This window comes from Rhinatrema bivittatum, chromosome 1 (genome assembly GCF_901001135.1).
Source record: "Rhinatrema bivittatum chromosome 1, aRhiBiv1.1, whole genome shotgun sequence".
Classification (NCBI taxonomy): Eukaryota; Metazoa; Chordata; class Amphibia; order Gymnophiona; family Rhinatrematidae; genus Rhinatrema; species Rhinatrema bivittatum.
The window spans coordinates 90,010,996-90,083,084 of record NC_042615.1 but is presented as its reverse complement, the minus strand read 5'-3'; positions in this window follow the sequence as shown (position 1 = coordinate 90,083,084).

The following is a 72,089-nucleotide window of genomic DNA, read 5'->3' as shown; positions in this document are numbered from 1 at the left end:
GGCTAATATAATTAATTGGGGTACTCTGCTAGCTTCTTTTTACTCAGTAGCAGATATAAATTCCATAATGAAAAAATATTTCAGCAGATAAAGCGGTTAAAAATGTTTCCAGATCTTGCTATTGCCACACAACAAAGAAGAAAGGCCTTCCTGGCTCTTCGCCAGGAAGTCCTTTCATTGAGATTTACTTTTGTGTTAAGATTCCCCTGTAAATGTATGCTCAAGAGACAAAATGATATGTTTTTATTTTTTTACTCTGGATCAATTAAAGAATTTTCTTGAACAATCCAGGGTACCAACATCATCCCCTGTGTCCATTTAGGAAAGATGGAAATTTGGTGTAGGAATCAGCTAGAAATTATCCATGTTTAGTTATATTATTTCTTTTAAATACTCCCAACTGAGGTTAAACTACTACCCTTCATTTGTTTGATATGTAATGGGAAAGAAATGTGAAAAGTTATGAATATTTAGATATATATCTTGTATAATTTCTTTTTCCTTTATCTTACCATGTGTTTTCTGTTAAATGTTTTTTATGTATTATTTGAAAATCTAATAAATAAAGTAGAAAAAAGTGAAAAAATAAAAAAAAAAGAGGGAGGAGGAATAGCCTAGTGGTTAGAACAGTGGGCTAGGAATCAGGAGACCAAGCTTCAAGTCCCACTGCCACTCCTTGTGACCTTGGGCAAGTCACTTTACCCACCATTGCCTCAGGTACAAACTTAGATTGTAAGCCCTCTGGGGATAGGGAAATACCTACAGTACCTGAATGTAAACCAATGTGATATCTTAGATCAAATGTCAGTATATAAAAAAAAAAAAAAAGAGCTGTGTGTGGGCAGCAATGTGAGTGCATTTGCCAGCACAATGACATGCCAGTTTTATAACATACATGCATGCACAATTTTATATCAAAGCGCACATGTGCGCACAAATCCCATTTTGAGTGTGTAAGGGGGGAACTGTAGTCGGTACATGTGGCAACGCAATAGGCCTATTTCCCAGTTTCCTTCCAGTTCGCCCCAGTAAATGAGTTGGCTTCCTAACCCCTTACCTAACTTGCCTCCCTTTTACTCTACTAGTCCCAACCCTAAAACCCTGCTGACTACCCTTTTTTTTTTAATTTCACTACTTACATGCTGTCCATAGCTGAAGCAAGTTACACAGTTAAGGGATCCTGGTGTGCGCTACAGTATGTAAGTAACTTCATGGGTGCAGTTGCAGCCTGTCCATGCCCCACCCAGACCACACCCAGGCCCCACCCCTTTTTGTCAAATATTTTTTATCCACGTACTAGGAGATACGTGCATGGTTGTGGGCCTTTTAAAATCTGTGCAGCCCATGTGTCGCTGAGTCACACATGTATCTCCCGGTTTTGCTGCGTGAAGGGCTTTTAAAGTTCACCCATATTTGTGCACCCCAAAGGGAGTCAAAAAGCTCAAAGATCAAGGGACGAGGATAGCAATGCTTATTGGTAATAGAGTTAAGTCCACAATAATCAATGCAAGGATGTAATGATTCTTCTTTCTTCTCTAAGAAAAAAAATTCACCCACTGATCTGTGACAAAGAGGGGAAAACGAAACCTCTGTAAAAGTTATCTTTAATATATTTAGTCATAGCCTCTTTTTCAGGGCAGAAACCTGGCATACTGAGGCTCTTGTAACAAGAACAGGCAAGGAGTCTCCATAAACAGAGGATATCAAGAGTAGGATACCCAAGGGAACCATTGGCTTGTAGTAGTTTTGGACCAAATAAAGCTTGCACCCAGTGCTGGTATCCATAAAAGCAAGAGCATCAACAAGAATGCCTCCAAGTGATAGGCATACTGGGAATAGCAGTTGTAGAGAGGTGTAAGGGTGCATAGGTGACCTAGGGTGGCCTCTCCTGCCAGGCCTAGGTCCTTGAGTTTCACAGATTATTTGGGCAGTGACATGCAAAATGCCGAGATGCAGAACAGTATAAACACAGGTTCAGGTTACAGTGACTATGCTTCTCTTCTGCTGACAGCTTGGAGCGATGCACCTGCATGGCTTCCACTTATGCAGGTCCCAGCTCTGGAGGAGAGCGGGAGGTTAAAGGATGCTGAAAATTCAAGATGAAGTGAATAGGGCAGAGAGCAGAGCTTCTCTCTTTGACCCAACCCTGGAACCACAGGCCTAGCCATATGGCTAGTCTAATAAGTCCTTCCAAGGTGTCCAGTAGGTCCGGGTCATCTTTAATGTTCTTCAAGAGTCCTTGTCGGAAAATCACAATCAGGTTGTCACTGATGCATTGAAGTTTAGAGGCCAGACTGCAGAAGTACAATGCGTATTCTCCAACAGATAAGAAGCGTTGCATCCAATATAGGTTGATAAAGCCTCTATATTTTAATGAATCTCCATCATTACTCAGAGGTGAAGACAGGTGGAGTGTGGGAGTACCAGGCCTCATGATGGTTGCTGGAGTCAAAGCCAGAGCATGCTGAGCCGCAATTTCCTGAAGATACCTAGCAATGGTATTAAGCTGATACTGCTGCTGTTGGAGCTAGTGTGCTAAGCCAGCGATAGTGGAGGCTGGAAGTGAATCTGCTGAGATCATGGCCTCAGCAAACTGAAAATGATATCGAGTGTGCAAGCCCTTTGTGCTGCGGCATAGTTGACCTCTTGCATTTGCCTCAAGGGTGAATGCAAGAGATCTATGCTGGCAGCTGGTGAAAGCGTACTGTAGCAGGACAATCTGGAGCTTAAGCTTTACCAGCTACCTTCTCCTCAGGTTGAGCCCATGTGTTCTGGATACTAGCAGGACTTAGGTGGGTCCCTAGGATGGTAAAGGTAAATAAAGTCCAAAAGGACATCAGGATCAAGGCAGACAGTAGACTAAAGGAGTCAGAGGCAGGCCAAGTTCGGGGCAGGCAGCTAGCAAGTGTGGTCAAGATCCAGAGAGTCAGGCCAAAGGTGGATGAAGACACACTTAAGACACTAGAAACCAGATAAGATAAAGTGAGGCTAGAAAAGGTGGACTGGATGAGGAAGACTGGAGAAGACAGGGCAGGAAGGCTAGTCTGGATGAGGCAAAGCTGGAAGGAAAGGCAGGAAGGCAAGGCTGGACTAAGCAAGGCTGGAAGACAAGGTTGGATGAGGCAAAGAAGGAAGACAATGTTGGATGAGGCAATAAGAACACAGGAATCAGGAATACTAAGCAACACATAACTGAAAGGTAGGAGGTCAGTCTAACATAATCAGATGGTGCCACTCAGCATTTCCCACCATTGTCCCCATATAATGTGCACATTAGTGCACAAGCACTTAAGGAGGTTCCAGGACAGGAGCAGCATGGTGGCATTTGGGCTCTGCCAGGCAGCGCTGAGGAAATGCCAGCATCCCAGCCACAAGAGTGTGCTGACGGCATCCTGGACCACTCTCAGTATTGTGGAGGTGAGTTCAACAGATTGCAAAGCAATCTCGTGAGCCATGTTCATAACAATAAAGTTATCAAAGAAATCTTAATACTGCGCAACCCCTCTAAAAAAAAAAATACATAGCCACATATAACACAATATTCAATAAATGCAATCGAAATTCATCCCACAACTAATTTAGATAACATTATCAAACAAAGAATTATACTATCCAAAAAAAATATGAAATAACAATAAAAACCTCTTTGATAACTTAGTTGATATATAGTTCTGATGGAACAAAGTTTTAATAATTCTTATTTAATATCTCATTGATATAAAGTTCTAATCGAATAAGGTTTCAATAAATTTGCATCAGCCCACAAAAAATGTATATAAACTTGATCAGCTTGGTGACTGCCACCAATAATGAAACAAAGTACTAATAAATTTTAATCAGTCCACACAGAAGATGTTTACCCACTTAAATCAACTTTCGGACTGCACAAATCCAAGAAAAAAATATTTATCAACCAGATGAATTTTTCAACAGCTCAAAAAGGAGGAATAGCCTAGTGGTTAGAGCAGTGGACTATGAACCAGGAGACCAGCGTTTGAGCCCTGCTGTCGGTCCTTGTGACCTTGGGCAAATCACTTTACCTGCCATTGCCTCAGGTACAAAAAACTTAGATTATAAGCCCTCTGGGGATAGAGAAATACCTACAGTACCTGAATGTAAACCAGTGTGATATCTCAATTGAGATCAAATGTCGGTATATAAAAATAAATAAATTATCAATAAAAGTTTACTCAAGGACATAATTTAATATTACAAATTTCCAATGATTTCCTTACAGATGCAGAACACCAGCAGTCAAACTTTCTGGTCAATAGCAGTTTTAACAGGGACATTAATGTTGCATATTTCTGACAGAGACATCACTCTAATACATCTTACCAGTTACACATGCCACAATTTCAGCCAGGTCAAACAATCATACTCCATTTATACTAAAAACAACCTATCCAAAATCACCAGTCACAAACACTCATATTTTCAACGAACACATTCACTCTTCAAAGAAAGACTCCTATTCAATTTTATCTTTTAAACCAGCAGGACATGATAACACCCTAATGAATGCTATAACTACCGCTTCACAAATCAAAAATGTAACATATCATACCTTATCGCCTGCACTAGCACTGGAAATAGCTTTCATTGGCACTATGGGAGCGATAGTGTGCAGCGCAACCATAACCGCGTTGGGTGAAAATGCACTGTTGCGATGGAGCTGGCTGCTCACTATCACCCCCACCCCTTTTTTTTCATTGTTCATCATTCCGCTATATTTATAGCGGAATGATGAATTCAGGGATTAATTTGAGACAAGCTTGCGCACATAAAAATTGTGCGTGTTGGGGGCGTATTAGGGTGGACACAAGACTTACGCATGCATGTCTGTTTTATAAGGGCCACGCGCTTATGAGATGGCGCATTCAGCCAAACTCACACACGTATATTTGCTACTGCCTGTATACACGAGCTAGTGCTTAGTTTCAGGTTTCTTTGGGTGTTTTCTGTTTGTTTGGCGCCTCACTCTGGGTCACTGGATGCAGGAGCAAGGCAGAAGTGGGAGTGAGTGCTTGTGGAACATACTGGTGGTAATTGGGAAAGTGTTAGCTACTAGCACATGACTAGCAGGCTTACAAGGTGGGTTTCAAAGGACTAAGGCCTGGGAAAAAATATTCAGGTTTTCACTGTTGATTTTTATATAATATAGGGAAGAGACTGGTACTGGAGGTGAGAAATACATGGTGTAGCAACAGCTATTGTTTGGGATATTCATATTTTCTGTTCAACATGATTATAATAGCTTCATGGGTACTCAAATCTATACAACTCAGAAGAGAAAGAAAGTCAAGAAGAAGAATGCAGAGTTTACAGGACTCGGACACATTTTCTGGATCTGTCTAATGTGCAGGTTCAGGTTTAATAAGGAAACCATATTGTACCTCTGCCAACTTACAACCCAAAGGGGCCATGCCTTGCCAGTACACATCAAGGTGATGTGGCCTTTTTTGCTACCGGCAACTTCCAAACCCCTTTAGGAATTATAACTGGAATCACTCAGTCTGCCACTTCAAGTTGTCTAGACCAGGTCCTGGCTCAGGAAAACACAACACTTTATCTCCTTCCCCTTCAGAATATAGGAACATCAACAAATAATGACTGATTTCTATCAAATTTCACGTTTCCCCACAGTCTTGGGAGCTATAGATTGCACTCACGTGCCCACAAGGGCACCAGGAGGAGACAAGGCCACATATCACAACACCAAGGGCCTCATCATTAATATGGTGCCCCGCTTTCCAGGATCCACTCACGATGCCTACATTCTCTCAAAATCAAGAATTCATGACCACTTCCAGCAAGGACAGATCACTGGGGGTTGGCTTCTAGGTAGCAAGACACCCACCACTTCTAACATACCCATTTCTAGGAATGTGAATCGTGCTTTGGACGATTGAAAATATCGTCGATATTTTCAAAATCATCAGAAATAGGGGGCTCCCCAAAATGATAGGAAAACCCCACGATATTGATCATGGGGGTTCCCTTATCGTTTTGGGGGAGGGCGGGAAAAACGGCACACAAAAATAACCCCTAAACCCACCCCGACCCTTTAAAAGTAACCCCTTAGCTTCCCCCACCCTCCTGACCCCCCAAAAAACTTTTTGCAGGTACCTGGTGGTCCAGTGGGGGTCCCGGGAGTGATCTCCCGCGATCTCCCGCTCCGGGCCGTCCTCCCGCTCCCGGGCCGTCGGCTGCCACTAATCAAAATGGCGCCAATGGTCCTTTGCCCTTATCATGTGACAGGGTATCCGTGCCATTGGCCGGATCCTGTCATATGGTAGGAGCACTGGATGGCTGGCACCATCTTGTGCTCCTACCATGTGACAGGGACTGACCAATGGCATCGGTAGCCCCTGTGACATAGTAAGGGCAAAGGGCCATCGGCGCCATTTTGATTACTGGCAGCCAACGGCCTGGGAGCAGGAGGACGGCCTGGAGCGGGAGATCGCGGGAGATCGCTCCCGAGACCCCCACTGGACCACCAGGTACCTGTAAAAAGTTTTTTTTGGGGGGAGGGGGGAAGTTAAGGGGGTACTTTTAAAGGGTCGGGGTGGGTTTTTTGTTTATCGGCTGGGGCGCAGCCGATAAACAAAACCGCGATCGGGCCCGATTGAAAAAACCCACATGTGAATCAGAACCGGAATCCGAACCGATTCCGGTTCCGATTCACATCTCTACCCATTTCCCTGCTTTATTTTGTCACCTTTATATTTAGGGTGCTACTGCAGGGCTCCTCTAAACTAGCCCTGTGAGCTGTGCCTTTATGAAACCCAGAAGGTATATGTAACTCATATTTTCTATATCTTCTCCTACAGGTGACAGAGGCTATCCACTGAAAACCTGGCTCATGATCCCCATTGCCATCCCAGCAACTGCAACTGAGTGTAGCTACAACAGGGCACACCGTAAGACCAGGGCTGCCATAGAGAGAATCTTTGGCTTACTTAAATCACACTTCTTCTGCCTAGAAAGATCTGGAGGATGCCTTCTTTACAGCCCCCCCCCCCCCCGCCCCCCAAAGTGTGTGAGATCTTTCTAGCCTGCTGTATGCTCCATAACCTTGCACTTAACAGATACATGCCTTCTCTGGAGGAGGCCCATCAAGAGAATGAGGAGGAGGAAGAGCATCTGACTCAGAATGAATTGCAAGAAATCCATTGCTTGTGTCAAAGGCAGGCTATACAACAAAGGAGCACTCTCAAAGAAAGATATTTCAGAAGGTGATAGTGCTTTTATTTACAAAAAAGTGCATCAAAATAAAGGATGCCAAACTAAATTAACACTTCCTTGGCCGGCCACTTTTTCTGGCTTCAGGAAGCTTAGGTTGCCCCAACCTGGAGCTCCTATACAGTGGACTCCTGCCACTGCTCACAATACCCACAGAGGGAAAAGGAGGTTTGCCAATTCATGTTCATGGCTGCAAGAAGGAACAGCCAGAGGCAGCAGTGGCTGTGGAGGTGGTGGTGGTGGAAGAATGAAAGGTGGTATTGGCAGGGCAGGTGGTGCCATCCATAGATAGCCTGATGTAGGCTGAGGTGCAGGTGGCTGGGGCACAGTGGGATCTTCAGCACAGGCAGGTGCGATCCAATCGGTATGGTGGCCCATAAGGTGGAGAGTAATGCATCCAGGGCACTATGAAAGGCCATGGAGCTACTGGTGGCTGCAGCTACAAGGGGGGCATCTGCTGCAACATCTCCCTCCACACTTCAGTTTGCTCATCTGTGTCCTGGCAAAGGTCCTGTATTGCCTGCTGAATCGCCTATCCTTCCTCCCTGATGGGTGTCACAGAGGGCCTCTGCTTCCTGCCTCACCACATCAGGCAGGCCTGAGATAGCATCCAAGAGGATGGGGCTCTGCTGTATTAACAGCTACTCAGCCTGACTGGCAACCATTTCATGTTCGGGCTAGTCAGACACACTGATGTCCTGCGGGCGATCCTGTAGCAAATCAGCCATTGTGTCCTCTTTCCTCTTCCTGCCGCTGCTGCTCCTCTTCCTCCTCAAGCTGCTACAGCTGTTCAAGGGCTCCCTCTCCCTCCTCATCCGAGCTGTCAGGGATTACCCAAAGATCCCAGTACCGTCTTTGGGGCTGTCTAGGTGCAGGTTCTGGATGCTCATCATCTGGCTCCTCTACCAAAAGAAATATGAAAATGTCAAACACTGCCATTCAATGTGTTCTATACTTTGGTTCATATGAGCTGCATGATCCACTAGATAGACCTAATCCTTTGGTACAGAGCTATTAATGGCCATAGGATTCAATATTAGAGATGAGCTTTGTTTTTTTCTACCAGTTCGTTTTTGGAGTCGGACGCTTCGGGGTAAAGTTTGTTTTTCCTAGGTTAGTTTTTTGGAAAAACGAACAAAAAACAAAATGGGGAAAACGAAATGGCCCACGATTCGAGTGCAGGAGGTCATTCCCGGACCCCCGCTGGACTTTTGGCAAGTCTTGTGGGGGTCAGGAGGTCCCCCCAAGCTGGCCAAAAGTCCCTGGGGGTCCAGCGGGGGTCCAGGAGCGATCTCCTATGCTCGTGATGTCGGGGGACAGGAACCAAAATGGCGCCGGCGCTACCTTTGCCCTGTCATATGAAAGGGCAAAGGTAGCGCCGGCGCCATTTCTATCAACGCACCCGTGGCCCGAGAGTGGAAGATCACACCGGGACCCCCCCACTGGACCCCAGGTAATTTAAGACATTTTGGGGGGGTTCGGGAGGGTGGGGGATTTATTTTAAAGGGTCGGGGTGGGTTTTAGGGTTGTTAGTGTGCCGGTTTTCCCGCCTTCCCCCTTCCCCTGATTTATGATTTTTGACGATAAATCGGGGGAATTCCTATTATATATCGCCTCTAATGATTTTTGACGATTTAAAATATATCGGACGATATTTTAAATCGTCAAAAAACGATTCACATCCCTAATAACTACTTATCTGGATAAATTTTATCCAGAGAGCTCATTATCCAGATAAAATTTATCCTAAGTGGGAGGCATCTCATAGGTGTTTTCAGGCAGAGTGGATTTAGCTGAATAACTTATCCAGCTAACTCTATGTGAAATTAGCTAAATTCATTATTCATCTAACTGTAAATGTGGCCAAGTGAAGGATTAATGTTATGCATGAACATGTTCTGGATAACTTTAACATTATGCAAGAAGAACTAATGCGTGGCAAACATAAAGAACTGATCAATATATCTCAAAAGGACACACTTTTATTGAAAATGCAGTCACATTGGTGTACATTGGTTACACATTGGTGTACATTGGTTAACAAATTACAGTTCACAGTTTTGAAACAAGGACCCCTTTAACCTTAACCAGCTATATTTAAAGAATATAGCTGGTTAAGTAACAATGCAAAGTTTAAAAAAATGAATGTAACTACTGGCCTAATCACACACTTCCCCTACCCCAGCAAAACAAATCTTGGGCCTCCCAGTTCATCCCTTTCCTCCCAAGGCTCCCAAAATATGTAAAAAATGTAAAAGGTCCAAAAAGCCTCCAATCCCCAAAACTGTAAAAGAGAATTTAAAGGTAGTCCACTACAGAATCTCACCCTTTCCTTCTCGTTCTCCTCCTAACCCTAACCCAACCCTTCTGCCCCAAACAGAACCCCCAATGTTGTGCTCTGCTGGCTGGAAGCGCTAGGGGTGAGATGTGTGCCCCTTGTGGTAAGATGGACCTCGTCTAGGGCTGGAGGTGACCAGGGCCCTGCTGACCTGCATGCCTGAATGAGTCCAACCATGCAAGGTTGGTCTCTGAGTGGTCCTCCGACTACTCCCAGCCCTTTTGGACCTGCTGCAGGGAGCAGCACAAGCAGCAGGCCAGACAAGAGATGAGGGCGGACAAGGGCTGAAGCTTGAAGGCTGAGACGAAGGCTTCAGGACTCAGGAGAAGAACACAAGGCATCAACAACAGGAACGAAAGTCTTCTGGAAGGACAAGCGAGTGTAAGCTCTCCCATGGAAGGCATCTGGAACTAGAGTAGATGGAGGCTCAGTGCATCAGGAACATCAGAGGCAAGGATAACTCTTACGGACCTTGGGAAATCCAGACAAGACAAAAAGGACTTGGAAGACTTAGATGAAGACAAGTGGGCACTGTTCCTCAGGGTGCCCTACACAGCCCACTACTCAGGGCGGACTCAATGGGCTGGTCATGGATCACCCTGTCCTCTACATGCCCTACACAGCCTAAGGAGGCTGGTCACGGACCACGCAGTAGCAGGGCACGCTCAGGAAAGGAATCCAATTGACAGAGGCTCCAATGACCGGAAACAGGAACCGGACGGAACGGATTTACCCTCGGGGTGGCCATCTGGAGGACTCAGGGAGCTGGAACATTGCAGGAACAGACATCAGGAAGATCAGGTACATAAGAACCTCTAGCCATTGAGGATGTCAGGCCTTCTGGAACATCAGGAGGGCAGAGACAGAGGATGTCAGGAACATCAGGACGGCAGAGACGGAGGACGTCAGGCTCAGGAAAGGAATCCAACTGGCAGAGGCTCCAGTGACCAGAAACAGGAACCGACAAAATGGATTTACCCTCAGGGTGGCCATCTGGAGGACTCGGGGAGCTGGAACATTGCAGGAATATACATCAGGAAGATCAGGTACATAAGGACCTCTAGACATCGAGGACATCAAGCCTTCTGGAACATCAGGAGGGCAGAGACGGAGGAAGTCAGGAACATCAGGAGGGCAGAGACAGAGGACATCAGGAACATCAGAGACCGGGATCAGGAACAGCAGAGATGAAATGAAGAGGGATCCCTTGGAATATTGGAACACCAAGCAAGAGCAGGAACATGGAGTCCGAAAGGAAGGAGAAGCTCCTCAGACAACTGCTCATTGCGAAGGAAAAGTTGACTGGAAGTTGAAGACCTTTTATAGATCTGGGAGGAGTTTGGATGGGCCACACCTAGCTGGCCCTATAACTGAGGAGAAGTGCTGCGGGCCGGCCCCTAGGGAGAAGGGCATGGCCCAAACCAGAAAGTCCATGCAGATCAGAGCAGGCCTCAGGCATCGAAGGCCTCCCAGGCCCTGGAGCAAATCCTGGATAGTTTGTAGGTGAGACCCCAGCTTAGGAGCAGCCTCCAGGAAAGAGGTGAGAGGCCTCCTGTAGTAGGGATGTGAATCGTTTTAGGACGATTAAAATTATCGTCCGATAATTTTAATATCGTCTTAAACCGTTATGGAACACAATACAATACAGATTCTAACGATTTATCGTTAGAATCGTGAGCCGGCACACTAAAACCCCCTAAAACCCACCCCCGACCCTTTAAATTAAATCCCCCACCCTCCCGAACCCCCCCCCCAAATAACTTAAATAACCTGCGGGTCCAGCGGCGGTCCGGAACGGCAGCGGTCCGGAACGGGCTCCTGCTCTGAATCTTGTCGTCTTCAGCCGGCGCCATTTTCCAAAATGGCGCCGAAAATGGCGGCGGCCATAGACGAAAAAGATTGGACGGCAGGAGGTCCTTCCGGACCCCCGCTGGACTTTTGGCAAGTCTCGTGGGGGTCAGGAGGCCCCCCACAAGCTGGCCAAAAGTTCCTGGAGGTCCAGCGGGGGTCAGGGAGCGATTTCCCGCCGCGAATCGTTTTCGTACGGAAAATGGCGCCGGCAGGAGATCGACTGCAGGAGGTCGTTCAGCGAGGGTTCCGGCGCCTCGCTGAACGACCTCCTGCAGTCGATCTCCTGCCGGCGCCATTTTCCGTACGAAAACGATTCGCGGCGGGAAATCGCTCCCTGACCCCCGCTGGACCTCCAGGAACTTTTGGCCAGCTTGTGGGGGGCCTCCTGACCCCCACGAGACTTGCCAAAAGTCCAGCGGGGGTCCGGAAGGACCTCCTGCCGTCCAATCTTTTTCGTCTATGGCCGCCGCCATTTTTCGGCGCCATTTTGGAAAATGGCGCCGGCTGAAGACGACAAGATTCAGAGCAGGAGCCCGTTCCGGACCGCTTCCGTTCCGGACCGCCGCTGGACCCGCAGGTTATTTAAGTTATTTGGTGGGGGATTTAATTTAAAGGGTCGGGGGTGGGTTTAGGGGGTTTTAATGTGCCGATTTTTCGATTTTTCGATTTTTAACGATTTTTAACGATTTTTTCACGATATTTTACCCCCCCAAACGGCAACAATACGATTCCCTCCCCCTCCCAGCCGAAATCGATCGTTAAGACGATCGAGGACACGATTCACATCCCTATCCTGTAGCACAGCTACAGGAGGATTCATAACACCCAAACATCTTACTATGGCCAGCTCCTGGAATGTCCAATGTTGCTTTCACAGCAATGGGGATTGGGATGATTTTCAGGCCCACAGACCAGCTACATTTTTTTTTAAATATTTGGATGTCTTGGGGTGGAAGGGGATTAGCTGGCAGGCACAAGATTTGTTTCATTGGGAAAGGGGATAGGGCAGTTAAGCCCATTATTTTTCTTTTTAAACATCTTAACTGCCTATAATCTTTGAATACAGCTGGATAAGGTAAAGTTATCTGGGTATATGTACCTGTATAATTATGAAAGCTAGTCTGCAATATTCAAAAATAACCAATTATTTTTCAAATGTATCCAAGTAGGTATGTCCAGATAAATTTGTTGAAGGATATTCAGTGGGACTTTTATCCTACCAAATATCCTTGCTGTCTCAACCAGCTAACATAAGCTGGATAAGTTATCTTTTTTATTTTCTTTTTTTAAATAGACCTCCCAATATATTGCATTTCTAAATGTTAGAATGGTTTTCTCTTTCTAAAAAAAAACAAGTTGTTTCCAGAGCACTGTCTGCCCTCCTTGTGATTGCAAGGAAATAGTAACTTACTTTCTGTTCATTCCCAGTACTATGTTTGATTGTTAAAATTAATGGATGAATCATACTGCAAAGAAAATATTTATTTTGCAGATAAATGCTAATTTGTTATTTCTGTTCTCTTTTGTATTTTAGTAGAAGCTTTTATCTAAAGTAACAGCATCAAATGCCTGCTATAGGTTTCCCAAGTCTCTGCATAGTTTATTTATTAAATAAACCAGCTAGTTATTGTGATTGCCTTTCTGTCCTCTGGAATTTTATTCTTTCAGCCTTTTTCAGCCTTTTCAGCTCTCTGTGCAGCAGTGGAGGTAGAGGAAGATAATTACATTGTTTTATTTGAAAGGATTTTTTCCTCTGTATTCTGGATCAAATACTGTGTAATGTGTATTTACTCTAAGGATAATAGTTTACATTGACAAAATAATAGTGATTAAGTACAATGCACGGTACAACAATGCTACTTATGTCACACTTTTGCTTTTAAACTCCCATATGAAAGGTATGATAAAATGTATTCTAGTCTTGCTTCAGTAAATGCAATAATTTCAATGCATACCCCTCTGGCTAATTTATTGATGTATAAGATGCTTACTTTCCTTTTTCTACTTCTCAGCAGGATTTCAAGGTAATGAGCACTTTTGCAATTTCATATGCTACATTTGCCCTGATTTAATGGAGTCCTTCTAATGCAAAATCTCTTCTCTTTAGGGGTTAGGACAATGACATCTACTTGCATTTTTATTTTTTATATCACTGCCTTGAGGTTTGAGGGAAAGTAATATAAAAGAATATCTTGAAAAGGGACAATACTGCTGTAGATAGCCTAAAGGATCTCTACTAAATGGAATGTTCCAACTTTATGGGTGGAATAGATACAGTAGTGTTAGTGTGGGTTTTAGCTCTCATATTTAAGAGCCTTGGGGAGGTCCTTATCTATTTAACCCCATGCCACCATCTTAAGTTTTGGATTTTTGAACTGGCCCTCCTAGGGGTAGCAGGTCCTTTTGCTGATTCCTTTATGGTTTGTTTTCTAGGGAAGGATGCTGGGTCTCTAGTGTTGAGACCTGGGTTATGGAAAAAAAAGTCAGGATGCTGTTCCATAATTATTACCATGTATTTTAGAAACCTTTCATTTGGACAGGAGGCAGTTTTCTCCACCCCTCCTGCCTCTTGTTTTGGTTTCCATTTTTCTTAAGAAGCTGTTTGCTTTACATAAGGGCCCAGCCTTTTCCTCACATCTTGAGGAAGGTTGTCAATAACAGGGAGAGAACGACAGGACCATCAGCATTCCCAGGAAGAAAGAGTAAGGGAAGTGTGGAGAAGATCTGTGGCACCAACCAGTGTGTACATTACTATATCAGTGAGATCAATGGAAAAAGATGCAGAAAAGTACCATCTAGGTATGAATAGAAGGACAATGGAGAATGTGGTGTAACTGGACTCAAGGTTTGAATAATTAGGACTTTGCCTTAACACATATCATAGGAGAAATTATCTTATCCATTGGTGGATAAGATAATTTCTCCTATGATATGTGTTAAGGCAAAGTCCTAATTATTCAAACCTTGAGTCCAGTTACACCACATTCTCCATTGTCCTTCTATTCATACCTAGATGGTACTTTTCTGCATCTTTTTCCATTGATCTCACTGATATAGTAATGTACACACTGGTTGGTGCCACAGATCTTCTCCACACTTCCCTTACTCTTTCTTCCTGGGAATGCTGATGGTCCTGTCGTTCTCTCCCTGTTATTGACAACCTTCCTCAAGATGTGAGGAAAAGGCTGGGCCCTTATGTAAAGCAAACAGCTTCTTAAGAAAAATGGAAACCAAAACAAGAGGCAGGAGGGGTGGAGAAAACTGCCTCCTGTCCAAATTGGGAGGCTTAAAAACGACCTCAATACTTGGCATGGAGAAGGAACACAATTATCAATTTAAATTGACTTTAATATCAGAGTAACTTTACTGAAAGCCTAAGGTCACATATATATTGAAGATCCTACTTGTAAATTGGACATGTAAATACCCGGAGCTGTAAAGAACCATTTTGCCAATTTCCACTATTCATCAGTTAAAGTTAAGTTGGAAACCATATCATCTCCTAGCATAATTATTAGTACTATTTATTTATTTATTTATTTGTGATTTTTCTATACCGGCATTCACGGAGTTCGTATCATGTCGGTTTACATAAAACAAGGGGTGAGCAATACAAAACTATAACTTGAATGTATACATTACAATTTATAACAAATTATAACAAGTGCTCAGAAGAAGAAGTTACAATAAAACAGGGATGATTCTAACTGGGAGTAAAAGAAGAGGAAGATAGAAGTTTAACAAGAGGTAGAACTTTGCGGTGATTGTTAATGACTATATTAGTTTAACGGAAGATTTAATTCTTGATTGAGAACTAAGCAATGCACAGGGCCTAGAAGAGTAATCTTCCCCCATCTGAGAATTCTGGACATCCAGAGTAAATTAATATCAGGAGAGGACTTTGCTATTAAAGACTGTATTTAAGATGTGTTTTCTGCGGTCCTGAAAGGAGACATTTCCCAGGGGTTACTGCATTAACTCCTGACATGTGCCAATCATCATAAGTTACCAAATTAATTATGATTTTACTATTGAGAAGGACAAACTTGAAAACATACTGGGGGCTGGTGCTGTGGTTCAGTGACTACTCACTGTCATGCAGAGAAGCTGGGTTCAAATCCCCAGTTAGTTGCTCTCTTTCCCTGGCCAAATGGGCTTGGCCATCTGCAGAGATAGCATTTAAAGCCTCTGGAGGGAGTGAGAGGTTATCTTGGTCATTACACAACAGCAACACATAAGGTCCACATTAGCTGGATTCTGTAATGTGCAATTTGGGGTTCATAGCTGTGGACTGTCACTGAAATGACTTTGCTTACTTGGAAAGATATAAAATGAGGGAAAAGCCCTCAGGTAGTTGTGAATGAGGGCTGATGGTGCCATAGTTGTTTTTGGCCCAGCAGTTTTCTCGTGGAAGCCCATAATAGTAGTAGAAAATTGCTGGGCCAAAAAAAGAAACTGCATATGATCAGCTAAAAACATGTCAATGTATATACTAAAAAATATTTTTAGCATGTATGCTAATAGCAGTACAATCATCTTAGTCACTAACCGGATCATTCAACTAAATGTGTTAGGGCCCTAACACGTGCAATAAGGCTCTAACACAGGAGATAAATATCACTGTTGTGTTTGAGGCATTGTGGACTCTTGGTCACTGCAGTGATGACTCCATCCACGGGGAGGAGCCCCGTGGGGAACTGCAGTGATAGGCTGGAGTTAAGGAGCACACACTGTATGGATGGAGGCTTTATTGTACTGCTGTAGTAATGATGTAGACAGGTAGGCACTGAGGTACGCGAAGTGCCACTACATTCAACAGGGATCTGATGTAGATCTCACACAGATGGTATGATAGGCAATAGCCCGCAGTCTGGAAATGCCGTTGCTGGTAGGTGAAGTGAGAGTACCAGATCATAGCGGTGTCTTCCTGAAGAAGGTAGAGAGGGACTGAAGGTCCGAGGTGCAGGATACTAGCAGATAGGCCCTCGAGGAGCGAGTGCCAAAGTCCAATATCCTGTAAGGTAAAAGAGACAAGATCCCCGAGGAGCAGTTGTCTTAGTTAGTGAACTCCGAAGGGAAGATGGAAGCGAGAGACCCCAGAGGAGCGGGTGTCTAGAGCTTCTGAGGAGCGAGGCCCTTGGAGCAAAGCAGCGTCTAAGCGGACAGCTTACAGCGGTCAGAGCAGCTAAACCACAGTCTTTGCTAACTCATTTTGGTATCGGAAGTGGAAGCCAGATATACCCAGAGGTACTGACGTCATGCGGTGGGGACGCCCCCGAGGTTCCCACCATGACATGTATTTGAGCGCAGTAGTTGTGTGTGCATGCCCTAGGAGGCCACAGATGTGAGCATGGCAGACTGGGACACTCATACTCGTTGGAGACACTGAGGCCCTCAGCACTTGGCACCGGAGGCAGCCATCTTGCCCAAGGAGGAGGAGAGAGGAATAAAAGAGGTTAGACAGAGCGGTCGCAGCCGTCTGCGACCGATGGGAACAACAGTACCCCCCTTCAAAGTGCCCCCTCCAAGACCTCTTTCAGGTGGTCTGGGCTTACGTGGATGTGCCAGATGGAACTGACATAGCATTTATTTATCGGTACTGTTAGCCAGTGATTCCCAGGAGTTCTCTTCTGGACCATAGTTCTCCCATGAGATGAGATACTCCCATGTCTTGCCCTTTTTACGTACATCGAGGATGTCATCCACGGCATATTCTATGTCATCTTCCATATCCAGGCTGGTAGGTTCTGGGTCTCTCTTGGAGAATTCAGAGAGTTTCACTGGCTTTATTAAGGATACATGAAATGCATTGTGTATATTCATAGATGGTGGCAATCGAAGACTGTAAGTAAGGTTATCCAATCTTCGAAGAACAGCGAAATGTCCCACATACCGAGGAGCGAATCTTGCTGAGGGAAGCTTAAGTCGAAGATACTTGGTACTTAACCAGACCTTGTCTCCAGGCTTGAACTGAGGTGCCTTTTGATGATGAATGTCATAAGTTCTCTTTGCCTTTTGCCCAGCCTTGAGAAGAAGCTCTTTCGTCTGTTTCCAGATGTGAGCTAACTCTGCTGCAGTAGCTTGAGCAGCAGGAGAGGCTACTGATAGTGGAATAGGCAAAGGAGGTAACGGTTGTCTTCCGTCGATGAGCTGGAAAGGGGATGACCCCGTTGAAGTAGCAGGATGTGAATTGATGGCAAACGCGGCCCAAGGCAATAATTCAGCCCAGTCGTTCTCTCTGGAATTCACATAAGATTGCAGAAATTGTTTCAGTGTTCTATTCATCCTCTCAGTCTGACCGTTAGACTGGGGATGGTATGCAGAGGTTAAGTCCATAGAGATGTCAAACTTTTGACACAAAGCTCTCCAAAATCTGGCAGTAAATTGCACTCCTCTGTCGGATAGGATATGTTTAGGCATCCCATGGAGGCAAAAGTTGTGTTTGATAAAAAGGTTTTGCTAATTCATTAGCAGAGGGTAATCCTGGTAGCACCACAAAGTGTGCCATCTTCGAGAACCAGTCAACTGTCAGATGATGGTACATCCACTACGAAGTCAGTGGCTATGTGTGTCCACAGTTCTTCCAGCAGAGGAGAGGCTGTAAAAGGCCCCATGGATGCCCGAGTGCTGGTTTTTGCTTGGCGCACACAGCGCAGGAATCCACGTATGCTTGTACATCTTTCTTCATGGTTGGCCACCAATAATATATTTGCAACATGGGCAAGGGTACGACTCTGTCCCGGATGACCTGCTAGACGGGAATCATGTGTCCACTTCAATAGTTTTCTTCTTAAGTTTCTGGCCACCACCGTCCTCCCGGCAGGTACTGTATGAGTGGTTGCGAGGACCACTCTCTCAGGAATGATGATATGACTGGGTTCATCTGGCACATCCTGTGGGGAGAAGGATCATGATAGAGTGTCCGCCCGGGTGTTTTTCTCTCCAGGACGGTACTTTAGCAGAAAATCAAATCTGTTGAAAAACAGAGACCATCTTGCTTGACGGTGGTTGAGTCGAAGGTACTCCAGATTCTTATGATTGGTGAATACAACTATTTGATGCTGTGCACCTTCTAGCCAAGGATGCCACTCTTCGAAGGCCAGCTTGATTGCGAGAAGCTCCTTATCTCCTATCCCATAATTTCTTTCAGCAGGCGAGAAGCGCCTTGAAAAGAAGGTGCAGGGATGAAGTACATTGGACTTCCTGTACTGACTTAGTACTGCACCTATGCCCACATCAGAGGTGTTGACCTCTACAATGAAGGGACGGTGAGGATCAGGATGGCAGAGACACAACTTTCTCTGAATAGCCTCTTTGAGTGTGAGAAAGGCGGAAATAGCTTCTGGAGACCAATTGGCAGGATTGGCTCCTTTCTTAGTATTAGCAGTTAAAGGAACCATCAGTGAAGAATAGTTCTTAATGAAGGATCGGTAGTAATTGGTAAAGCCCAAAAGGCGACGCAGTGCCTTCAGGCCTGTGGGTTGCGGCCAGTTCTGGATGCTTTCAAGTTTCTTGGGGTCCATGTGAAAACCACTCTTTGAAACAATGTATCCCAGAAAGGGTACGGCCTCCTTGTGGAATTCGCACTTTTCTAACTTGGCATAAAGGTGGTACTCACATAGGCATCTTAGGACTTTTTTTACATCGTCCTGATGACTCTGTAGATCTTGGGAAAAGGTAAGTATATCATTGAGATATACTACCACACACTGATAGAGTAGGTCCCTTAAGATGTTGTTCATCATCTTTGGTGGTCAGTGTGACTTCTCCAGGAAGTGGTTTCCCATGAATGGAAGATAATAGCAAGGGCTTAGCTATTGGTGTGGTAGGGATCCGAAGGTGTTCAACTAAACGCTTCAGAATAAAATTACCCCCAGCTCCGGAGTCAATAAGTGCAAGTGTCTGAAACTCAAGGTCTCCACAAAGCAGAGACACTGGTAGTGACAATGGAGGAGTAGGAGAGGTGAGGCCCAGGAGAAGTCCTCCTGCAGATCCCAGACTCATCAGTTTCCCGGACAAATGGGACATGTTTGGACTGCATGGCCTGATTGGCCACAATACATGCACAATCCCAGGCCTTGCAAAAACGTCTTTCCTTTGAGGTCAAGTGGCTTTGGCCTAATTGCATGGGCTCTTCCTCCTCTAAGGATGTAGATGGTAAGCTGGAAGCAATAGGCACAGGTTTAGGATGGCCACCATAGACTTTCGTGGACTCTTGCCCTCCTGAGTTTGGTCACGGATATGGTGATCAATTCGTCTAGCCAGTTTCATCAGAGACTCAAGGGTATCAGGCAATTTGCAAGCCACTAGCTCGTCTTTCAGGCGAGAGTTGAGACCATCCATGAATATGGCACGCAAACATCCAGTGACCCAATGCATTTCAGATGCTAGAGTTTTAAATTCAATAATAAAGTCTGTAAGTGACTTGTTACCTTGTTGAAGGTTGAGTAAGGCAGATTCAGTGATGGTCTGGCAAGCCGGGTCATCAAACACAGACTTTTTAAAGTTTTAGAAATCCTAGTATGTCATTCAGGATAGGGTCCTCACGTTCCCATAACGGTGAAGCCCAGCTCAGGGCTCTTCCTTCTAGGAACGACAGGATGTAGGTGGTCTTTGAAGCTTCAGTGGGAAAGAGGGTAGGCTGTAGTACAAAATTCATGCTGCATTGATTAATGAACCCTCTGCACATCTTGGCTTTACCCATGAAGCGGGTAGGAGTGGATAAAGGCACAGTGGTCTTAAGGGTTACCACCGGAGTCAACAGCTCCTTCACAGGAGGCGTAGAAAAGTTCAGTTGAGCATGTAACTGATTGAAGGCAGTAGCTAGGCTCTCCAAAGGCTTTTGTTGTTCCGTGATCCGCTGGGCTAGGCCAGGAATGGCCTGCAAGGCTGCAAGCTGAGCCAAGTCCATGGAGTTAGCAATCTGTTGTGTTTGAGGCATCATGGACTCTTGGTCACTGCAGTGATGACTCCGGCCACAGGGAGGAGCCCCGCAGGGAACTGCAGTGTTAGGCTGGAGTTAAGGAACACACACAGTATGGATGCAGGCTTTATTGTACTGCTATAGTAATGATGTAGATAGGTAGGCACTGAGGTCTGTGAAGTGCCAGTACATTCAAAAGGGCTCTGATGTAGGCTCTCATCCAGATGGTATGATAGGCAATATCCCAAGTCCGGCAATGCCGTTGCTGATAGGTGAAGTGGAAGTACCAGATCGTAGAGTACTCACAGGAATAGGTGTCTTTCTGAAGAAGGAAGAGAGGGCCCGAAGGTCCGAGGTGCAGGATACTAGCAGGTAGGCCCTCGAGGAGTGAGTGCTAAAGTCCGATATCCTGTAAGGTAAAAGAGACAAGATCCCCGAGAAGCGGTTGCCTTAGTTAGTGAACCTCGAAGGGAAGATGGAAGCAAGAGACCCTGGAGGAGCGGGTGTTTAGAGCTTTTGAGGAGCGAGGCCCTTGGAGCGAAGCAGCATCTACGTGGACAGCTTAGAGCAGTCAGAGCAGCTAAACTGAAGTCTTTGCTAACTTGTTTTGGTATCGGAAGTGGAAGCCAGATATACCCGGAGGTACTGACGTCATGCGGTGGGGATGCCCCCGAGGTTCCCGCCATGACGTGTATTTGAGCGCAGTAGTTGTGCGTGCTCGTGCCCTAGGAGGCCACGGATGTGAGCATGGCAGACTGGTATGCCCATACTCATTGGAGACACTGAGGCCCTCGGCACTCAGCACCGGAGGCAATCATCTTGCCAGTGGAGGAGGAGAGAGGAATAAAAGAGGTAAGACAGAGCTGTTGCAGCCGTCTGCGACCGATGGGCACAACAATCACAATGCATGGTAGGATGCAAATTTTACATTTAATATGCAAATGGGAGGACTTTATGGAAACGAGGTTCTGCTAGTCTGCATTACCATGGAAAATGGAGGGAGGGACAGGGAAAGAAGAGAGAGTGAGAGAGAGAGAGAAACTCTGTATAGTGTCAATGTGACATGCTATACTAATTAAGAGGATACACTTTCAGCTCAGTTTGAGAGAGTAGGGTTTTTGGGGAGCTTTTACATACACAGTCAGAGGAAGTAACTGCAAATTAGATTAGATTGATGAATTTCTATCATTTAAATCAATAAAAGGTACTAACAAGAGGAGTTGATTACTACAAAGCAGTCTCTACTGAATATCTCTACATAAATTTATTCTGCTTCCTTTAGCTAGATAACTTTAAACCTAGCTGGCTATTTTTGAATATTGCTGGTTAGATTTTAAGTTATCCAGCCTCGTGTGGCTGGATAACTTTAGCCTTAACCGGCAATATTAAAAAAAATATTGATTAAGTGGCAAAGCAGAGAAAAAAAGTGTAGCATGGGTTTGGTGATCTAAAGCATAATCTCCTACCATTTCAGTAAACTCTGAGCTTTGCTGGGCTGAACCTGTAACCCTTCAAACCCTTCTGATCATTTTTTAAAATATAAAGAGCTAGGAGTCCAGGGCTGGCCTCCTCCTTACCCCCATTCTCACTCCAGCTCCCTGGTTCTTCAGAAATTTCAAGAAATCAGCCCTCATGTGGCTCCTGCCTTGATCCCCCATGCCCCAAACCTAACCCCCAACACACACACACATGGTCAAAATCATGATAGGCTGCTACCATGATACCTTTGTTGTGTTTGAGGACCCTTAGGCTGAGGTAAGGTTGGAGCAACCTGCAGGAAGGAGCCCTGCAGGTTTCCACCATCAGCAGGCAGACCCCGATGAAGCAGAGACCCAGCTGGAGCTTCGCATATACCAATCCTCATTCCCCTTGTATTGAGCCTTTGGGTGCTGGGGCCAGCAGATATTAAATAAGTTCTCTGCTGTAATCAAAAGCAGAGGTTCTTGGATAGCAGGGTCTTAGGCAGGTGTCGATCAGGCATGTCGGGAAGCAGGCAGAGGTTGGTGGAAGGCAGCGGTCAATGTAATCTGAGGTCATTCCAAGGTAAATCCAGATAACTGTCCAAAGGGAAGAAGGGATGTAGAGGCAAGGAGGTCCAGCAAGGAGAAGCACAGAAGATAAGGAACACCAAAGACATGGCTGAACCGAAGACAATGCAGAAACTGGAGACAAGATGCTGAAGACAAGATTGGGCTGAATAAAAGGCTCTGAAGACAAGATGCTGAAGATAAGGCTGGGCTGAAGACAAGAAGCTCACATTCTAATTGAGTAGCAACACACTCTACTCAAGTAGTGGGATCTGTTGCTGAGGCATGTTGTAGCTGGGAAGCTGCCCTTTTATAGGCCAGCACCAGTGATGTCATCTCCAGGGACTGTGAGGGATTTCCTTCCGCGGCCCTTTAAATGTTTCAGCATGATGTGCGTGTGCTCCTAAGGAGACACACAGCACACTGAAGTCAGTGGCATCCTGCTGTGTGAAGGCCCAGGGTGGCACCCCACTGCAACAGAGGACAGTATAGCTGTCCCAAGGCTGAAAGTGAGGGTGGCAGTTCATGCAGACTGCCGAATGTAATAGTACCCCCTCTTAAGCCCCCTCCCTGAGGCTTTGGGTTTCCTGGGGTACCATTGGTGAAAATTGGAAGCTGGCTCTCAGGAATTTTCTTCCAGTCCATAGTTCTTCCATGAAAGGAATTATTCAATCTTCTTGCACCTGTGGCAGAAGTCCAACAATTCCTCAAATTCTTATACTGTATCCCCATCAGTGGGCACATCCTATGGTTTGGGTGGTACCCTACAGGGCCATGAAAGAACCACTGGTTTGAAGAGTGATACATGGATATTGTGGATCTTTAATGTCGGTGGTAATTTTAGTTGATAAGTGAAAGGTCTCAGTTGCCGGAGTAGAGGGAAAGGTCAGATGTAGTGCGGGCCAGATGTTTGGAAGGGAGCTGGAAGTGTAAATGCTGAGTGCTTAGCCAAACGTTTTCTCCAATTCTGAACTGAGCAACTGGTTTCCAATGGACATCTGTCATCTTCTTTGCTCAGTCTCTCTCAATCAGGCGATTGGTCTGTACCATAGTTCATGTAATTCCTAAGTGGAGACTTGAGCCTCTGGCCTTGATCCTTGCCATACATTCAGAGACTTTATTCTGGCCTTCTCTGGCACCCTGGACTTCTAGCCTGAACATCGACTGCACACCCTTGATCTTGGTGGGTACACCTCTGAACTTTCTCTCAATGAGATCCTGCAAGGCCCACCTAAGACCAAGCGGCCTGGGTAACCAAGGGCTCAACCTGAGGTAACCCCGGGTTGCTATTGGTGAAGCTCCAGCTAGCCTCTGTCTCCTCTTGTGCTCCACCTCCTGGTGGCAGGCGCTTTCTGGGTCCGACCAGGGAGCCTACCAGTCCTGCACTATGCCAAGGGTCCACCTCCCATCGCAACAGGAATCTTGTGGCGATGCTATTTTATTTATGTATTTGTTTGTTTGTTTATTTATTTATTTGTTTGTTTAACTCTTTTCTATACTGACATTCAAGAAACATATCATATCATATCGGTATACATGGAACAGGGGTATTATAACATTAACATTAAGGAAGAAGATAAGTTACAATAAACAAGGGGTTGTGGAAACTTGGGTAACTGAAAGTGCAGATGACAGAGGTTTAACAAAATAAACTTAAGGTAAATACTGGTTGAGCCATGGATCACATATAGAACACTTTATAAATATAGAAATTATATACAAAGGAGTAAGTGTGGCTACAATGCAATGCAGTGGCAATACTGGAAGGGGATTAACAAATGGATAGGGTTGTGACTTTCTAGGATCAAGGAATTAGGAGGGGGGGGGGGGAGAAGTTAATGGAGGGATTATGAGAGTTAGGATCAGGTTATGGGAAGGCTTGTTGGAAGTTGGAACAGCCAGGTCTATCTTATTAACACATTTGTATCTACTTTTCTCAGGGCATGCTTACAGTCATAGAATTTCAAAACATAATAAATAATCTAATTTTCATCAAATAACATTACTCAAAATACAATAAATAAAATAAAATGAAATACAGCTTTGCCATTAATACAATCCCTATCCCAATCTCACATCCCTTATCTCAAAGAAAGTCAGGAAGAATATAATACTCCAATAACCCCCAAAAATATAAAACATGTTTGAATAATAATTTAAATCAATTACATTCTCAAACCTTCCAAATTGCTCCCAAGGGAGCTCCCAAAGGGAAATCTCAGGTAATATTCACCTTCATACTGCAGCTTCCATCCTGTCATTAACTACATTTTTGCCAGCAGCCATCTTCAGAACAAATAATATATCCATATCTGACTGAAAATTCAGACATGATCTTTACCACAGCAGATATCACCCAATTAGGATTTTTAGTTACAGCATCAGCAGGTATACACCACCTTATGTTTTCATCTACTGGGGTGCTGCTGGTGGCCTCTCCCACCCCTCTAGAAAGAATGTACAGGCCAGCTCTTTAATTTCCTTTGTGTTGGTCTATTGACCTCTTATACATGAGGATGAGAGGAGAGACTATTATACATGTGGAGAGTTATTGTCAGTTTGTTCAAGCATCATTGCTACTGATTGAACACTTCATAGACCAGCTATGTCATGTTTTTCATGATTCTGTAACTGATTCTCCTTGTGCACTGACTTGAGCTCTTTGCAGATGATGTTGTTCCAAGAATACTGGGAGGTCATAAAACAGGGAGGGTTTGATAGTTTTTTCATCAATGCTAATTGCTTGCAGATTCAGTTCTGGTGTCAAAGGACTAGCATAGATAGGGATGCTTTTGTCTGCTTCTGATAGTTTGCAAGTCTGTTGATGGCTGCCTCTCAGGATCTCTGGTTCTTCCAGTTATGTGTCATTCATGGCACAGCTCCAAGACTAGGAATTCAGTCTCTTCCTTTGATTCCTTAGAACTGCTGGTTTCGGCCTCCTCCACATGGAAACACCCTTTCCCCACAGGGAAAGGGTGTTTGGGATCCATGGGAAGGTTACTCAGGCCCTAGGACAAAAGAGATTTTCTTGGGATCCAAGGAAGCTCTTGAGAGTGAAAGGAGTAAGAGGCAATCCAAAGGAAGAAGGGAGTTTGTCTCATATGAAACAGAATCTGCAGGAGAACACTTAAGAGTTCAAAAGAGTAGATTTCTGGTTAGAGTCAGCTTAAGGAATGCCAGATTGGGAGTCTACTTGCAGAATAACTATTGAAGGAAGTTCTCAATAGATACTTATCTGAAGTGTATCAAGTGAAATTCCCAGTTCCTACTTAGAAGAAATCTGTATCCAACTTGACCGTAGCTTACAGAGAAGTACCCATGGAGGATTCCTTTTCAAGAATACCTACAACCAAGGAGTGTTTATTAATCAGTGATTTATCTATGATTTATTGGAACTTAATTTCTATATTGAAGTGCACTATTCAAAAGTTTACCTTTTGTGAATTTTCATGGGCAATCAAGTAAACCAGTAAAAGGCTTTCTTTTTGAAAAACTTAAATTCCGTTTTGTATTTTTAAGTTAAGAACATAAGAACATAAGAAAATGCCATACTGGGTCAGATCAAGGGTCCATCAAGCCCAGCATCCTGTTTCCAACAGTGGCCAATCCAGGCCATAAGAACCTGGCAAGTACCCAAAAACTAAGTCTATTCCATGTTACCATTGCTAATGGCAGTGGCTATTCTCTAATAGCAGGAAATGGACTTCTCCTCCAAGAACTTATCCAATCCTTTTTTAAACACAGCTATACTAACTGCACTAACCACATCCTCTGGCAACAAATTCCAGAGTTTAATTGTGCGTTGAGTAAAAAAGAACTTTCTCCGATTAGTTTTAAATGTGCCCCATGCTAACTTCATGGAGTGCCCCCTAGTTTTTCTACTATCCGAAAGAGTAAATAACCGATTCACATCTACCCGTTCTAGACCTCTCATGATTTTAAACACCTCTATCATATCCCACCTCAGCCATCTCTTCTCCAAGCTGAAAAGTCCTAACCTCTTTAGTCTTTCCTCATAGGGGAGCTGTTCCATTCCCCTTATCATTTTGGTAGCCCTTCTCTGTACTTTCTCATTTTGTCTCATTTTATTGTCGAATTGTTCTAGCTTGTGGTGCAACAGTAAACAATCCTTAACATTAGAAAATAAGGAAGCTTGTATATTCCTGACTAAACTGCCAGTAGGTACTAGAGATGTGAATTGGAACTGGAATCGGTTCGGATTCCGGTTCTGATTCACATCGTGGGGGGTTTTTTTGTCCGGCCTGATCGCGGTTTTGTTTATCGGCTGCGCCCGAGCCGATAAACAAAAAACCCACCCCAACCCTTTAAAACTAATCCCTTAGCTTCCCCCACCCTCCCGACCCCCCCAAAAACATTTTACAGGTACCTGGTGGTCCGGGGTCCCGGGAGCGATCTCCCGCTCTCGGGCTGTCGGCTGCCACTAATAAAAATGGCGCCGATGGCCTTTGCCCTTACCATGTGACAGGGTTCCCATGCCATTGGCCGGCCCCTGTCACATGGAGGGAGCACTGGATGGCCGGTGCCATCTTTAAAAATGGCACTCATAAAGATGGTGCCGATGGCCCTTTGCCCTTACCACATGACAGGGTATCCGTGCCATTGGCCGGCCCCTGTCACATGGTAGGAGCACTGGCTGGCCGGCGCCATCTTTAAAGATGGCCACCACCATCATAAAGATGGCCGGCGCCATCTTTAAAGATGGCCGCTGGCCATCCAGTGCTCCTACCATGTGACAAGAGCCGGCCAATGGCACGGATACCCTGTCACATGATAAGGGCAAAGGGCCATTGGTGCCATCTTTATGAGTGGCAGCCGACGGCCCGAGAATGGGAGATTGCTCCCGGGACCACCACTAGACCACCAGGTAATTTTAAAATGTTTTGGGGGGGCTCGGGAGGGTGGGGGAAGCTAAGGGGTCGTTTTTAAAGGGTCGGGTGGGTTGTTTTTTTATCGGGCCATCTGCGCCATTTTTGAGTGGCAGCCAAAATGGCGCCGATGGCCCGAGAGCGGGAGATCAGTCCCCGTGCCCCCACTGGACCACCAGGTAATCATAAAAAGTTTTGGGGGGAGTTTGGGAGGGTGGGGGAAGGTAAGGGGTCAATTTTAAAGGGTCGGGCCTCACTAAAAAAAAAAATAACGATGTGAATCGGAACCGATTCCGATTCACATCACCACCGATCAGATTTTATTCCCCCTCTAGCCAAACCTGATCGTTAAGACGATCGGGCACACGATTCACATCCCTATTGATTGTTGCCTAAATACAGATCAACCTTTCTTCATTCTCCCCTGTCGTTGAAGCAGAGAGCCATGCTGGCTATGTATTGAAAGTGAAGTATCAGTCTTGCTCCCCTGCCATTGAAGCAGAAGACTATGCTGGATATGCGTGGTGTCAAACGTCCTCCCTGCCATTGAAGCAGAGAGCTATGCTGGCTTTGTATTGAAGTGAAATATCAGACTTGCTCCCCTGCCATTGAAGCAGAGGGCTATGCTGGATATGTGTGAATTGTCAAAATTTCCTCCCCTGCCGTTGAAGCAGAGGGCTATGCTGAATATGCGTGAATTGTCAAACTTCCTCCCCTGCCGTTGAAGCAGAGAGTTATGCTGGATTTGCATTGAAAGTGAAGTATCAGGTATTTTTTGGTTTGGGGTAGTAATCACCGTAACAAGCCAGCTACTCCCCTGCTTTTATGTGGTTGCAAATTCTTTTTTTTTTTCCACATTTCCTCTTGCCGTTGAAGCATAGATCAATGTTGGAGTCACATTAATGAATAAGGATATTCATCTCCAGGTAGTAGCCATCATTCCCTCAAGCCACCCCCATGCCTCTTCTCTTCATTCACATCCTCTAGACTTTATGGATCCACAGTATCTATCCCACGCCCCTTTGAAATCCTTCACAGTTTTGGTCTTCACCACTTTCTCTGGAAGGGCATTCCAGGCATCCACCACCCACTCCATGAAGAAATACTTCCTGACATTGGTTCTGAGTCTTCCTCCCTGGAGTTTTAAATCGTGACCCCTGGTTCTTCTGATTTTTTTGCAATGGAAAAGGTTTGACATTGTCTTTGGATCATTAAAACCTTTCAAGTATCTGAAAGTCTGTATCATATCACCCCTACTCCTCCTTTCCTTCAGGGTGTACATATTTAGATTCTTCAATCTCTCCTCATAAGTCATTCGATGAAGACCCTCCACCTTTTTGGTCGCCCTTCTCTGGACCGCCTCCATCCTGTCTCTGTCCCTTCGGAGATATGGTCTCCAGAACTGAACACAGTACTCCAGGTGAGGCCTCACCAAGGACCTGTACAATGGGATAATCACTTCCCTTTTCTTACTCGATATTCCTCTCTCTATGCAGCCCAGCATTCTTCTGGCTTTAGCTATCGCCTTATCACATTTGTTTGCCGACTTTAGATCATTAGACACTATCACCCCAAGGTCTCTCTCCTGCCCTGTGCACATCAGCCCTTCTCCCCCATCGAATACAGTTCTTCCGGATTTCCACATCCCATATGCATGACTCTGCACTTCTTGGCATTGAATCTCAGCTGCCATATTTTCGACCACTCTTCCAGTTTCCTTAAATCCCGTCTCATTCTCTCCACTCCTTCCGGCGTGTCCACTCATTGCAGATCTTAGTGTCATCTGCAAAAAGACAAACCTTACCTTCTATCCCGTCTGCAATGTCGCTCACAAAGATATTGAACAGGATAGAATCAGAATGCGGCTTTGGCACGCCGAAAGTGGCACACCGCAGGCCAGCTGCTTATGTCTCGGTGGCGCCTCATGATCTCAGGTGTCCGCCTCTATACCTGATGTTATTTGGGCAGTAAGGGACCAGGGAGATGACCTTTGAGGTGTAAACAGTCCTTGCTCTCAATCTGCAGGCTAGCCACTTATGTCCCAGTAGCACCTCAGGACCCCGAGTGCCCATTTGTGCCTGATGTTCTTCAGGCAATAAGAGACCAGACAGAAAACCTTCAAGGTGGAAACAGTCCCCCAGCCCAAATTTTTTTGAGTTGAATATCCATATATAGTCAAGCAGTTAACCTTATACACACATAGCCAGTTGACTAGCTACCTCTATGTCACTATTTTGCATAGACATTAAAACTCCTTAGCATTAGTGTTGTTATTACACTTTACTGATAACCCCATACTGTGCTAACTGCAATATTTATTTAAAAATTCATTTTGCGTAATAATAAAACTTCTCCAAGAAGAAGTCTTGTGTGTGGTGAGGGGCAGGAGGAGAATGACTTGTGTTTCATGCCTTTATGAAGAAAGCAACCTCAAAATGATTCTCTCCATTGTGTCATAATATGCTTATAGTTAGAACTTTTATAACCTTTCTATTTAAACTGCTTGCCAGATCTGTCAGACGACCCTAAGAAGTCTTGATTCTTTGAGTGACAAATTAATTGATGCTGTCATATGCTGGAAATGAAAGCTAAAAAATGTTACTGTCCTTCGAATTTCTGTAGGTAAAGATTGCCATTCCTATAAACGTCTTAGTATTTGACTGAGTGAATTTAATAGATGTGTCATTTTTCTAATGTCTTCCATTTACAAAACCCACAGAAGCTATGGCTTAAGATTCAGTCATATTTTGTAGCTCAGCACATAGACATGTCTGCGTTCACAGAAGAGAAATGGCGAAGAGCAGATGGTTTGAGTTTGAAAAACAAAGAGTCCAATGTCAGAGGGTGCACTGTAAAAATGTGCACATTTTTTTTAATCCAGATTGTAAAAAAAAGTATTCCTGATGTAATAAGCAAATACATTGGGAGTTAATAAGCATGCAAACGCCAATCGAAATATATGCTCACCCCCTTTCATAGACTGAGTTCACATAGAAGGGATGGAGGAAGGAATTTATGTGCACATAGCCACAACTTGTTTTGTGCAGGCCTTTTATGTGCATAAAATGTTGAGGTGGGAGGAAAGAGCTAAGCCTAGAGGCTCCTGCTGTCAGTTCTCTAGGTTATGAGCTGCCCTGCAAGAGTTTTGTTGGGGCCACAGATGTTCCCGACACCAGCAGCAGAGGAGGGAGGGTGAAGTGGGCAGTTAGGATGAAGCAGCAGAAAATCATGCAGAAGTGCAGGCAGGGAGAGATCGCTCCAGGACCCCCGCTGGACCACCAGGGACTTTTGGCAAGTCTTGGGGGGTCAGGAGTCTCCCCCAAGACTTGCCAAAGTCCCTGGTGGTCCAGCGGAGGTCCTGGAGCAATCTCTTGCACTCGGGACGTCGGCTGCCAGTATTCAAAATGGCACTGATAGCCTTTGCCCTTACTATGTCACAGGGGCTACTGGTGCCATTGGTTGGCCCCTGTCACATGGTAGGAGCACACTATGTCACAGTGGCTACCGGTGCCATTGGTCGGCCCCTGTCACAATGTAGGAGCACAAGATGGCACAGGCCATCCATTGCTCCTACCATGTGACAGGGGCCGACCAATGGCACCAGTAGCCCCTGTGACATAGTAAGGGCAAAGGCTATTGGCGCCAATTTGAATACCAGCAGCCGACTGCCTGAGTGCAGGAGATCGCTCCAGGACCGCCACTGGACCACCAGGGACATTTGGCAAGTCTTGGGGGGTCAGGAGGGTGGGGAGTTTATTCGTTAATGATACACTGCATTCGTGGGGGTTCACCATACATTTCGGAACCCCACAAATGCAACAAATAGGGACCTATACGTTGAGGATTGTGCATTCATTCAAAATGAATGCAGATTCCATAATATGTAATCCCCACTTCGGGGTTAGGGCCAAATTGGTGCAGGGGATACACTCAGTCCTGGGGCTAAGTTCCTGTTCTCAGGCACCAGTCCGTTCAACCCTGTGGTGTGGTTTCTCTTGATGAGGGAGAGGCTCAATCTCCTGGGCAAGGCATGTAAGGGGGCAGGTGACCCACTTTCAGTCCAGTTACGCTTTCAGAGTTAGTACTCACAGCCTGCTGGCTCACAGGGATGGTACCTTCCTTCAGAGTACAAACAGGCAGGACAGAGGATGTGGTATTCAAATAAAAATTACTGCAACAAAAATAAATGCACAGCCCAGTCAAAATATAAATTGCAGAAATCTTTACATAAACAGAAAACTTTATAGAGCCTATTCTCACTTTGTTGGTCTCTGAGCCAGTAATCCCTACAGGGTAGAGATAAATTTAACACCCACAGTCCTGGGTGTCTGAAAGTGAGCTTCTGGAAAAAAGACCAGGTCTCAGTCTCTTTAATGGTAATCAAAACTCCTCAGACCTTGAACGGCAAAGTCCAAAAACTTCCAAAATTGCAACATACTGATTTTCTCAAAAAACGTATTTTCACCACTGCCTGCAGTCCTTTTTGAAGTTGAAAGTTCATGCCTTCACAGATTTTGACAGGCAGATGCAGAAAAAGAGGAGGCAGTTACTATTAAGGCCTAAGGTTTTGGACTTGGGAGCTTTTTTTATTTTAAAGTTCCCTTGCAAGTATATCATTAAGAATCAAAATGTTTCCTATACATATTTTTCTACCATCAGATCTTTCTGCCTTCTTGAGTAATAAATTTTCCTGTCCCTTGTTCTTCTCCTAATGCTTTGGTAGTCCGTAATTGTCTAGTAATGATGCTCGTTCATAAATTTTTTGTGCCTCTCTGTTTTTGCTAGTCTTTTCCTCTTTATGATTATTTCCTCAGGTTGTGGTCTTGGAATTCCCCCTATTGAGGACTTAGATTATGTGAGACAATATTTTTATTTCTTTTTATTATTAATTTTTCCTTTTCTTATTTCTATGTCTTTTGGATTGCAATTCAAGTATTTTCTTGAAATATATTTGAAAATATGCATACATAAAAATTAAAAAAAAACTTCTTTTCTCCAGGCAGGTGCAGAAGCCACCCAACTTCAATGGGGCTTAGGGGAAGCAACACACCTGGATTCTCTTTCCCTCAGGCAGAGGGGTTCCCCCCTGAAACTGAGGTCCAATTCAACAACAGTATCAAGAGAAAACTCTTTTCCAAAAAATTAATCTCCACAAAACTTCCTTTTGCTTTTCTTCTTCTGGCCAGAAAAGACCTAGCAAGGGACCACAGCCAAAACACTTCTAGCCCCTGCTCATTTTCAACACACTCTGCTTTCTGCACATGCTCAGCTCCAATACATAGGGCCATGCTGACTAATCCCAGCCTTGAAAGAAGGAAACTTTTAGGGATGGTCTAAAACCTGGAAGACCCTAGTGCTGGTACAAAAAAAGGAGAAAACCTACTAGTAAGGGATTGGTGTAGCCTTTAAATAAAAATGACCAGGCAGGGGTGGCTTAAGGCAATCTGGTACCTCAGGTGAGGAAAAATAAAATGCCTCCTCCAGCTCACAAGGCACAGCACAGGTCAAATCACAGAGAAAGTCGGGAGAGGGTGTCATGCCCCTTGAAGACTAGCCCTTTTGGTGATTTTAAATGCTGGAAAGAGGGCATGTGAAAGTCAGAGTGCCCAGAGGTGTGACAGATAGAGTGCTTAGTGATATTCCTGAAAAAATCCAGCAAAAAAGCAAGATACTTAGAACCCATATATTATTTGGGCTATTGTAAAGTGCATTAGGTGTGAGCTTGGACCTCAGAAAGCCATAAGTAAACTGAATTATAAATTACATCAGTAAATCTCCCAAACCAAAACGGCACTAACTGCCAGCACTCAAATAGTATCAACCCTACCCATTAAAAGCAACACTGCAAATATTACCAGCCCTAAAACACCAATACATCTCCTACTAGGAAAACAGGAACAAGCCAGGAACATAAGAACACAAGAAGTTGCCATACTAAGTCAGACTGAGGGCCCATTAAGTCCAGCATCCTGTTTCAGACAGTGGCAAGTACCCAAACATTAAATAAATCTGATTCTATTAATGCTGGTAATAAGCAGTGGTTATTCCCTAAATTAACTTGACTAATAGCAGTTTATAGATTTTTCCTCCGAGAATTTGTCCAAACCATTTTTAAACCCAGCAAAAATAACTGCCTTAACCACTTCCTCTGGCAATGAATTCCAGAGCTTAATTGTGTATTGAGTGAAAAAGAATTTTCTCTGATTCGTTTTAAATTCGCTACTTGCTAACTTCATGGGATGTCTCCTAATTCTTGTTTTATTTCAAAGAGTAAACAACTGATTCACATTTACTCTTTCTAGTCCTCTTGTAATTTTGTAGTCCTCCATCATATCCTACCTCAGCCATCTCTTCTCAAACCTGAACTTCCCTAACCTCTTTAGCCTTTCCTCATAGGGGAGCTGTTCCATCCCTTTTAACATTTTGGCTACCCTTCTCTGTACCTTCTCCAGTGAAAGTATATCTTTTTTGAGATGCAGTGACCAGAATTGAAAACATTACTCAATGTGTGGACTCTCCATGGAGAGATAGAGGCATTGTGATATTCTCTGTTTTATTCACCATCCCTTTCCTAAAAATTCCTAACATTCTGTTTGCTTTTCTAACCACCAAAGCAGTCTGAACCAAATTTTCAATATATTGTCCACTATGATGCCTAGATCTTTTTCCTTAGTGGTAACACCTAACAAGAAACCTAACATTGTTTAACTACAGCATGGGTTATTTTTCCCTATATGCATCACCTTGCCCTTGTCCACATTAAATTTCATTTGCCATTTGGATGTCCAATCTTCTAGTCTCGCAAGGTCCTCCTGCAACTTATCACTATCTGCTTTTGATTTAACTACTCTGAATAATTTTGTGTCATCTGCAAATTTGAACACTTCACTCAGGGCCTGATTTTTAAACCTACGTGTGCGGGGTACATTTGTGCATGCTACCCGGCATGCACAAATGTATGCCCAATTTTATAACATGCGCGTGCAGCCGTGCGCATGTTATAATTATAAAATCCGGGGTCAGTGTGCGCAAGGGGGTGCACACTAGTGCCAAAATCGGAGCGGCCTTGGAAGGAACTTTCCTTCGCCCCCCCCCCCTCCTCATTCCCCTCCTTTCCCCTATCTAACCCACCACCCAGCCCTACGTAAATCCCCCCCTACCTTTATTTTGTAAGTTACGCCTGCCTCTGGTGTACATGTACGTGTGCCTCTGGTGTACATGTACGTGTGCCTCTGGTGTACGTGTACGCCTGCCTCTGTTGTACGTGTGCCGGCATGCAATCCCCAGGCCCAGCGCTCGAAGAGAAGCCTCTGGCCATGCTCCCGCCCCCGCCCCCGGACTGCCCATTTTTTCAAGCCCCGGGACTTACGCGCGTCCTGGGGCTTTATGCACACTGCCGGGCCTTTTGAAAATAGGGCCCGGCACACGTAACACCCCCCCCCCCCCCCACCTGCGTAAATCCACCTGGATTTACGCATGCAGGCTTTTAAAATCTGCCCCTCAATGTTCATTTTCTAGATCATTTATAAATATATAGATCCCTACACAGAAACCACACATAGCAGAATACTTCACGTCTGTAACACATGCAGCACACAATCAAAACCTCACCAAATACAGAATAGGTGGTCATAAAGTATAAATAGAAATGCATAGACAAAACTAAAATGGAAACCGCAACAAGCCAGATAAGCAGTACAAAAATGGAAAAACAGAAACATCACTATTTGTTATAAAATATCAAATAAAAACAAAATATAAATTATAATACTAAAACCATACTAATAAAAAGAATATTTCAAAATAGCTGATGAATAGAGCATCCAATAATCAAAAATCCAAAAATTTTAAAAAATTTCCATAATGCCTATAAAATATTTTAAAACAGCAGACACATGAAATACCATACAATATTTAAAAACAATAAAGGGTTGATTTTAAGACCCCTGCACATGCAACTATGTGCACGTGGTTTCCACTCCAGCGTGAGCACATGGACAACGATCATCAAGGCCTAAACACCCTTAACATAACTCTTCAAAACTCCTCAAGAAATCTATGATCCAATAACTCAAACTACCTATTAATCCCCACCATCAAAGATGCTCATCTAACTTCAAGAGAGAGAGCCTTCTCCATCGCATCCCCCAATCTTTGGAACACCCTTCCTGAAGACCTGAGAACTCAACACAACATAAAAACCTTCAAAAAAGACCTAAAAACTTTACTGTTTTGCAAATTTTTCACAGACCCTCAATAATCTGCTCATACCAACTCTCAAATGAACTAAGAACCATAATTTACTATCTAACTCATTTCCCACCTCCTCCAACCTTACATTACTTCCTTGAATTGTTATTCTATGTTTTTACTGTAATGTTCACTTTGTTATAATATTTCAAAATTTCCTTGGATATATTTGTTCACTATGTAAACCGTTATGATGGCTATTCCAAATAACGGTATATAAAACTCTTCAAATAAATAAATAAATAAATAAATAAATAAATAACATGCGCACACCGGCTCACGTGTGCAGAGCGGGGAATTTTACAATGCAATGCGCGGCAACATGAGTAGCGTTTTCCCCATTTCCCTCCCAGTCCACTCCAATTAAGGAGTGAACTAGGAAGGAACTTTATACCCCCTATCTACCCTTCCTACCTTTTCTCCTCTCCTCCCTGACCCCCTACCCCCTACCAACTCTTAGATTTTTTTTATTTTTTACTTTGCTGATCCTTCAGAGCAGCAGTAGTTTCCAAGTGCCAGCCAACTTACAGCGAGTGCTTCCCTGGGACAGTGGCTAATGGCGCTGTCCCAGCCCGCCACCACCCGGCCCCGCACTGCTCATACCATACTCCCCTGCATGCCCCTTTCAGACAGTCCGTCACTTCGGCACATATCGGTAGATACGCACGTGGCCAGGCCTGTTATAAAATGCACGCAGCTCGTGCAAGGCCCCAGGATGCGCGTAACTCCCATTGGTCAGAGGCCTGCTCTTTTCCTCCCATTGGCTGCTGGCAGAAGCACATGAGAGGAGGAGCCAGGAATGTAGCGATAGTGGGAAAGAGGTGCCTTAACAAAGCAGTGGCAATAGGTGCATGGAGCCGCCCTGCCATTACTGCTGGAGGGCCTGATGTTGGTCGTAGTGGCTCCATGGGAATGGGCTGAAGAGACCAACACAAACCATGTGATCCTCCCAACTGGCCTACCAATAAATGCTACTGCTAGTAACCCTGATAGCCAATCTGTCAATGGCTGCCACTTTTTCTTCCTGCCTGCTGGAAGTGGGGACCCTGCTGGCTTGTTGGCAGAGTGTACATTGATGGGCCTGAAGACAGGGTGAGGCGACTGTGGATGAAGAGTTTTGAGGGGCACTTTTTGCCACATCAAAATGTTGCCACCTGAGATGCTACCTCACCCTGCCTCATGATAAAACTGCCCCTGAGTGCAGGAATGCAGGACCCCAGCATTACAAATCCCCATACAGCCTCACACTAATGCTAGCCCAGAAACTCTACTCCATGGCTGACCAGGAGAATTATTTTCCTGTGAAAACCAAATATAATTTAAGCCAGCTCACTTCTCTGCATTGGTGGGGGGCAGAAAGGGGTAATAGCTAATGCAAGACTCCCCAAACTGTGGGTCCTGACCCCAAATGGGGATAACAACATTTTCAACTGGGAGTCACAAGTGCCTCAAATGGTAGCACCCTTTAGGAGCCAGCAGCCACAGCATTAGTTGTGGAAATCAGCTTGGGACCTGTGAGCCAGCATGCACTCACAGGCCATGCATTGGCATCACTTGCACATCATTTCAGTGTTAACAGGAAGCCCTGTACAAGGAGGCATTGTGGCCATTACAGACCCTGTGACCTTGTACTGGCTCAGATTCTACATGCTGATTGATGGATGTAAGAGAGGAGGTCAGAGTCATTCAGCTGAGAGATGTGAGAGAAGAGTTGGAAAGTTTGATGGGATGATGAGAGGTGAGAGAGAGGGGATGAGGATGAAGATGAGGAGGGAATGGGGGTTTGGGTGAGAAGGAAGGGAGAACAGGGGATCAGCTGGGTTATAAGAAGGGGCTGAGGGTGAGAGCGAATCAGTTAGGGAATGGAAAGGGGGCTAGAGGGGTTAAGAGGAGTTTGGAGATGTAATAGGGGATCAACTGGAAGGGAAGAGGTTAAGAAGGGGTGGAGGTTGAGAAAAAAGGATAAGCTGGAGATGGCGGAGATTGAGAGAGGGTATCAGCTGGTTTTGGAATGGTGATAGTAGCCCTACTGCTAAATTGTTTTGGACATTGTTTAGGGTAATGTGAATTTTTAAATGCTAAAATGGGGACACATTGAGTAAAAATTTGGGAAGCCCTGAGCTAATGCCTTCATTAGTATGTCCAGGTGAGGGAGCTAAGAAATGCAAACAGCTTTGCTGCCACATTTAGGTGCACTAAATTCTTTGCTGTGCCGGGAGGAAAGTTTGCACACAAAAAAATGTCCATACAACTACAGGTTAAACTGTGTGCTCTGCTGTCCACATATTATTGCAATGGGCCCAAATAGAGAAGGGGCCTATTCAATAACACCCTTGGGAAGCATGGTGATAACAAGGGCTTGGTTGTGATTACAAGATGAGATAGGTTATTTGACATGCAGAATGTAAAAAAAACCCTTGTCTTATAATTGGGGCACTGCAATAAATGCCAATGCATTTGTGCTACCATAGCAAACACTGTTGCTGGTCTGTAAATACAAAGAGAAATGAGCTGATGATTGTAAAAATAATCCATCCTGGATAAGAACTCAGTCCAACTCGGTCAAGGTTAAAAACATGGAGAGACTGTAAGATGTAAGGCATGGAATGCATACTGATGTGTACACAGAATCCCAAGGTCAAAAAAATCAAATATAAAATACAGATTGCACTTCTATATGTAAACGAACTGCACACATATTTTCAATTGCAAATTTCACATATAAGCAAAAGACCATTTAAATATTTGCCAGAGGATTAAAACCTAAACCTCACAGGAAAAATACCTTGACCTATCAGATCTGAGGGACTATTCAATGTTTAAATAGAGCATTTCCATCATGTGCCAGAATCCAATCAATACTAGCTGAAATTCCCTATATTTTCATCACTTCTTGCTTGCATTTTTAGTTCCTTACCCTTCTTTTTTATTAACCTATATTAACATTACTTAAAAGATCATGTCTTTGTTTTGATTGTAATCTACGCTGTGACTAACTTAGAAAAAGGTAGAATATCAAATGTCTAGAAATAAATAAATTTGTAAAAAGATTTCCAAAAATGGGGAATTTATTATAATTGAAAGAAAAGAGATTGCACTTCAAGATAAACCATGCAAGAAAAAACATTCTTAAAGATATGCCCCACTTTTTCTTGCTGTTTAGACCAAAAGATACTGAAAATTAAGGGGTAGATTTTAAAAGAAGCACGCCTGGCGTGCGCACATGTACACCCGATTTTATAACTTGCAGTGACAATGGCCACTCTGTCAGAGGCCTCTGGCCCTGCCCCATCCCCGGTCCACCCCTTTTGTAAAGTTCCAGGACTTACACGCATCCCGTGGCTTTACACGCGTCGTCGGGCCTTTTTAAAATAGGCCTGGCGCGCGTAACCCTTTTAAAACCCGTCCCTAATTGCAAATTAAGACTGGGGAAAATGTACAGAAAGACCACAGACTGCATTTCCAGATGTAGATTAACTATGAGGCAAAATGACAAGAGGTGGATGGCACCTTAAGACTAACCAATTTTTTGAGGCATGAGCTTTTAAGGACAGAGTTCTCTTCATCAGATGCATGAAGTGTAGTTCAGGCAGTGGGTAATATATATGGGGATGGGGATGGGGTGGGATAGGAGGATACAGGACAAAGGGAGCACACTGAATTAGGAAGCAGGGTATGGAAACAGCGTGTTAATATCATTATAGTCCACTTTACTGACAACTGAGGTAAGTATGAAAAGACAGAATGATCTAAGAACAGTTGATAGATAGTTCATAGATAGCTGTAGTGTTCCATTAAGGCATTGTTTCTGTTCAGACCTAGGGTGATGATGTTACGTTTTTTTATGTTCCAATTCATCAGTTTTATGCTGGAGTGTTCCTTTGAAGTTCCTTTTTAGGAGTATGCAACCTTAAGGTCTGATAGACAATATCCTGGAAGGTTGAAATGTTCTCCTACTGGTTTCTGAATGTTGTCATTTCTAATGTCAGATTTATGTCCATTTATTCTTTTCTTTAGGGATTGATCTGTTTGTCATCTGTAAACAACAGAGGGACATTGTTGGCAGGTCATGGCATATTTTACATTTGATAAAGAGCAGGTGAATGAGCCTGGATGTTGCAATGATGTTGTTAGGTCCTGTGATGGTGTTGTTTGGGTTAAAATGTGGATAGAGTTGGCATCTGGTTTTCTAGCAGGGTCTGGTTACTGAGTTGATGCCATCCTCTATAAGGAAGCATTCATGTAAGGTTGAAGATGTTTGCACTATAGGTGTTATTTGTTTATGTTTGCTGTTCTTTTGTATTTTTAATTGTTTAGATTTGTAATATATTTTATTGATTGTTTTTTGTTTCATTTTATTGTTAATCACTTAGCACAATTTTGTTATAGGCAGACAACAAATACTTTTATAAATAATAAATACATTGTTGTACAATTTGTGGTTGCTGGTGAGTATCTGTTTGAGGTTGGGGGGCTGTCACTAGGCCAGGATAAACTTAACACTCACAGCCTGGGAGAGGGGGGTATCATTGTTCAGGATGATTTGTAGATCCTTGATATTATATTTCAGTGGTTTCAACTGAGAGCTGTAGGTTATTTTCTTTTTGAGATGATCCTGTAGCAGATTGCTCCTGGATATTTGTCTAGCTCTGTTGATCTGTTTTCTTTCCTCATTGGGTGGATACTGTAATTCCAAAATGTCTGTTGTAATTTCTCCAGATGGAAGTCCCTCTCCAAGGGGTCAGAACAGATATGATTGTACCATAGAGCTTTACTGTAGACAGAGGACCTGATGTTAGGAGGTAGGTGGAGGTGGAGGCATGTAGGTATATGTGGCAATCAGTAGGTTTCTGGTAAAATATAGTTCTTATGTGTCCCTCATATAGTTGGTCAATAATGTCCAGAAAGTAGACATACTGGGGTAGATTTTCAGAGGGTTACGCGCGTGCGTTACTCACGTAACCCCCGAAACCCCAAACCCCCCATGCGCGCACTGAGCCTATCTTACATAGGCTTCCGGCGCGCAAAGCCCCGGGCCACGCGTAAGTCCTGGGGCTTTCCTGGGGGGCATGTCGGGGGGTGTATCAGGGGGTGTGATATGGCCAGTGCGTCATCTGGGGGCTTGGCCACAGCCTCCAGACCAGCCCCCGGACCGGAACATGGCATGCGGCAGCTGGCCCGGCATGCGCAAAGTTACGCCTGCCTCGAGCAGGAGTAACTTGTTCAACAAAGGTAGGGGGAGGGTGTAGATAGGGCCGGGGGGGGGGGGGGGTGGGTTAGGTAGGGGAAGGGAGGGGAAGGTGGGGGGAGGACGAAAGAAAGTTTCCTCTGAGGCCGCTCCGATTTCGGAGCGGCCTCGGAGGGAACGGAGGCAGGCTGCGCGGCTCGGCACGTGCAGGCTGCTGATTTTGGGCAGCCTTGCGCACGCCGACCCTGGATTTTAATGGATACGCGTGGCTATGCGCGTATCTATTGAAATCCCGCATACTCTTGTTCGCGCCTGGTGCGCGAACAAAAGTACGCGTATGTGCAAATTTATAAAATCTACCCCACTGTGTGGATTGTTGAGGTGGAGTTTGTTGAATTCTTGATGGAATTCTTAGTGGCTTCAAATCCATAGGTCCAGATATCATCAATGTAACTTAGGTAGAGGAGTGGCTTCTGGGTGTTGCAGTTGAGGAAATGTTGATGGTGAGGTAGAGTTTGTTGAATTCTTGATGGAATTCTTAGTGGCTTCAAATCCATAGGTCCAGATATCATCAATGTAACTTAGGTAGAGGAGTGGCTTCTGGGTGTTGCAGTTGAGGAAATGTTGTTCTAAATCATCTATGAAAATGGCATATTGTGGAGCTATGCGGGTACCCATGGCAGTGCCATTGATTTGCAGATACAAGTTCTTTTCAGATTTGTTGACATATTCCAGTGGGGAATCCTTTTAGAAGTTTGTGTACTTCCTTTTTGTACTCTCCAGTGGGATCTGAGGGTAGAGGCTTGTAAAATATAGTGTTGGAGAGTTGTCTCCTTGCTTCTCGCATATGGTCCAATCTATTCATGATAGCCTCAGCTCCTTCTTTGTCAGCTTCCTTTATAATAATGTCTGAGTTGTTTCAGAGATTATGGATGACTTCCCATTCTATGTGGCTGAGGTTGTGGGGTAAGCAATGCTGTTTATTAATTATCTCAGATTGGGCATGTCCTCCCCATGTCAACCCCATCCCTAACCCAACCAGTTCCCCCTTTTTAAATGTTTTTACATTATGTTTTTGGTATGTTTCTATGTGTATTTATTACGTATATTATTTCCTGTAAACCATTTTGACGAACTTCATGTTTTTAAAAGCGGTATATAAACCTTTTAAAATAAATGAATAAATAAATAATATATATTACTCACTGCCTGAACTATACTTCATGCATCTGATGAAGTGGAGTCTGTCCTTGAAAGCTCATGCCTCAATAAATTGGTTAGTCTATAAGCATTCACCTGCCTCTTGTCATTTTTGCTATACCAGACTAACATGGCTATACCACTGAAGATTTGAACCACATGCAGGAAAAAGAGGACCAATAAATGCAGGCAGCTCAGAAGTGGAATTGAAAAGGTTGAAACATTCATAAAAGTTCTCAATCTCACTGTTCAGATACTACTATCTCACAGTTTCAAAACCAGATGTTGCAGAAAGGTCCTCCTAGTTACAACCCTTCCAACCCATGACTTTATGATTCATCAGGTATTCAAAAATAGTTGAAAATACCTTCCAGGGAATTTAATTTTTTCAAGTAAGAAGAAGAATGGTATTTTAATAATAGAATACTCGTATGACATAATGACTCTTATTGAAGCTTACTTTTATAATAAAACATTCATGAGACAAAATGTCTTTTATTTGAAATGTTACCCTGGTTTTCGGTTATATAAAGTAGCTGAGGGTTGCAGTCCAGAGCCTTGTTATATTAACTGGTACAGCTTAAGTGTTATTTTTTAAATCTCCCACAGTATCTAGCCCTGTTAGAGGAGAAGAAGAAATGGAGGCTGGTACAGCAGAACCAACTCCTGGATAAAAATAAAGGTTAACAAATACAAACAACACCTCTTTATTGAACTATCATAATACATTTCTTGACTAGGTTTTGTGAGTTAAAACTCAAGTCCGAATCTGAATGTAAAAAAGATGACATTTATCAGGAAATATAAAATACTGTGACTGCCATAAGTGAACCATAGCAGACATTGGTAGTTATAGGGTGAAAAGGAAGGGTGAGCAGGGGTTGGTGGGAGGCAATTGGTGGATGATCAGAATGTGATAGGCAATATAATTTTATGGCTCATAATCTGCTTAGAATCACAGGCCTTGGTTGAATCCTATTTGATCATCTCCAATTATTTTAACTTTAAAAGTCTTGCACTCCTGAAGAGCTTTACATTTTCCTTTGCTTATCCTCATCAAAAGGTCATTGACACAATAATCAGATTCTGAAAAGTGATCCCCCACTGAGATGTCAGCTTGGTCTTCCCTACGGTGTTTCATGTCTGTGCACATTTACTCTGATCTTTAATGTCTGGACTGTCTCGCCAATGTAGCATGCATTTTCACCTTTTCAGCATTTGATAATAAATAATACATGAGATAATTAGCACTTTTCAGAACCAGACCACCGCATCAATGACTTGATGATCAGGATAATCAAAGGGAAAGTTAAAACAATCCAGGAATGCAAGACTTTTGATTAGACACTTTGGAAGTGACAAAGAAGAACTTAACAAAGATCTAGGTTTCCTTTTGATCACCTACCAAATTCCGCTCCCACCCTCACTCCTATCCCTTCACCCTCTTCTTATTCACTCTATCACCAGAATGCTTTTTATGGTTCTCTTACGGCAGCTACACTACATTATATTTTCATGTAATGTCATCTTTTGCTCATTCAAATTCTGACCCGAAGCAAAGCTAGTCAAGGAATGTATTCAATTAATCCAATATAAGATATCATCTGATATATATTTTTTTGTTTTTAATAAACTTTATTTCTGTGCATTCAAATGGACTAACACACAAACCGCTCTATTTTATCCAACTCCTGGGTAATCATCATGGATTTTTCAATTCTTTTTTCAAGTTCCCTGATGCAGACATGTATATATCAAAACAATGGTAGTGTTGGAACCAGAATACGCATTTAACATAAAACTTTTTTATTTTGATTTCTATTTGTATCAGAATTTTGAGGAAGTATAATTTTTCAATAATACTGAAATTTCACTTTAACATTTGTAGCAATTTAAAGAAAATTAGAGCTGCACAGGCCAAAGTATTTTGTTTCCATACATTTTGGTAGGGGATTTTACTTTTGTTTTCATCCTTTCATTTTTTTGTTGAAATTTTGTACACATAGTTCCTGTAAGGATCTGTGAGCAGTGCCCCTCCCACCAGAAGAGGCCTCAGTGGGTCATGTTCCCTGCTGTTCAGTCCTCCAACCCCTATAGCTTGGAGATCCTGCTGGCGGCCATGTTTCCTTGCACTGCCACAGGACATAAGCCTGCCCCTTATTTAGTTCAGTGCTTCAACTAGGAGTTCCTTGTGTTCCCGGTTGTGGCCCTTATTATTTGTATTCTTGTTCTTCTTCTGTCTTGCCTTTGTAAGTTCTCCTCTTGTTTTGATTCTTGTTTCTAGTGGTCCAATTATGTGACCTTCTGGTGTCCTGACTATCTGTTCTTGTTTTCTATCTTGCTTTGTTTAACCCTGGTTGAAGTTTCTAGCCATCTAGTTTGTTTTGTTTGTCTTTTTGTCTATCTGTCCTATATCTTGTAGTACTCTCTGTCCTGTATTTGTTTTGTGGATACCTTTTTGTCTCTCTGTTCCTGTAGGCCTGTACTCTTCTTATGGGTATCCTTCATTCTCTGAGTGTATCTCCTTCTATGTCCTGTCAGCCACCAGAACCTGAGGACTTAGCCTGAGGTTGAGGTAGCCTATATATGCAGAAGATCCTATGTAGGCCAGTAATAACCTTGTCCAGTTTACCGCTGTTCTGGGAGTTATCACTATCAGTCTTGCCAACAGTCCTGCCATCACAGTTCCATAGTTGCATACACAAACTTACAAAAGCAAATGCAAAATATTTTTATTCTTTTCAGAGGAACTTCTGATTTTGTTCATTCCATTTAGAGAAAACCAAAAATCAGCTTTTTCCTTTTGAAAAATGCATTCCTTTCAAACAAATGCATATCCTAAAGGAAATCTAAAATTTGAAGCACTCTGCTTCTGAAAATAATTTTCAAAGAGATTTATGCAGGTAAATAGGTATTTATCTAGTTAGATTTCCCTGGTGAAAAATTGTTCTTCTCAGAGCTGTTAAAAGCATGTGCATGCATACTTTTAGTTAGATTGAAAACATGCATTCCTGGGGAAGCGCTTAATTTAGTGTAACTAGACGTTAAAATATAGAAATAAGGAGGTAATGTGTTTTGTTTTTTTACTGACCTGAGACCTTGGCTCTAAGAAAGCATTTGCTGGGATGTGGCATGTTTTTCTTCCCAGTTCTCTCATTGAGTATGGTACTGTATTAGAAGCAGATCATATGCAGGCAGCTGTAAGATGCAATAAAGTTTCAGGAAAATTGACATGTTAGTCATCACCGTGGAAGTGACCTGGAAAAGATACTTCCTGGTTTTACATAGAGATGTGCATCGGGTATAATTTTCGTTTCATGCTTCGTTTTCGGCCAGCCACGGGAAATTTTGTTTTCCCGCAGTTCGGGCGTTTTTTTCAGGGAGCCCCGATTTTCGAGTTTGCGAGCACTAACGGGAGTTACTCACTCTAATGGGAGTTAGCGCGTACTAATGGGAGTTAGTTCACATTAACACCTGTTAGTGCGCACTAACCCGAAAAACGATTTTTTCTGAAATTTTAGGAAAAACCCGATCATTTTTTGGGTCCTTCAAACCATGCCGAATTAGATAATTTCATTGAAATTTCATTGAAATTGTCTAATTTGGCAAAAACGAATGCACATCTCTAGTTTACAGAGGTCAGAAGAACTTTTAAAAGTTTATAAAAATGGATCTGAGCAATGAAAAATATTTTAAAATGAAGATTCTAGGTGGGGAAAGCCTGCCTGAGCTCCCACTTTGCATTTAAAGCCTCAATTCAATTTTGCCAAAATTGTTTTTGGGGGGAGGGGGTCACAGAGCCCTTTTTAAAGTTAAAATTGTGACAAAATAAGCATTGGGGCCAAGCTAGAGAGGCTTTTCCTGGCAGCCAAAGGTGGTCTGAGGTCTCAGAATGTGTCAAAAATACCCCAGATAGAACAGGTACCCACAGCTAACCCAGAGTGCCAAAGATGACTTGAAGATCCATATTGGCCAGGACAGAACTGCCTAACTAAATGCATCCTGTGCTTTTGCAGGGATTTTGTGAGGTTTCAGAGGCTATGCTCTGGAGATGAGCAGAAATGCAGAAAGAAGACTCTCTACATATTTTATTTTAATGAAAGTTTGAGTGGGAATTTTTAAATATATTATATTGTTATAGGAAGTAGGTTTTTTGGTAAAGAGGGAATCTGAAACACTGGAAAAGGCTGTGAATCACTTCAAAATCCTTTCCAAATTATTTGGAAGAAAACATTTGGATTTCCAAACAAATTTTGTCAGTGAAAGAAAAAAAAAATCAAACTCTATTTTGTCACTGGCAACCTGAGGAAAGTGTCTGTCTATGCAAATGAGATGGTGACACCATTTTGTGAGCCAGTGTTGGAGGGAAAATTATGTGAAGGGGCTAGTTGACTGATACAAATAAGTTTCACTGATAAAGAAATTCAGATTCCATCTCAGCCTCAAGCTATGTCTCAAAATTCCCAAATTTTCTTTTCTGCAACTTCATACAGATGGGAGTTATCCATAGGTCAAAAGTATATTAAAACTGAACCTAAATGTCTTTTAGAACTATTTTTTTTCTGAAGTCAGCACAGGAGCACTGATCTTCTTGGGTGAGTCGGTTGGAGATTTCAGTTAGTCTGGTTTTGACTAAGTGAGTGTTGCAGCCCGGACCGCCATGCTCAGGACCATCTACAAGGTCAGGTGACTGCCGAACTTACCTGCCTTCGCTTTCGCGGCAGAGAGCTACCGCGTGTTCTGCTTCCCTTCGCGGCACGAAGCCACTTCCAGCTTAGTCTTCTCTCATGGCAGGGAGCCACGAGTCAGCCTGCCTTCAGTGGCAGGGAGCTGCCAGCACTTACCAGACCCTGCTCTGCAGCCTAGTGCCACCCCTAGGCTTTCCCTCGTGGCAGGAACACCACCAACAGTCTGTTCCTGCTTCTGCCTGCCTCTAGGCGCATGGCCGCACCTCTCCACTATATTTAAAGAGTCCAAGGTGGGAAAATGCCTCGGGCCCCTCCTGATGATGTCTCCTGAGCGTCCTCTGGCTAGCCCAATAAAAGGGCTTCACTTCCAGTCCTGCTTTGCCTTGCATCAGAGCTCTTCGCTCCTGGAATCTCCTGCCTTCCAGCGGGCGGGCTGTGTAGGGCGCCTCGTGGCACAAGGCCTGCCTTCTCACCTGCAGCACAAGCCTCCAGAGGGTCATCCTTGCCTGAAGCCAAGTCCTGTCTTGGTCCTGTGCCCTGAATCTCGTCCCGGCCCTTGGATTCCCTTGTGTCTGCTCCCTCCATTTGTTAGATGCTGCTGGAACCTGAGCCACTTCAGCGTGGGCCGCAACCAGCCACAGGTGGCTGTATAGGGCATGCCCCGGTGCAGGCCTCTACAGTATCTGGGACATGTTTCTTGCACTTGCTTCACTTCTCATCTGGAGTCTGCCCCACATCTGGTGTGGTCCATGACCAGCCCCGTGGATGGGCTGTGTAGGGCACGCTGCGTCGCAGCTTCAACATAGTATTTGATCTTGAGTCCTCGCCTTCAGTACCTTGATCCTGAGTCTTTGCCTTTAGTCTCTGTCTGAACCATCGTCTGCCCTCGACCTCCATCTATCCCGGCATGCCTACCGTTCCCCAGCAGCGGGTCCAAAAGGACTATCGGGTGGCTGGAGAGCTACCTCAGAGAACAACATTGCAATGTTGGTTCTCACCTGGCACGCTTGGGTTAGATGGAAGTCAGGGACCCAAGTCTTCAGTCTGCAACCATGCTTGGACACATCGCGCCTGCCTTGGGACCGCCTTGGGGCACTCTGGAGTTGTGCCGTGGCCCAAGGTCACACAATCCCCTTGGAAATGGGACCACTCTCCTAGCACTCCCTAAGAAAGATTCAGGGTAGGCAGTTTAATTGTTAATATTATATTAGCCTTTCTGTATCGCAGTGAATTTTGATAACATTATAAGAGTTGACTGGAAATTTGGCAAATGTAATATGGATAAAGTATCTGATTTTCCAATCACTATACATACATATGACTGCCTATGCCACTGTAATGCTTTGAAGAAATATATAATAAGACGTGAGCTTGGATTTCTTTAACAAGGAAAGGGCTACAGCTCTCATAACATAGGAGAATACACATATCTTTTAAAGAAGTATGTACTTTCCAGTTGAACTGATCTAGGAGAACCAGAATCTGTTTCAGGAGAAGGTCTATTTTTTTTTTTACTATAGTGTGTGCTGCAGTGAGAAACAGACTAAATATATGAAATTGTAAGCTTATAGCAAAGTTTATAACTGAACCCACTGAGAAAGCTAAAAGAAAAGAAAGGGGTGATAAACAGCAGAGCCACTGCTAAAGTGAGGGGAACCATTTTGTAATTATCTTAAATGGAAACTGTCTGACACTGTGAGACCATAGGGCACCAGGTTGAGAATATCAGCAGAGTACAAAGAAGTACAGATAGTAGTGCTTCAATACTTATAACATCTTCAATATGAAAATACTTGGTGGCACCTTCTCAGATTACGTATATAAATATACAGCCACTGGTGGTGATTACCTATTGATGAGCACCTGAACCTTGACTCAGTGCACTGTGGTAATAGTGTGAGAGAATAGTGAAAGAAAGTGTGAAAACAATCCTCCCCATACAGGAGTGAGCATCTGAATTTAATTCCTTTGTGCTAGCTAGAGTAAGGATATATAATTATCTTTGGTTTTCCACAATCAGCTAGCCCAGTTCCTGTTAGTTCCCATGAATAAATACTGAGGGAACACTCTAGAACATAAATGCGGTTAGTATTAGGGATGTGATTCGGCCAAAACTTTCAGTTCGGCCTTCGTTATCGGGGCGCTGCAGGAAATTTCATTTCCAGTAGTTTAGGCCAATTTCTTTTTTCTTTTTTCGGCTGTCCCAAACCAAAAAAAAGAACCCACCCTGACCCTTCAGATTTAATTAATTATAATCCCCCATCCTCTCGACCCCCCCAAAACTTACTAAAAGTCCCTGGTGGTGCAGTGGGGGTCCCGGGAGCAATCTCCCGCTGTCGGGCCGTCAGCTGCCAGGAAACAAAACAGTGCCGGTGACTCTTTGCCCTTGCCATGTGACAGGGGCTATCGGTGCCATTGGCCAGCCTCTGTCACATGGTATGATCAATGGATGGCCTGTGCCATCTTAAAAAATGGCGCAGGCCATCCATTGCTCCTACCATGTGACAGGGGCCAACCAATGGCACCGATAGCCCCTATCACATGGTAAGGGCAAAGGGCCATCAGCACCATTTTGATTAGTGGCAGCTGATGGCCTGAGAGAAGGAGATTGCTCCCGGGCCCCCGCTGGACCACCAGAGATTTTCAGTAAGTCTTGGGGGGGTCAGGCAAGTCTTGGGGGTTGCAATTAATTAAATTTGAAGGGTTGGGATGGGTTTGGGTGTTTTATTTTAATGTGCTCTTCCCCCCCCCCCCCCCCGAAAACAATAAGAAAAACCACATGAAATGTTGTGGGTTTTCCTATCGTTTCGGCGACCTCCCGAACTGTGACAAAATAGGAAATATCGTCTATATTTCCTATTTTGTCGCAAATGAATGCATCCCTAGTTAGTATAATGGAGGAACACATTATTTCATTATTTGAAGAGTATAGTTAGGTTTCTATCTGCTCCAGAGACAATGTGCCCAATACAGCATAAGGATCACAGTCGGAGAGCGACATCCAGGACCCTCTGGCACTCAAGCCATTCCCAAGAGCAGCGCTGCAGCAAGACACACCCCCTATCAGCGGCAGAGGCTACGAAGATTCATCCTAAATATAAATAAAATCAGCTAAGTGTATGCTTGCCACAAAGTCTAGCTAGATTGATACCTTTTTTCATATCAGAAAGAAAGAGAGTCCCAAATCACTGCAGCAGCTGTCACAACTCACTGTTTAAACTTGTGATAATAAATCTGAGTCGTAGCTCAAGATTTGTAAACCTTCTATCTGCTTACATTCAAGTTTTTTTTCTTTTTGGGTTCTGCCTTCTCTCTCTCTCTTCCCCTGGGAGACTCGCTGGGAGGGTTCTGGACCCCTATTCCTAATGTTGGGAGACCCTGTAAGAAGGAGAATTCCTTTTCTCTCCTACCCCCTCTGGGCAATTAAAACAAGTGACTCCTCTGATACCACTTGAAACCCCATTGCTGTGTCCATGCTGCCTCTGCCACTGCAGCGGGAGGGTCACTACGAATACACCCCGGAGAGGTGGGGGAAGAAAATAAGGCAGGAAGGTTTAATTTTCAAAACTACACATGCTGATTTACCCGTGATCGGCTGCCTGTAGAACTAGAAGGTACAAGGATTTTCAGAAGGTGTTTAAGTCCCTCATTAGAGACTCCTGAAAAAATTAAAATGTTATGGTGTGGGAGCAATGTCCTATTATGGATTGTGAACTGGTTAAAAACTAGGAAACAGACTATTTATTTATTTTAAAACTGTTTGTTAAGCAAACATTCCCCTAGATCGCAGTGGTTCACAATCATTAAAAAACACACAGGGGTAGATTTTCAAACAAGGCGCGTTGGCGTACTTTTGTTGGCGCTCCAGGCGCAAACAAAAGTATGCGGGATTTTAGTAGATACGCGCGGAGCCGCACGTATCCACTAAAATCCTGGATCGGCGCGCGCAAGGCTATGAATTCTGTATAGCCGGCGCGCACCAAGCCGCGCTGCCTACCCCCGTTCCCTCCAAGGCCGCTCCGAAATTGGAGCGGCCTTGGAGGGAATCCTCTAACGCCCTCCCCTCATCTTCCCCTCCCTTCCTCTATATAACCCACCCACCTGGCCCTGTCTACCCCCCCCCCCCTTACCTTTCTCCGGGGATTTACGCCTCCCGGAGGGAGAAGTAAATCCCCGCGCTCCAGCGGGCCTCCTGCGCGCCGGGCCGCGACCTGGGGGCGGGTACGGAGGGCGCGGCCACGCCCCCGGACCGCCCCGGGCCGTAGCCACACCCCCGTACCCGCCCCCAAAACGCTGCCGACACGCCCCTGAAACGCCGCGACGACCAGGCCCGCCCCCGACACGCCCCCCTCGGAGAACCCCGGGACTTACGTGAGTCCCGGGGCTCTGCGCGCGCCGGTAGGCCTATGTAAAATAGGCTCACTGGCGCGCAGGGCCCTGCCCGCCTAAATCCGCCCGGTTTTGGGCGGATTTAGGCGAGCAGGGCTCTGAAAATCCGCCCCACAGTATATTAAAACATTTATAGATAACAAACAAATTGACATTACAATCATTAACTTTCCCTAATGCCCATTCTGCGTGCCAAGGCTGAGCTTGAGACAAGACCAGACCAATGCACTTATCCTAAATTTAACATGGCTCAGTCAGGGTCGGATTTCCCATAAGGCCAACCTAGGCCATGGCCTAGGGCACAGCAGTCAGGGGGGGCATATATACAGCAGAAATAACAATCAAACATTTACACATTTTCTGTATTATTTTGAAAAGGCCATATAAAATGCTGTTTTTTAAATTTACATCCATATACTTTAAATAAATTGAGCGGTACATTAAATTGTCCATCTCTACAGTTTGCGCTGTCTTGCTCAGTCACAGGCAAAAAGCATTTGCTATTTCTCTCTCACACAGTCAGCGTAAACCACGTGTTAAAGGAAAATTCCAGATTTGGCTTTACAATAGTGATTCCAAGTGATTCATTACGCTCATATCGCTTGTCTTCTACATATCTACTGATAATAGGTACTTAAAATATATTGTTACTACCTTTATATACTGTTTTGCTAACTCAGGGCTGAAAGCAGTAAGTAGAAAATGTTGACGGGAGTGTTCGCCAAATTATAAGGGGGCTGCGATTTTTATTACAAAACATGAAACATACACAACTTATGGCTTGTTTTATGCAGCATCATTTAATTTGGTGTAATGTAAGTTTGACACAAAATGCAAAACATTTCAATAAAATTCTATAATGTCAGATGAGAATCGATGTAAATCTTCCGCATTTTATGTCAATTTTATTCGCTGTTTTTTGTATCGAATATGCCATCTGGGTAAATAATTTGACTAACAAAAGAAGTAATCTTTGTACCTCGTATGGATTATATAGCGAGACGTCTGCATTTTGCGGACCAGGTCGGGTTCAAAATATTTCAGCGCGGGTCGGACAGAAGAACTTCCATGGGGCGATGCCGGTCCTGCAGGCTGAAAAACATTTTACTGGTTTAGATCTGTTTTATTTTGCTTCTGGATTCACTCATCACAACATGTCCCCCATGCCAAAACTACATGTCCCCCATGCCCCCCTCACTACCCCCTCACTACACGTCCCCCATGCCAAAACCTCTCAACATATATCATTTAGAGACCGGGCTTTCTCTACAGCAGGACCATCTCTATGGAACTCCATTCCACCGGAACTTCATCAGGAACCATGCCTTCAAACATTCAGAAAAAGGCTTAAGACGTGGTTGTTCAAACAAGCATTTCCAGACCCTATTTGAATCGCATATTATTTATTTTATTTATTTATTTAAGTTTTTTTATATACCAACATTCAGGACGAAAGTCCCATCATGCTGGTTCACAAGAAACAGGGGTGCAATAATAATAAAACTTTACAATATGAACAAAAGTGCAGAAAAGCAGTTACATATAACAAGGAAATCAATAACTTGGAGAGAGAAGGAAAATGAAGATCAGATGATTATATATATGTATAATTAGCATTGTATAAATAACATTGTAAGAGGTGGCTATTAATGTTAATTAGCGACAATATTAACGACAACCACAATCAGACATTCTTAGAATACTGTAAATAATGGCTCTTACTGTTAAGTTCCTTTAGACTTTCCTCCACTCAGTTTTAGCATACTGTTTTATTGTAACTTCAGAGTTTTTCATTTCACTTGTTACAGTTTTTCAGTTCTGTTCAGTTATTTATTTTAATTTACACCCCCTGTTAAATGTAAACCAGCATGATGTGATTCTAATCATGAATGCCGGTATAGAAAAACACTAAGGGGTAGATTTTCAAATAGCGCAATTTGGCGTACTTTTGTTGGCGCATCAGGCGCCAACAAAAGTACACTGGATTTTAGTAGATACGCGCGTAGCCGCGCGTATCCGCTAAAATCCGGGATCGGCGCGCGCAAGGCTATCGATTCCGTATAGCCGGCAAGCGCCGAGCCGCACAGCCTATCTCCGTTCCCTCCGAGGCCGCTCCGAAATCGGAGCGGCCTCGGAGGGAACTTTCTTTTGCCCTCCCCTCACCTTCCCCTCCCTTCCCCTACCTAACCCACCCGCCCGGCCCTGTCTAAACCCCCCCTTACCTTTGTCGAGGAATTTACGCCTCCCGGAGGGAGACGTAAATCCCCGCGCGCCAGCGGGCCGCTAGCATGCCGGGACGCAACCTGGGGGCGGGTCCGGAGGGCGCGGCCATGCCCCCGGACCACCCCGGTCCGTAACCACGCCCCCGGGCCCACCCCCGAAACGCTCCCGACACGCCCCGAAAATGCCGCGCGGATCGGGCCCGCCCCAACACGCCCCCGACACACCCCCCTCTGAAAACCCCAGGACTTACGCGAGTCCCGGGGCTCTGCGCGCGCTGGTAGGCCTATGTAAAATAGGCGCACCGGCGCACAGGGCCCTGCTCGCCTAAATCCGCCCGGATTTAGGCGGATTTAGGCAAGCAGGGCTCTGAAAATCCGCCCCTAAATAAATAAATAAATAAATATGTTTCGTATAACTGGCAGGGATTACATATTAAATTGAAAATTATAAATCAACTTTTGAGGTTGAGGGGGTGCAGAATTGTGCTTTGGCCTAGGGTGTAGAAATGTATAAAACCAAACTTGGCCTCAGTGCTAAATTAATCTTTTTTAGCTGCGAGCCCCAAAGACTTGTTGGAAATGTCAAATTTTAAGGGCATTTTTAAACATGCTTAAATTTGACTAATTCCTGAGGTGCTCAGGCATACAGTTCTACAGACTGGAGCTAGCAACAGGAAATGCACAGTTTCTTGATACACAGTTGGTATTTCAAGTAATCTTTTGTTGGCTAATCAGAGTGAAAGCGATGGAGTGTAGGGATGTAGAGGTCCATATTCATTTAGCTTTTGAATTTATCCAGCTAAATGAAGATTTGGGTACTTATCCAGCTAAATTCTAGCCAAATAATGTTAGTTGGATATGTTAAATGTATCCAAAGCAGAAAGCCTGTGAGGGAGTCAGTTGGACCGTTAGATGATCGAGGGGCTAAAGGGGCACTTAGAGAAGATAAGGCCATTGCAGAAAGATTAAATGATTTCTTTACTTCGGTGTTTACTGAAGAGGATGTTGGGGAGGTACCCACACTGGAGAAGGTTTTCATGGGTAATGATTCAGATGGACTGAACCAAATCACGTTGAACCTAGAAGATGTGGTAGGCCTGATTGACAACTGAAGAGTAGTAAATCACCTGGATCAGATGGTATACACCCCAGAGTTCTGAAGGAACTAAAAAATGAAATTTCAGACCTTTTAGTAAAAATTTGTAACCTATCATTAAAATCATCCATTGTATCTGCAGACTGGAGGATAGCTAATGTAACCCCAATATTTAAAAAGCGCTCCAGGGGTGATCCGGGAAACTACAAACCGGTTAGCCTGACTTTAGTGCCAGGAAAAATAGTGGAAAGTGTTCTACATATCAAAATCATAAAACATATAAAAAGACATGGTTTAATGGAACAAAGTCAGCATGGCTTTATCCAAGGCTAGTTTTATTTATTGTATTTATTATTTATTTAATAATTTTTATATACCGAATTTTCATGCGAGCATATCAAATCGGTTTACAGTAGTTGCCTCACAAATCTGCTTTACTTTTTTGAAGGAGTTAATAAACATGTGCATAAAAGTGAACTAGTAGATGTAGTGTACTTGGATTTTCAGAAGTCGTTTGATAAAGTTCCTCATGAGAGGCTTCTAGGAAAAGTAAAAAGTCATGGGATAGGTGGCGATGTCCTTTTGTGGATTACAAACTGGCTAAAATACAGGAAACATAGAGTAGGATTAAATGGACAATTTTCTCAGTGGAAGGGAGTGGACAGAGGAGTGCCTCAGGGATCTGTATTGGGACCCTTACTTTTCAATATATTTATAAATGATCTGGAAAGAAATACAACGAGTGAGGTAATCAAATTTGCAGATGATACAAAATTGTTCAGAGTAGTTAAATCACAAGCAAATTGTGATAAATTGCAGGAAGACCTTGTGAGACTGGAAAATTGGGCATCAAAATGGCAGATGAAATTTAATGTGGATAAGTGCAAGGTGATGCATATAGGGAAAAATAATCCATGCTATAATTACACAATGTTAGGTTCCATATTAGGTGCTACCACCCAAGAAAGAGATCTAGGCATCATAGTGGATAACACATTGAAATTGTCGGTTCAGTGTGCTGTGGCAATCAAAAAAGCAAACAGAATGTTGGGAATTATTAGAAAAAGAATGGTGAATAAAATGGAAAATGTTATAATGCCTCTGTATCACTCCATGGTAAGACTGCACCTTGAATACTGTGTATAATTCTGGTCTCCACATCTCAAAAAAGATATAGTTGCGAAGGAAAAGGTACAGAGAAGGGTGACCAAAATGATAAGGGGAATGGAACAGCTCCCCTATGAGGAAAGACTAAAGAGGTTAGGACTTTTCAGCTTGGAGAAGAGACGGCTGAGGGGGGATATGATAGAGCTGTTTAAAATCATGAGAGGTCTAGAACAGGTAGATGTGAATCAGTTATTCACTCTTTCAGATAATAGAAAGACTAGGGGGCACTCCATGAACTTAGTATGTGGCACATTTAAAACTAATTGGAGAAAGTTCTTCTTCACTCAATGCACAATTAAACTCTGGAATTTGTTGCCAGAGGATGTGGTTAGTGCAGTTAGTGTAGCTGTGTTTAAAAAAGGATTGGATAAGTTCTTGGAGGAGAAGTCCAGTACCTGCTATTAATTAAGTTGACTAGGAAAATAGCCACTCTTGTTACTAGCAACAGTAACATGGAATAGACTTAGTTTTTGAGTAATTGCCAGGTTCTTATGGCCTGGATTGGCCACTGTTGGAAACAGGATGCTGGGCTTGATGGACCCTTTATCTGACCCAGTATGGCATGTTCTTATGTTCTTATTCCAGGGGGCATAGTTGAAAGGAGTTCTGTTAGCCAAATAAATTATTTGTTTAATTCTGATATCCAGAGTTAGCTGGATAATTTATCTGGTTGGCCTGTAGAGCTGTCCTAAAGTTAGCTTATCCAGCTAAATAGCTGAGCTGAACAGCCACTGAATATGAACTTCAAATGTTGATCCAAGGGTTTCTATCTAATTTGCTGCACTTTTGTTTTTGTTCTGGGGGGTGGGCCAATTTGGGGCCACCTCCGGATCATTTTTTTTTTATTTGTTGCACAGTTTCATTTAAAAAAAAAATTAAAAAGTATTAAAAGTCAGAGCCCTCCACCAGTGAACTCCTGCCCACACTCCTGCCCCCACCCAGGACTTACCACAAATACCTGTTGGTCTAGCGGGGGGCCCAGGAGCGACCTTCTGCTACTGGGCTGGTGGCTGTCCTCATACAAAATGGCGCCAGCTGCCCGTTCCCTTAACCTCTGAGAGGCTCTATCAGTGCCATTGGTCAGCCCCTGTTACATGGAAAGGTCAATGGATTGGCAGTGCTGTCAGGCCCTTCCAGATGATGTCACACACATGGGGAGGGAAAGCCAAGCAAGCAAGGTATTCCAGCAGGGTAATCGGTAGCAGGGAACCTCAGGAGAATCATTTACGCCCACCAACCACTACAGGGTGCTTTCTTTTATGGAAGTCTTGGGCCCCTCAAGATGAATCACACATGGGGGAGGGAGAGTCCTGCGGACAAGCAATATGCAGATTGCTGGACTCACTATTACTCTCTTCTCTCCTCAGCTTCTCAAGGTCATTTGATTACAGCAGGCTACCGCGTCACTTGGTATTCCACTACTTCCTTGACAATTAAACCCTGAGTGGGACCAAACTGCATATTTTTCTTTTTTTCTTCTTTTTCTGTTTTGCTATTCCATTAAGGATCCTACTAATGTATATGGAAATTGGGGCTCCTGGGCAGGGCTATTTTTTTTGGGGGGGGGGGGGGGAAGGGGAGAGGCTGCGTTAGTTGATTGAGTTCATTGTATGGGTGGAACGTGTGTGGTGTGACTGGTATGCATGGCTTGAATGGGCATGGCGATCAGGTTGGGAAGTTCTGTTTGATTACAGGGGTGGATGATTTATTTAAAAGAGGATTTGCATAACCACTGTATTGATTGTTACCCTGTTGGTATCATTTTCTTTTGTATACCTCTTCGTGCTTGTGGAAATGCATGTCTTCGCAATAAAAATGATTTTCCAAAAAAAAGAAAATTGCCTTTCCTATATATGGGAAAGGCATTGCACCAATATACACATATGTTTACCCTAGGGTGGCCAACTTTTCCATGGACCATAACTGGGTAGTGGTACCCCACTAAACTTCATGCTTTGGGAGATGATGGAAGAGGTTACAGATTACTGTCAGTTGTTGATCCACTCATTACTTGCCTTTCAAGCATCTCCTCAATATACTTTGTTTTATAAAATGTTATTTCAACTATCCTCATAAACACATAGAGGTAAATTTTAAAAGGTGCGTGCGGGGGTAGATTTGTTCGCGCAACCCGGTGCGAACAAATCTACTCCTGATTTTATAACATGCTGGCGCTGCCGCATGCATGTTATAAAATACAGGGTCAGCGCATGCAAGACTGTGCAAAATCGGCAGCCTGCGCGCGCCGAGCCGCGCAGCCATTCTCCTTTCCCTCCGGCCCCCCCACCTTCCCCTCCCTTCCCCTAGCTAACTCACCCCTCAGGCCTTACTAATTCCCCCCCACCTTTATTTTACAAGTTACGCCTGCCCGAGGCAGGCGTAACTTGCGCACGCCGGCCAGCTGCTGGCGCACCATGTTCCAGAGGCCACAGCCATGCCCCCGGAACGCCACTGGCTGGAGCCACACCAGCGGCCCTTCCCCCGGAACGCCCCCAATGACACGCAGGCCGTGACATGCCCCTCGACAGGCCCTGACATACCCCCCCAAGAAAGCCCCGGGACTTACACGCGTCCTGGGGATTGCGAGATAGGCTCGGCACGCGCAGGGGGTGGAAAGGGCAGCTTTTCGGAGGTTACGTGCGTATCTTACGCGCGTAACCCTTTGAAAATCTGCCCCATTAATTGCAGTCTATCTCAAACAGTTTTGCTATCTATCACAACTAAAGTCTTTCTAATATATACCCAATTCCGTACTTCCCCATAAACACACAGCCTTCTATCTTATAAATCACACACTCCCAAACCTAGTCTCCTCTCTTATACACACATGCACACTCATAAACGCACAACCTCCTCTGTCAGACACACACACACACACACACACACACACCACACACACACACACACAGACTCCTCTATCATATATACATGCCTACTCCCAAACACAATGTTTGTTTCTCAGACAGTCACATTTACTCTCAAACACACAGCCTTCTCTCTCAGTCAGGTAGTTTGCTCTCCCTTTCCTTAAAACCTTCCCAGCCTTTCATCTCTGTCTCCCTTGTGCCACCTATCTCTCAACATGTCCTCACCCTCCTCTGTGCACAACTCTCTTCTGCTGTACTCCTGTTTCTAGCCCCTCCAACCCTATGCTCTTGTCTTTCTTTCCCTCCTTCTTCCCTTCTGTCTTCCTATCTTCCCCAGTGCCTTCCTCGTCCTCTATCTTTTTCCTCATGTATCCCCATCTCCTTTGTGTCTCTTCTGTCTCTTCCTTTCCTTCTCTTTCTATGTCTCTCTCCTTCCCTTATGCTCCCAATGTGCCTCTCACCTTCCCTGCGACCTTCCTTCCATACCCCCTCTGTGTCTCTTTCTTCCCTTGCTCCCATGTATCTACCTTCCTTTACCTCCCCTTTTCTCTGTGTCCCGCTCTGTCTCTCCCCTTTCTTCACCCTGTGACTCTGACTGTCTCTGTCTCCACCTTCCCCTCATCTCTTCCTGTAACCTTTGGCTATCGTGCTGCAGCCCCTCTCTCAGTGAGAGAAAGGAAGGGACCCAGAGGGCCATAGCTGCAGAGATCTGTGGAGCCACTGGGAACTAAGGGCTGTGCTGTGCCCCGCCTCCTCCCCCCATCTCATCCAATCACAACACAGGAAAGGAGGCAAGCGGGCAGTAACACAGGTCAGATCTCAGCTCTGTCCCTGTGATGAAAAAGCTGTGGGAAAGAGGAGGAGCCTCCTGCAAAATCTGTATTTTCAGTGTCCGGTCAGTACTTCTGACTGGACACTGTACAACACATCTAAAAACTTGGCTGTCCGGTCCAAAACCAGGCAGTTGGCAACCCTGGTTTACTCAAAGTAAGAAGAGGTGTTCCCAGAGGTGGGAGGTGGGATTGGGAGGGACTGGAACTTACGTGCATACTTCTGAATTTCAACCATATGTGTCTATTTTTTCTCGGAAAACCTACCCGCATAAATTGGCAGGTGTAAATGAATGCAGGTAGCTTTCCTGGGATAATTTTAAAAGTGAAAGTACACGCATACTTTCACTGAAAATTAATTCAAATTCCATGAATAAAAATTACCCATGACCTTTGTACCCAAAGAGGGCTGTAATCAAACTATGTTCACAAGTACAATTTTGTTTTATGCAATGCAATGGACATTTTGATAAATGCCCACCCTATACATAGATAATAGCACCCACAAATGTCAGTAGCATGTATGTTTGAAGGTAAACCTGGGGCAGGGATTGGACAGTGAAGGCACAAAAGTAGGTACAAAATTGCATAGGTAATTTTCTATAACCAATAATGATCATGCCAACAAACTCCACAGGTAGAACCTACCCATGGGATTTGCCAAAATGAGGGCAGTTTGATTACAAATAAAACAGAAAACAAACAATATATATATATATATATATATAATCAGTTTCAGTATATATATAATGTATTTGAATGTTTGTACTACTGAAAATAATTGTAAAAATAAAATTGAGGGTACAGAAGGGCAATAACAAGGACAATTCCTTGGTCAGATTACATTTCTGGTCTGTTGGCTGAAAGTAATATATTTTGCTGCTATGGCTATTGTTTCTCCTGTTTCCCCCCAGGATTATGCAGTTTATTCTGCTCATTCTTTTCTGGAAGACTGAGTTTCTCTGCTAGTCTTATAAAATGTGCGACTCTGATATATTTCTATTTTTCACAGCGTATGAGGAAATACATTTCTGTTTCTAGTTCTCTGGTGTTGCACTGCATGCCAAGGCTAGCTTCTTGGGATTTCCAGTTAGCTTTTGTCTGCATATTTCTATACCTAGCTTGTAGTCAGTTATTCAAGGCCAATACAAGAGTATTAAATGCCCTAGATGAAACTTCAGCTACGTGCCCACCTCCCCAGCCTCAGGAGCATTCATCTTCCTCCTCTCCTTCTCCCATTCCCTCCATCAGCCTGGCCCAGTTGCATGCCTCATCTTCCCGTCTCTCTCCAGCTCCAGGAACATTGCTCTTCCCCCCCCCCCCCCCACACACACACACACACATTCCCGAGGTGTGATGAGATAAGAGAACATTTTTGCTGATTCCCATTGCCACAAGTATATAAAGGATCCTAAACTCAACATAAATTACACTTACCTGAACACAGTGAAGGAGTTTATGCAATATCGGAGGTGTTCAAGCACCCACTGCAACCACAGAGTTGGCTGCAGTTTCATCACTGCTACAATTTAGAAGTGAAATTGGATGTTGGCACTGCTGAAAGTATTCATTGAAGAAGGGAGCTAGCAGAGCGAGAGAAGTAGAAGAAGTGGCGAAGAGCACATTGGCAAGCTCTCACCACTAAGGTAAGGCTTGGACCCTGTCCAATCCTGCTGCTACCATCCTCAAAACTGTGGTTCCTAGTCTGCCTATTGCTTCCCCTGGCCGAACAGTTAAGGGTAATATATCCTTAATGAATATGCATGAAATAGATTGGCATACAACTGAGGCAGTGTGTATGCAGGTCTCTCTCATGCATATTCATTAAGGATATCCTGAAAACCCGACTGGTTTGCGGCCCTCGAGGACCGGAATTTCCCACCCCTGATATATAGGGTCTACTTGTGCAATAGGGCTCCAAACATTTTTATTTTGGTTCATTCCTTTTGTTTTGTAGGGCACCTCCATTTATTCCATTAGCTTTAAATGGAAAAACATTTTGTTGTCATTTTATTTTTTCATTATTTTGCCATTATAATTAATAGAGGAAGTAATGCAGCCATTTTGGGCTCCTAAATTGGGATTTTTCTAATCATTTCTACTGAAATTGATGGGGTAGACATAATCAGAAGGGTGAAGGCATGCCAACACATCAATACCAAATCAACATGGCATTAAAAGTGGCATGAAGAGTCCAAGAATCTGTAATGGAGCAAACCAGTATCAGCAGTGGCAGGAGTTCTCCAAGACACTGTCACAAGAGCAAAACAGCAACAAGGCTGGCCAAATCACCCCAAGGCTTCAAAAATGGGACAAAGGATCCCAATAACAATTTCATAACACCTCAAGGCTCTATGAGTGGGGCAAAGTGATACCAGCTGTGGCATGAATATCTCAAGGCAACTTGAAGAGGGGACAAAGCACCACTAGAGGCAGAAAATCCCCCAAGGCAATAATAGAGGGTAAAAACAATTGAAAGAGTAGCAAGAAGACCCCAAAGCATCATGAGAAACACAATGCAGCCACCCAGCATGGTAAGGACACAAATGAGGGGCAAAGGTCCGCAACCAAATTGGTAAAAAGCCTTAGGCAGGAATAAGCCAGAGGAAACCCCTGGAGAAGGCTTGATGTCATTTCCAAAGGAGCTGGCTGTCTGGGCATGGAGTTGGTCTTCAATAGAAGCTAAGATGCTACTGACTAGAAGCACTAAATGTTCTTTATCCACAAGCTGTTTACCATCCTGTCATTCATGAATTCTAGTACACTATTCTTTTTCCTTTCCGCATCCCCCCACCTTCCCCTCCCTTCCCCTATCTAACCCACCCCCCAGCCCTACCTAAATCCCCCCCTACCTTTGTTGTACAAGTTACGCCTGCTTGAAGCAGGCGTAACTTGTGCACGCCGCCTCGTCAGCCCCCAGCACAGGCCGCAGTGCCGGAGGACTTGGGACCCCCAGACCCGCCTCGGACTGCCCCCTGACCCTGGGCACGCCCCAGGACACGCCCCTGGTCTTTGGACACGCCCCTGGGCATGCCCCCTCCCGCCCCTTTTACGAAGCCCCAGGACTTACACGCGTCCCGGGGCTTTACATGTGCCGGCGGCCTATGCAAAATAGGTGCACCGGCACGCGAGTGCCCTGCGCGCGTAAATCCTTCCGGATTTACGCGCGCAGGGCTTTTAAAATCTACCCCAGTATGTGCTTCTATCAAATTATCAAGTGGCAACTGGAATGGCATGAAGGGCACGAGGAGTGGTGCAGTAAGCATACAAAGCAATGGATGACCAGAGCAAAACCAAGTGTTGGAAAATATTATAAAAGAAGGGGATTTGAAAAGAACCTTAAAGACATTTGGAGGGGAATGCCTGTCTGAATAGGAGGAACATAGTTAATCCTACCAGTGAACTAGCACATGCTTCTGTTAAACTTGAAAGATCGAGCCATGCACCTTATGTAAACATGGCCAGTACAGAAAACTTTGAATATCTCATAAATCAGTTATGGTTCAACCTATTACTGTGGTGATTTTAGAGCCAGTACATGCCAATCAGCACTGATCCCCAAGATAGAGTGTGTGAAATTGCAAACAGTATAGGAGCAGTTATACAGTGAAAGGGACTCAAAAACAGCATGAAGGCATCAAAAATATTATAAGATACACTGCAGGGAATTACCAACAGCACAGAGATGTCAAAACTACCATGGCATACAGTGTGGGGACTCACAAACAGGTGTCAAAACTTCCAAAGTGTACAGTGTGATGCACATGCTCTCCAAATTTCAGTTTCTTTTGCCTTTAGCTACCTTCTAGTTCTGCCACTCTGCAGACAAAATTGTATCTCTTTAATTTTGGGGCAGGACTGATTTTTATTTTATCATTACTACTAGGCTGGACTGCCTCTGCACCACTTCTTCTATCCCTGCTAACATCCTCTCTTCTCCCTTTTCCTGACATGATGGAATTTGTTCAAGTGCACTACCTACTGGGGGTTTGTATATTGTATAAATGAATATTTAACAATACTTTTACTGTATCCCACTCACAGTTCACTTACTATATGAACTGTCACACATATCTATAGTACACACACACATATACAATGTATGTATACTGTGCTTTGTGCACTAGTGTTGACTGAATCCACACACAAAAACACTATCAACATCAAAAGAAATGGCAGCCTGGTAAGACTTTTCTATTCAATCTCTGAGTATATAGTGCTCACCTCACCAGTATCCAGACAGAGACAAAACAAATCACTAGCACTGCTGCAACTGCCACCACACTTTCTTACAACCCTACCCTTTCTGAATTCAGAGAAAAATCATAATCATCAGTAGTGCATTGTCTCTCTTTCTAGCCCAGTGAGAGTGAGTGAATCAAATGCTTGCAAAGCATCTCAAATAATTCCTGCTTCTAAAGGAGAAGATGCCATGCCTTCATGCTTTCATAGAAATGCTCGGCTATTTTCCTGCACCTCTGTATCAGATTCTTCAGGAAAAAATTCCCATCATCTTTGGACCCCTGCCCCAATGTATCCCTCACTGACAGGTGCAGCAAATGTGCAAAGCAACAAATATCCTGAAAGCCCTCCTGAAAATTCCTTTGCTTCCACATTGTGTTCAAATGGGACATTCATTTGATGACTATATTAGATCGTGTATGTGCCAATTGGTGAGATGTTTGGGACAAAAGGAACAAAAATGGAAGTTCCAAATCCAACCTATACACCCTGGTTGGGTGAATTCTGAAATTGAATGGGGCATATTTTTTTAAAGAGATTTCATACAAGCATTCTTTAGGATTACTAAACAAACATCATCTGTGTATATATTAAATGTCAAAAGTTTGCAAAAGTATATATTTTTAACATCAATTAGCATGAACCTGCCTTTTGTAGGTATTTCACATAAGCAATCTGTATATATACTCTTCACGTGGCACTGAAAGTACAAGATGACAACTGCATAGTGAGAATGCAGAGATTTGAATAGTGAGTGCCCTGAAAATAATGGAAATGATAGATATACTAAACATTTATTTTGAGAAAATAATGAGTATCTGGATTCAAGAAATATAGATATGTGCTGAAAGAGGAATAGGTGTTTTTAATCTCCCGTTTGTGCCTTTCAGATGTTAGAAGGAAAGAAGGCGTGAAGCAGCTTGACAGTCAGCAAAATAAGGAGTGAGCTCCTGATGCAGTGCAGGGAAACATGGTATTGTGTTGGGCTTTTGCCAACACAATACCATGTGTATTTAGGAAAACAGGAAAAGTGACACTTTTGCTCATTTTAATGCAATATACAATTTCTAAAAATAAATGTGGACTGTGGATCTATGGTTAGTTATAACCCATAGTATTAAAAGCTCAATGTACACATGAGCTCAATGTACACAGATGTTATGATGGTCCTTCATTTACTACTATAAATTATTTAATGCTGCTAAGAAGTAATTCAGTTAGAAGAAAAATAAGTTTATGGATGCTATATTCTCTACGATAACAGATAGAGTGAGCCCATTGCAGCAAAGAGAAGATATGGAGCAGCCAAAAACCAGTGCTAAATACAAATGTTCTAGGCTTTTTTTAACTGAGAGAGCTTCTAAGCATACATCCTTCTCTTCCAATTTCTAGGGAGGAACTACAGAGCTTCTTGCACATGTTCAGAGTTTACAGTGGGAGGACATTAGTGTTATTTGATGCAGATAGCAGCAATAGGCTAGCTGAGAAAAATATGTCACTGTAATCTGTTTTCTTTGTGGTATCCTTGCCAACTTATTCTGCCTCAGTTCTAACAAGTCTTTATTAATACCATGAGATCACATAGGCAAGAGATGATTACTGTTACCCACTTTTTTTTCAAAGCAGTACACAGCCATAGACTTCAATGGGTGATAGAAATGAATGGCAAACATAAACAAATGAGACAAATATTTGTTTCATTGTGGGATTCCTCCATTCATTTTTTTTTTTGGGGGGGGGGGCTACAAATGAAATGAATATGAACAAATTCTTCATGTTTTACCCATTTGTTTCAAACAAATGCTTATTCCTATTATGCATGTGTATACCAATTTTACTTACAAACCCCATGTAACTCTTTCCAAATGAAACCCATTATGTATTTGGTAAAGGTTTGTCTGTATTCTGCATGTGTGACCAAGGTGAGATATTTTGGTAGTGTATAGGTTCTATGTAGATACTAATAACAGTCCAGCATGTTATGTTTATAGTCTGCACCTTCTAACATAAAGTATATTAGTGTTCTAGAGCAGAGGTTCCCAAAACTGTCCAGGGGGCCCCACATCTAGTCAGGTTTTCAGGATATCACAATGAATATGCATGAGACAAAATTTGCATAGTATGCAGGCCGTGCATGCAAATTTATCTTATTCATATTCATTGTGGATATCCTGAAAATCTGACTGGCTGGGGGTCTTCCAGCACAGGTTTGGGAACCACTGCTCTGGAACACCAATACACATTGCATTTGCAGTGCCACCTTTTAATAGGAAGTGTTGTTGCTGTTTGAATGCTGTGTTATTTCGGTATGGCGGGTTTGCAACATAAGTGATGAATATATATTTGCAGGTTTTTGTGTTACTTCACAGAGTGCCTAGTAGTACAGATAATTTGTAGCACAGTTTCCTGAGATGACACCAGAATTTCAAACAATTGTTTGTAAAGTGAGTAGTAAGAGGAAGCATCCTAATTCTGATCTGTCCCCATTATGAGAGGTGTTTCTGTGGACACAGAGTGTCTATTTGCAGAATTGGATGGAGGTACAGGATTTCTATTTCAATTCTATGTCTTTCAGTATAGATTGGGGTCAATGATAGACCTCCAAACCTCACTACCATATAAGAGGATTGGTTGAATGATGCTATCAAATACTTTAAATAATTATTTTATTTAGGGAATTGTAACGGGTCCTGGTTTTTATTTTTTGTTGTATACAGAGCTTTTACTTGTAACATTTTTATAGTCAATTTAAAATTCCCAAATGCACTTAGTATCAGACTAAATTATACATAGTCCAGGATATCAGGTTACTTAGGTAAAGTTTGAATTTATGTTGAAAACTGTTTTTGCCTTTTTTTTTTTTTTGGGAAAATGATTATTTTGGGCTTTTTTTCCAAATTCACCTGTAGGGCGCATACTTTGCAGTAGGACTCTAGCAGGTTTAGGTTATCTTCTACATTGTAGGGGCATAAAATGACCAGGAGACCAAGATGGCAGCTCAGTGAGAAGTGCTAAAAGAGCTCTCTCTCCATTTACTATTCTTTGCCTAATTTTTATTTCATTATGCCACACACAAAACGGAAAGCCAAGTTGAGGGAGAATATTAATAATTCCCCCTCGCTGGACTCACACCAATTTCAGATTGAGGGCTTCTTTGCTTCCACACTAGCTGTAACTCTGGGTGTGATGGCCACTGCAGGCTCTGATGTTGAGTGAACGCCGGTCCCACTGGCTGAGGAGATCTTGTTGAGCCCCGGAGTGCCAAATACGCCACCCCCCCTTTACCACTTGAACTCAGTGAGTTTGGAACTGTTACAGGTCTTCCCTGGGGCTCTCCCAGAGATGCCAATCTTAGAGGGAGCATTTGAGGAGGAAGCTGGGATCCTAGATACCCCTGCTGTGATTGTGGAATCAATTTCTGCTGGAGAGATTTGTTCTCCTTCTGAGACAAGAGGGGTGGCAAGCCCACTGTCTTGGTCCTCTACACTGGCTCCATTTGTGAACCAGGTGGCAGCACTATATTGAGTGAAGGTGGTTTGGTGAAGGTCTGCCCAGTACTTACCAATGCTTTAGTTAAACTTGCTGTGATCACATTAGAAGCTGTCTGGAATGCATTGGTATCCCTTGAGGCTTCTATTTCCTCTTAAACAAAAGTGACTGTGAACACTATTTTGGTGTCTGAAAAATTGGCATCTACTTTTGCTGCTAAATGAGAAGCTATTGATACAAGAGTTGCAGCAGTAAAAAAAATTCAAACTGGTTTGATACAGTCTGAATTAGTTCAAGCAAAGAAGATTGAGAACATTGAGAATTCCTTGAGAAGCCTCAATTTGAGGGTTTTGACTTTTCCTTATATAAAATTGATTTCTTCCCTAGATCTGTTTAAAATAATGTTTCTCAGGTTCTCAAGATTTCATCAGCTGCGATGCCTGTAATCACTAAGGCATGCTACTTACCACAAAATTTGGAAGCATCTAATGGAAACCAATTACAGGATTCACTTTTGGTTTTACTGGATATTCTTGAATAATCACAGGAGATTGAGATCTCTAAAAGAGGGATGCTGTTGGTTTGTTTTGCTTTTCTAAGTGATAGGAATACTATCTTTAGATTTTTCTTTCATAATAAATCATGTAATTATTATGGTCAAAAAATATGTAAGTATCCAGATGTTTCTAATTTACAGGGCTACTGTCCTCACACTGTATATTCATACACACTAATCAACACATGAGGATTACTATTGACTCCTTAAAAAGTAATCTATTTTTCTAACCCAGGGAATTAGTATGAGAAAGTGTGCTCAATTGTTCAGGCTCTTGCCCTATACAGGGCTACAACCATTTTCATGGTAACAATGGCACTCAGTTGTTACTTCATTTACCAATTCCCATTCACTGATGGGATGATGATGGCTATTATATCGGCACGAGGTTCTTTATTAGAACCGCTGTCCAAATTTGTGGACACTTTTCTCAGGCCACTGGTTCCAAAGCTTCCCTCCTATATTCATGATTCAGATGATTTAATGAACACCTTGGAACATGCAGGTATTCCATTAGAGGATGTTTCTTTAGCCACAATTGATATAGTGTCGTTGTACACTAATATACCTCAGGATGGGGCATTGAGAGTGTTGAAGCATATCTTGAATCAAACTGGAATTATAACCCATACCCTGGTTTCATTTGTAATTCAATTAGCTAGTTTAGCTTTGAAAGAGAATTTTTTCATTTTTGATGGAACATATTACCAACAAATAGGGGGAACAGCTCTGGGGGCCACGATGGCCCCAAGTGTGGCCAGCTTGTATGTAGGGTGGTTTGAAGAGCATTGGTTGAAAGTCTGCCCTTACAGTGATAATATTTTGTTCTGGCGACGTTTTATTGATGATATTATTATTGTTTGGTCTGGAGAAGTAGTGTTGTTTGAACGATTCATGAATTGGCTAAACTCCTGTGATCCCTCTCTCCAGTTTACCCACACTTTTGGCAATAAGGAAGTGCCTTTTCTGGATATCCTAGTGGCTATCAGATAGAATGAATTCTTCTTTTCAATATATAGAAAGCCAACGGACAGAAACACCTTGTTGGAATACTCGAGTCATCATCCCCAACAGTTAATTCACAGCATACCTTTCGGACAATTTTTAAGGTTGAGAAGGTTATGCTCAACGACTGCCAAATTTAAGGCATGTTCAAACGAGATGAAAGAAAAATTTCTGAGTAGAGGATATCCAGAGAAGGTGATTCGAAAAGCGTGGAAACGCACTAGGTGGAATAATAGAGAGCTTCTGTTAACTCCTCAATCAAAAACAAAAAAGAATAAACTGACCTGTGTATTGCCTTTTTCAGCTGGTATAGGAAAAGTAGTAGACAGCATAAAAAAGCACTAGCATATTTTGCAAGTGCATCAGGTGTTTGCAGAGCGGCCGTGGATGGCGTTTAAAAGAGGAAATAACATCAAGGACCTAATAGTTCACTCCATGTTTAAAACATTTCAAGCACAGGCTAGTGAAACACCAGGTCATTTTCCATGCAATGACTGTACAGTATGTGAGAATGCTTGTTCTAACATCAGCATTCCAATAGAGAAGTTACAGTTCTATAAACCTCGGGCAAGATCAACATGTACTACTTAAGGAGTTGTTTATGTGATTTGGTGCCCCTGCAGATTAGTGTATATTGGGAAAACAGTGAGAAGTTTAAAAACTCGCCTAATTGAACATAGGAGCGCATTAAACTACATGAGGCTAGAAGTACTGATGGTACAACATTGCATCGAGAAGGGCCATTCATTTAGTAGCATGAGATGCACAGTGCTAGAAGTTTTGAAGCAGGACGTACGGGGAGGCAATTTTAATTTAAGGTTAATGTAACAAGTAGAGATGTGAATCGTGTGATCGATCATCTTAACGATCGATTTTGGCTGGGGGGGGGAGGGAATCTGATCGTCGCAGTTTTGTTTTGGTTTTTTTTTAAATCGTTTAAATCGTAAATCGGGGGAGGGAGGGAAAACCGGCACACTAAAACAACCCTAAAACCCACCCCGACCCTTTAAAATAAATCCCCCACCCTCCTGAACCCCCCCAAAATGTTTTAAATTACCTGGGGTCCAGTGGGGGGGTCCCGGTGTGATCTTCCACTCTCGGGCCATGGCTGCGTTAATAGAAATGGTGCCAGCGCTACCTTTGCCCTGTCATATGACAGGGCAAAGGTAGCGTCGGCGCCATTTTGGTTCCTGTCCCCTGACATCACGAGCGCAGGAGATCGCTCCCGGACCCCCGCTGGACCCCCAGGGACTTTTGGCCAGCTTGGGGGGGCCTCCTGACCCCCACAAGACTTGCCAAAAGTCCAGCGGGGGTCCAGGAGCGACCTCATGCACTAGGGCCGTATTGCAAAATGGCGCCGGCCGTATGGCCGTATTGCCGTAATACGGATATTTTAAATCATCAAAAAACGATTCACATCCCTAGTAACAAGAACAGAAGTGGATCTTTAAACTGCAGACCACGTATCCTGATGGCTTGAACAGGGAAGTGGACTGGTCGGTGTTCATGTAGAAAGTGAATGATTGGTTGGAGTGTTAAACGACTTCTTTGATTGGTGAGATTTTGAGGGTAGGAGGGAAGTTTAAATATCAGGAAGTGCTGATGATTCCTTTTGAGCGTAGAGACGCCGTTGGTTTTGTGCTGTGGGGAGGAGCCGGGAAAGGCCAGCTAAACGAGTAAGTTCTGTTATGTTGTATGGCTTTTGTTAAATAAGTATAAATTTTCTATGAATGGGAATAGTATGTTAATAAGAATGGTATTTTGCTTTTGACTAGGAAGAATACCCTGAAGCAGGTGAGACGTGCCGCCGAAACATTGCAATGTCGGGAGGTCGGAGGTTTTAATAGTCACAAAAAAGCGGATGGTTGTATTGCCTTATAGGCAGGCAATTTGGAGTCACGGGACGAGGTGTTGAGAAATTTTCACGGAATGGTGTGGAGTGGTTTTAATGAACACAGAAAGATAAGTAATATTATAGTATATATATAAAAAATTTAAAAAATAAAGCTAAATAAAAATAAAAGCATTAGTGAATGGGAATTGGTAAATGAAGTAACAAATGAGTACCATTGTTACCATGAAAATGGTTGTAGTCCTGTATAGGGCAAGAGCCTGAATGATTGAGCACACTTTCTGATACTAATTCCCTGGGTTAGAAAAATAGATTACTTTTTAAGGAGTCAATAGTAATCCTCATGTGTTGATTAGTGTGTATGAGTATCCAGATGTTACCAGAATAACTCAAGAGCGTAGAAACAATTTCTTCTTAAGAGATCTGAAGTTTTTTCAAGGGGGTGCAATTTGTATTATGTTATCCTTATAAGTGTTTGGTAAAACATTTAAAGGTGAATTATGTTTTCTTTGAATCTTCTCAACTCTGGACATTCCTGGATTCCCACACCTAGAAATTGCTCTTTTGTAGATTTGGCAATTGATAATAGATAATGTGATTCTTCTCACTAAGGGGTCGATTTTAAGACCTGCGCGTGGTTCCCAGTACACGCACATAGACGCGCCAATTTTATAACATGCGTGCATCGGCACGCGCATGTTATAAAATCCGGTTCCCATGCACAAACGTGCACTGGATTTTGATATCCGTGCATGCATGTGCGGGCAGGTGGGCTCTTCTGCACGCAGGGGGGATTTTTGAAATTGCACAGTGATGCAATTTACCTTTTTCTCAGTTCCTTTCTGGTCCACTCCAATAAAGAAGTGGAATGGGAGGAATTTCCCTACACCCCCTACCTGGTCTTCCTACCTTTTCTCTTCTCCTCCCTGAACCCTAAACCCTCCCTAACTTTTCTACATTTTTTTGTCTTTTTACTTAGGTGCTTTAATGAGCAAATTTAAATTCCACACACCGGCCGGCTGCCGACATGCTCTTCCCCAGGAAAGGGCCTAATGGCCGCTGTCTGAGATAGCCCCGCCCATTTCTCCCCACCCAGACCACACCCCCTCTCAGCCCGCCCCCTTTTCCCTCAGCTGACACTTCTGCATGTACCGGGGTTTACGCTCGTGGTAAAATGTTGTAAAATGTGTATGGTACATGCAAGACCCAGCCAAACGCGTACACCCCAAAATTTAAGTGCGTAGCATTTTTTAAATCCGGGTGACCATAGAGGAAGGAACTTTGCTTCTTCCTCTTTGGTCACCTTTTCTTTTCCTTTTTATTTGTGAGGTTTGTGTAAACAATTTTCTTTTCTTATTTCTTGTTTCTGGTATTGTATAAATTCTCTAATGTTACACATACCTCATTATTTTTGGTGCAAGATATTCTTGTGTTATTGTGTAAATTGATGAAAAATAAAATTTAAAAAATGAGCAGCTTGCATATAGCAGGCATTTAATTTCTGAGTTTCACTGCTGAGGCTAAGGATCTCTGTAATAATGTAGGGAAATCACTTATGTCAGTTATGAAGAGAGTGAAGCTCAGGCTACTTCCCTGTCTCACTCTTTGCTCATGCCTGAAGCTGTCTGTTTTCAGGTTCTTTATCTTTACCTTAAAGCTGATGGTTGAATACATGGCTTTAATTATATCACAGGTTTCCACCCTCTCCTCACCCTAATTCCAGTTTGCAGTAGTTTAAAGTTCAAGCCATTGACTTTTGTAGTTAATTAAACATGTAT